At 44.1% G+C, this 70,249-nt stretch overlaps 7 protein-coding genes across 20 annotated transcripts in view; 3 read left to right on the top strand and 4 right to left on the bottom strand.

The window, feature by feature from the left end:
* LOC136356604 (uncharacterized) overlaps window positions 1-6,965 on the top strand; it is a 10,185-nt gene extending 3,220 nt beyond the window's left edge. Inside the window, exon 2 of the mRNA XM_066310850.1 lies at window positions 6,890-6,965. Within this exon, the coding sequence (XP_066166947.1) occupies window positions 6,890-6,965 (76 nt within the window). The remainder of the gene's footprint in view (window positions 1-6,889) is intronic.
* Window positions 6,966-14,817: 7,852 nt separating this feature from the next.
* LOC107281068 (uncharacterized) lies at window positions 14,818-16,761 on the top strand. The gene is made up of 3 exons (XM_066310849.1): window positions 14,818-15,870; window positions 16,094-16,212; window positions 16,330-16,761. Exons 1-3 carry the CDS (start codon window positions 14,838-14,840, stop codon window positions 16,759-16,761), a joined length of 1,584 nt encoding a protein of 527 aa, XP_066166946.1. The 5' UTR covers window positions 14,818-14,837.
* Window positions 16,762-22,982: 6,221 nt separating this feature from the next.
* LOC4338169 (uncharacterized) lies at window positions 22,983-23,710 on the bottom strand. The gene has a single exon (XM_015782767.3). The coding sequence runs from the start codon at window positions 23,625-23,627 to the stop codon at window positions 23,214-23,216; it is 414 nt and encodes a 137-aa protein (XP_015638253.1). The 5' UTR covers window positions 23,628-23,710; the 3' UTR covers window positions 22,983-23,213.
* A 7,438-nt stretch (window positions 23,711-31,148) lies between these two features.
* On the bottom strand, window positions 31,149-36,436 carry LOC4338168 (putative ubiquitin-conjugating enzyme E2 38). The gene is made up of 7 exons (XM_015781841.3): window positions 36,339-36,436; window positions 36,099-36,216; window positions 33,212-33,613; window positions 33,066-33,129; window positions 32,504-32,643; window positions 32,105-32,416; window positions 31,149-31,788 (listed from the first exon to the last, which is right to left on the bottom strand). The coding sequence occupies exons 1-7, from the start codon at window positions 36,350-36,352 to the stop codon at window positions 31,435-31,437; spliced, it is 1,404 nt and encodes a 467-aa protein (XP_015637327.1). The 5' UTR covers window positions 36,353-36,436; the 3' UTR covers window positions 31,149-31,434.
* A 16,679-nt stretch (window positions 36,437-53,115) lies between these two features.
* On the bottom strand, window positions 53,116-56,333 carry LOC4338167 (uncharacterized). 14 transcript variants are annotated; one of them, XM_066310698.1, is made up of 10 exons: window positions 56,118-56,333; window positions 55,990-56,031; window positions 55,857-55,911; window positions 55,655-55,728; window positions 55,428-55,558; window positions 55,237-55,300; window positions 54,663-54,889; window positions 53,779-54,306; window positions 53,393-53,489; window positions 53,116-53,311 (listed from the first exon to the last, which is right to left on the bottom strand). In XM_066310698.1, exons 1-10 carry the CDS (start codon window positions 56,140-56,142, stop codon window positions 53,256-53,258), a joined length of 1,299 nt encoding a protein of 432 aa, XP_066166795.1. In that variant the 5' UTR covers window positions 56,143-56,333; the 3' UTR covers window positions 53,116-53,255. The 14 variants fall into 14 exon arrangements, with proteins under 14 accessions (XP_066166795.1, XP_066166796.1, XP_066166789.1 ...); XM_066310699.1 differs by having other exon boundaries at window positions 53,116-53,315; window positions 53,397-53,489; XM_066310692.1 differs by having other exon boundaries at window positions 53,393-53,492; window positions 53,779-54,324; window positions 56,118-56,276.
* Window positions 56,334-63,107: 6,774 nt separating this feature from the next.
* Window positions 63,108-64,950, top strand: LOC4338164 (peroxidase 29). Its single transcript, XM_015783059.3, has 2 exons — window positions 63,108-63,452; window positions 63,959-64,950. The coding sequence occupies exons 1-2, from the start codon at window positions 63,207-63,209 to the stop codon at window positions 64,718-64,720; spliced, it is 1,008 nt and encodes a 335-aa protein (XP_015638545.1). The 5' UTR covers window positions 63,108-63,206; the 3' UTR covers window positions 64,721-64,950.
* Window positions 64,951-67,544: 2,594 nt separating this feature from the next.
* LOC4338163 (probable aquaporin TIP4-1) lies at window positions 67,545-69,821 on the bottom strand. Its single transcript, NM_001420283.1, has 3 exons — window positions 69,502-69,821; window positions 69,148-69,401; window positions 67,545-68,226 (listed from the first exon to the last, which is right to left on the bottom strand). The coding sequence occupies exons 1-3, from the start codon at window positions 69,629-69,631 to the stop codon at window positions 67,855-67,857; spliced, it is 756 nt and encodes a 251-aa protein (NP_001407212.1). The 5' UTR covers window positions 69,632-69,821; the 3' UTR covers window positions 67,545-67,854.
* Window positions 69,822-70,249: the final 428 nt, after the last annotated feature.

Here is a 70,249-nt window from a genome sequence, read left to right as displayed (position 1 = left end):
AGGCGGACCAGATATCTAAGGACGTCTCCGGTCGGGGAGGTCAAAGTGACCCCCGCACCGGCACCCTGGAGGGACAGAGAACCATCGAACTGCATCACCCAGTGGGTGGTGTGAGGCAGCTGCGAGGGGTTCGTGCTGGCCTCGGGGATTGAGACGGTCTCTGGAGCCGGGGTCCACTCTGCCACAAAATCGGCGAGGGTCTGGCTCTTGATAGCGTGGCGTGGTTCAAAGTGCAGATCGAACTCAGAAAGCTCGATTGCCCATTTTACCACCCGTCCTGTACCCTCTCGATTATGCAAGATTTGTCCGAGGGGATAAGACGTAACCACAGTGACCCTATGTGCCTGAAAATAATGGCGCAGTTTCCTCGAGGCCATCAGAATAGCGTAAAGCATCTTCTGGGCCTGAGGGTATCGGGTCTTAGCGTCCCGGAGGGCCTCACTAACAAAGTAGACAGGCCGCTGCACCCTTCGGTGGGGCCGATCCTCTTTGCTAGGGGCCGTATCCCCGGGGCGTTCTTCATTCAAGTGGCCTTTCGGGGCGCACTTGTCTTCTGTGCCGATGACCTCGGGGTCGGAGGATGAAAGGGGCGGCCTTCCCTCAGTGGCCTCGGGGCCGTCCTGGGGGTCGGGGGCTCCTGGCATCGTCGGACAAGCAGGCAAAGGGCCAACTCCGGTCGTCAGGGGCCTCTGGCCTCCATTCGGCTCGGGGGCCTCTTCTCCCTGCTCTTTCCCGGGTCGAGTCAGCACAGGGTTAGCCTCGGGGTCAAAGGGCGTTAAGTGCGGCCTTCCCGCAGTGGCCTTGGGGCCCTCCTGAGGGTTGGGGGCACCTAGCACCGTCTGACAAGCGGGCAGAGGGCCGACTCCGGTCGTCAGGGGCCGTAGGCCACCGTCCGACTCGGGGGCCTCTCCTCCCCGCTCGCTCCCGGGCCAAGTTAGCACAGAATGGGGGTGCACGAAATGAGGATTGTTTTCATCGCGCTCCACAACCAACGCTGCACTAACTACTTGGGGGGTCGCCGCTAAGTAAAGTAGCAGGGGCACATTTGGCTCCGGGGCGACTAGAACCGGGGGAGAGCTGAGATATGCCTTTAACTGAGTGAGGGCATGTTCAGCTTCCTCCGTCCAAGTAAACGGCCCCGAGCGCTTGAGGAGCTTAAACAAGGGTAGCGCCTTCTCTCCCAGCCTTGATATGAAACGACTTAGGGCGGCCATGCAACCGGTGACGCATTGCACATCCCTAAGTTTGCTGGGGGGGCGCATCCGCTCGATAGCTCGAATCTTCTCGGGGTTGGCCTCAATGCCTCGGGCAGAGACCAAGAACCCGAGAAGCTTGCCCGCAGGTACACCAAACACACACTTATCGGGGTTCAGCTTTATGCGGGCGGAGCGGAGGTTCTCGAAAGTTTCCGCTAGATCTGAAAGTAAAGTTTCTTGGTTGCGCGTTTTTACAACCAAGTCATCGACATAAGCCTCAACATTATGTCCTATTTGGCTACCCAAGGAAATTCGAGTAGTACGTTGAAAAGTAGGACCTGCATTCTTTAACCCGAAGGGCATTGATGTATAACAATAGGTTCCTACGGGGGTAATGAACGCAGTTTTTTCCTCATCCTCCCTAGCCATGCGAATCTGATGGTAACCAGAGTATGCATCTAGAAAACACAAAAGGTCGCACCCCGCAGTGGAGTCGACGATCTGATCTATACGAGGCAGGGGGTAAGGATCCTTAGGACATGCCTTGTTAAGGTCGGTGTAGTCGATGCACATCCGAAGCTTGCCGTTCGCCTTGGGAACGACCACCGGGTTCGCCAGCCACTCCGGATGGATGACTTCACGGATGAATCCGGCCTCCAGAAGTCTCGCCACCTCCTCGCGGATGAAGGCTTGACGTTCCGGGGCCTGCCGCCGCACTTTCTGCCGGACCGGCCTTGCGCCCGGCCGCACGGCGAGACGGTGCTCAATCACCTCCCTGGGGACCCCGGGCATGTCCGCTGGTCTCCATGCGAAGACGTCAGCGTTTGCCCGCAGGAAGGAGACGAGCGCGTCTTCCTATTTGCCATCCAGAAGACCACCGATCCGTGTGGTCTTGGATGGGCCGTCGCCCAAGGCAACCTCCTTGACCGGGACCTCGTCGCATGTGGCAATCCGCTGCCTTGGGGCGGTGGGGGCGGAGGTGCCAAGCCTCTCGTCACCACCCTCGGGCTTGGTCGCAGCAGCGAGGTGGTCCGCGCGCTGCTCCATGCAAGCGAGCGCGACTTTAAGGTCGCCACGGACAGAGATGGGGCCACCGGGGCCCGGCATCTTCATCTGGAGGTAGGCGTAGTGGACCGCCGCCATAAACTTCACCAACGCGGGCCTCCCCAGGACCGCGTTGTAGGGCAGACTGAGGTCCGCCACATCGAAGTTCACCCGCTCCGTGCGGAAGTTGGCTGATCCACCAAAGGTGACCGGTAGGTCGATGTGACCTAACGGCCATGTGTGCCCCGGCGTCACACCGATGATCGGTTGAGACGGCTGGAGCACCATCCCCGGGGCCTTGATAGCATCAAAGGCCGCGGGGGAAAGGATGTTGAGAGCCGCTCCTCCATCTATGAGGACACGCCCCAACTTCACATTGCAGATGGTGGGGGAAACCACCATCGCAATCTGCCCTCCCCGGGCAACGCACGGTGGGTGGTCGGTCTGGTCAAAGGTGAGGGCCACCTCCGACCACCGCGCCCGACGTGTCGCCTCATGAGTAGGGGCCGCAGCGAGAAGCTCTCGCCTCATGGCCTTGAAACTCCGGCGAGAAACGTGAGCACACGCTCCCCCGTCGACAGTGGCAATGGTGGCCCCAGGTTCTTGGAAACCTAGGTCATCATCACCGTCATCGATGTCAACGGCGGGGGCCTTCTGTTTGGCCTCACTTCGCCGTTTACCGGAGGGAACTGCCGCGGACTTGCCCTCACGGCGTTCCTGCCTCCTGTCCTCCTCCCACTTCCTCGTTCGCTCAGCCAAGTTTTTGACTGCGCGACAATCCGCGAGATCGTGGAGGGAGGTGTTGTGGACGGAGCACCACTTGCTGGCTGGGCGCTCCTTGCTGGGAGCACCAGCCTCTTTCTTTTTGTCGCTCGCAGGCCTCCCCTTTCGGGTGGCCCGCGGAACGCCCTCGACGGCGAGGACGTGACCCTCGTCGCCGGAATGGACCGACCTTTTCTTCCTCCTCCTGTCACGCCGCCCTGTCTGAGCGGCGGATCCGGGGGCGGCCGAAGCTGCCACACCGGAACCGGAGGGGTTCCAGGTCCAGGCCTCCTCCTTACGAGCCACTCGGTCCGCGAGCTGAAAAAGCTCTGCGGTAGTCTGGGGCTCTTTGGAGGCAATCTTTTCGAGCATGCGGTTGTGCCGCACACCCCCCCTGAACGCGTAGATCACCGCGTGTGCAGGGATGCAAGGTATAGTATTGCGGACTTGGCAGAAACGCTGAATGTACGAGCGAAGGGATTCATCATCCCCTCGCTGTACTGCGTGCAAGTCCGCTTCTTCACCTGGGCGTGGATAAGTGCCTTGAAAGTTCATGGTGAACTGCTGGCACAGATCCTCCCAGGAGTGGACCGACGCGGGTGGCAGGTTCATTAGCCAACCCCGTGCCTGTCCCTTCAGGGCCATGGGAAAGAAATTCGCCATGACTCTGTCGTCACCCCCAGCGGCCTCAATCCCGGTCGTATAGACCTGGAGAAACTCGGTGGGGTTGACACTCCCGTCATACTTCTCGGTGATGGTGGGCCGGAACCTTGGGGGCCAACGGACATTCCGAAGACTCGCCACAAAGGCTCTACAGCCGACACCACCAGCCGGGGGCATGGAGGGCTGGTCCTCACGTCCCTGTCGAGGTGACACTCTGGACGAAGAGGCGCCCTCCGTTGCGCGGGGAGTACGCCGGCTATTACGCCGACGCTCGATGTCGAGGCGGGCATCCAGCTCTCCATGCTGATCCTCCCGAGTCGGAGGTGCCGACGAGGGAGTGGCAGCCGAATGGCGTGCAACAGCCGCCGCTCGCCGCGCCCTCCGTCTTGACGACGCGGAACCGGTAGTGGCGGCGCCGGAGGTCTTGGTGGTGGCGGACCGTCCACCAGCACCCAGGCGCTGCTGTGCCGTCATGACCAAGTTGGCCACGTCGTCCAGCCATCGCTGGGCTGGAGACTCCGGGTCAGGGACGACAGGCGGGTGACGTAGGAGCGCGCCAACAGCCTGAAGCGCGCCCTGAGGCGTGCTGCCGTCACCGTAGACGAGGAGGCGACGCTCCCCATCTCGCCGTTCTCCTGCACCACCCGCGACTGGCGATGCTGCGGATTTTTCGACTCTCTCGAGTGCCTCCCCCTGCTTAGGATTTTGGTGTGGAGGAGGTGGGGGAGTACGAGCTCGACGGCGTGGGTTTGGCTCCCCGTCGTCGCCGCTCACACTCGGAGAGAGGTCGTGCACCTTTGCTTGCTCGGCCATTAGGCTGAACAAGAAAAACTTGGCGCACACGGAAGAGTATGAGAGCTCAGAAAACACACGCTGAGCCCCCTACCTGGCGCGCCAGATGACGGAGCTCGTGGCTCCTCACCGGGAGACCGCGCAGGCCCCCCTTTGCCAGTTCGGCCGGGGGCTTAGGGTGAGATCTCAAGCTCTCTCTGTGTGTGGACAGATTGCGTGCCAGGAAGAAACGCGAGACACCGGCGATGTATACAGGTTCGGGCCGCTGGGAAGCGTAATACCCTACTCCTGTGTTTTGGTGGATTTGTCTGTGGAGGAGCTACAAAGTGTGAGCCGACTTATCCCTTGTTCTAGGCTCTCAATCTGGAAAAAAAATCCCCCCTCTTTGTGGGCATGGTCCTCCTTTTATATCTTAAGGGGATACCACATGTCCCCTCTCCCTTCCAAACTGCACTTTTCTTCTCTTTATGGACGGAGGTTGGTATGGTTGCCGTCCGAATGACACTTCGATGGGACAGCCCACACCTACCTCCACTCCCGGCGGAGACAGGCGCAACGTGGGATCGTGGCTGTCTGTTGCTGACGCGACCAGTGTCAGACCGGTCACAGATCGGTCATTCTTGTCCTCTATGCGTCAGTTCGGCGATCTGCATGATCACCCTTCTTTTTGTAGCATCTTGCCTGTAATGGTTGGGATGAAGCCTGGTATTCATCTAACCAGGGCTAACGTGCCATCTCTAAGAGGTAACACGCTAGCTCCGGCTGGAGACGTGTGCCTAGAGGCTCTCGTCTTGACGGGACGGGGCGAGGCGTGCGTCAGACCGCCAGTCGCCACCTAACCGTTGATCTGACCGGTCTGTGACTGGTCACAGACCGGATAAAGGAGCGCGCTGCATTGCGCTGCATGCAGCGTGACACGCTTGACCAGACCGCAATAAATGCGGTTAGGTGAGCCCTACCGTGTTCACTCAACCTATGTACATAGTGCAAACCCCACAAGGGGTCGGGGCACCTCGGCCCTCGGGGCCGGGGCAGGAGCAACCCGACCCCCCCTCGGGGAAATCAGGAGGAGGGCGGACACCTCACCCTCGGGCCCGACGTCCCCGAAGGTGCCAGGCCACGTGGGCGATTCCATCTGCCTCAAGCCTCCGGGCGCAATACTCCCGGTCCCATATCACCGACACTCGCGCATCCGTGAAGAGAGCGGACCGTGCGGGTGAAAAAAAGCGGCGCATCGGTAGAGGTGGCGCACTGGTGGCGGCGGCAGTGCAGGTTCCTTCCCCTCTCCTTTCCTCTCCTTTCTCTTCTCCCCTCATGTCTGTTCTCTCTCTTGTCCATGGGTTCTTGACCTCCAGCAGATCTTGCTGCAGAAGAGGACGCCGGCACACAGCGGCAACGCACGGCGGCGATTCAGAGTGGTGCACGGCGCGAGGAAGCTACTTCCCATCCCCCTCATGTCAAGATCAGAGAAAGATTTTACTAGAAATGGAACCCAATTTCAGAGAATAAAACGTATTTGGTTTGCGCCGCAAGGACCTAAACTAGGATTCCTAAATCTAGATTACTTCCTAAGATAAGATAATTGCGAGTTTTGATATCTCTTTCATTCTCATATGCAATTCGTTTTTATACAAAGTGAGGTAGTCTTAGCTCTCAAGCATCAGACAGCTCAAAAGTAGGAAAAAGGCAAAAGAATGACCAGAACAGTGGTCCCCGACATCGATTAATGGCTAGGATTTCGTGATATCGCTTTGCTTGGTTTGTCTGTCGTTGGATCTTCATAATCCTCCCGAAAGTCTACATCTCCTCCTCAAATCTTCAGATAACTCAAACATTCAGAAAGTTCGGAGTATTCAGAGTTTCAGTTCGCTGCATCTCATTTCTAGGCTGAGTCCTGACATTGCTTCCCCCTTAGCAGCATTCTTGTCCTCAAGGATGGAAAGTTGGAAACATACTTTGGTTCACTGTTGCATCCTCCCAAGTTGCATCAGCAGGACTCAAATTCTGCCACAAAATCAGCCACTAAGTTACTGCTACTCCCCTCTAGGCACCATTCTCCTTTGCAGCACAGCAACAGGTTCAGTTTTGACCTGTCCATCTGGACCAACAGCTGGTAAATTTGCCATGGGTACTGCATGTGTTCCCAAATGCCTCTTTAATTGGCTCACATGGAAAACAGGATGGATTTGAGCTTCATCTGGCAGCTGCAATTTGTATGCTACTTTTCCCACTTTTTGAGTTATCTTAAATGGACCATAATATTTTGATCTCAGTTTCAGTGAGCCTCTGATCCCAAAAGCTGTTTGCCTATATGGCTGTAGCTTAAGATACACCATATCACCAATCTCAAAGGTTCTCTTTGTTCTGTTTTTGTCAGCAAAGTGCTTCATTCTCTTCTGTGCCAATTCTAGATTCTCTTTTAAATTCTGCAGAATAACTTCCTTCTCCTCCAAAGTCACCCTTGCTTCAGCTGATACATTGCAGGGTACAGAGAATTCATTTACCTGAGGTGGTGTGTATCCATACAAAGCCTTAAATGGAGTCATTTGGATGGATGTGTGGTAAGTGGTATTATACCACCATTCAGCCAAAGCCAACCAGGAATACCAATTCTTGGGCTCTTGAAAAGTCATGTTTCTCAAATAAGATTACAAACATTGATTCACCCTCTCCGTTTGTCCATCAATTTGGGGATGATAAGAAGTACTAAACCTCAATTGCACCTTTTTTGCTTTAAAGATTTCTTGAAAAAACTCACTAGTGAATATTCTGTCCCTATCAGTAATAATGGCAGTAGGCATGCCATGTAATTTGTGTATGTTATCCATGAAGATCTCCACCACCATTTGCACTGTATAAGGATGTGATAAAGCTAAGAAGTGAGCATACTTGGTCAACCTGTCTACCACCACCAGAGTTACATCTTTCCCTCTGGACAATGGAAGATCCACAATAAAATCCATGGTAATATGAGACCAAGCCATATCAGGAATCTCCAATGGCTCTAGCAGACCAGGAATATGCACATTCTCTCCTTTTGTCACTTGACAAGTTGGGCATTCTCTCACAAATTTGTCCACCTCCCTTTTGAGACCTGGCCAATAGAACAATAGTTTAATTCTATGATATGTTGCTCTTATCCCAAAATGTCATCCAAAAGAAGAGGCATGATAGCCTCTCAACAGATCTTTTCTAATCTCTGTATTTTGACCCACAAATATTCTGCCTTTATATTTCAGTAATCCTGATTCCAGCTTATATTCCCCATTTGGATCAGCCTCTGAACCGACCAGACTGAGTATTTTATGGGCCTGTAGGTCTTCATCATAACTCCTCCTGATATCTTCAACCCAGTCAGGAACTACCACAGTAATAGCTTGGCTGGATTCTTCTACCCCTTCTTGTTGTCTAGGCATCCTTGACAGAGCATCTACTACAGAATTCTCCCAACCAGGTTTATATTCAATAGAGTAATCATACTCCATTAACTTCAACATCAATTTGTGTTGAATTCCCTCTACTAGCCTCTGATTCATCATGAATTTTAAGTTTTTCTGATCAGTCCTGATTATCAATTTCCCTCCAAGTATATAGTGCCTCCACTTCTTAATTGCCTCCATAATTGCAATGGCTTCTTTCTCATAAACTGATTGGCCAGCAGCTTTAGGCCCCAAAGCTTTGCTGAAAAATGATATGGGTCTGCCAGATTGCATCAACACAGCTCCTATGCCTGTGCCACAAGCATCAGCTTCGATAACAAACTCCTTATTAAAGTCAGGCATAGCCAGAACTGGACTGGACACCATCTTGTTCTTCAGCTCATTAAAAGCAGCAGTTTGCTCAGGTCCCCACTGAAGTCCCTGTTTCTTGAGCATATCATGCATTGGCCTACAAATCAACCCATAGCCTTTAATAAACCTCCTATAGTACCCTGTCATCCCCAAAAACTTTCTGAGTTCAGTGACATCAGTAGGAATAGACCACCCTGTAATTTTATCCACCTTCCTGGGATCTGTAGCCACCCCTTTCTTTGAAATAATATGTACTAGATAAGCTACTTCAGACAGTCCAAAAGCACACTTCTTCAACCTGATTACTAGGTTATTTTCTTCCAACACTTGCATCACCAATTTCAAGTGTTCAAGGTGTTCTTCCTGGTTCTGACTGTAAATTAGAATGTCATCGAAGAACACGAGCACAAATTTCCTCAAAAATGGCCGGAGTACTTGGTTCATAAGAGATTGAAAGGTTGCAGGGGCATTAGTTAACCCAAAAGGCATAACTTGATATTCATAGTGTCCCATATGCGTCCTGAAAGCAGTTTTGTGCACATCTTTCTCATTCATCCTAATTTGATGATACCCCGACCTTAAGTCAAAGTTTTGAAAATATTTTAGCACCATGAAGTTCATCCAACAGATCTTCAATGATTGGCATTGGAAATTTGTTCTTGACTGTTTGGGAGTTTAATTCTCTATAATCAACACCCAATCTCCAAGAGCCATCCTTCTTCCTAACCATTACAGCAGGTGAGGCATATGGACTATCACTCTCATGTATCTCTTTAGATTCCACCAGCTCTGTGATGATATTTTCCATAGCTTATTTTTGGTAATGAGGGACTCTGTATGGTCTCAAATTTGGTGGTATGGCACCAGCCTTCAAAGTGATGACATGACCACAAGGCCTGTTAGGTGGTAGTCCCTTTGGTTCTTGCAGTACTTAAGGGAACTGGTAAATGACCTTTTGAATCTCCAAAGGTATTGGCCCTGCTTCTTCCTCTATGACTTCACAGAGTTGGAATACACATCCCACTGCCCCTTTTCTCACTGTTTTCTCCATCTTTTTGCTGTTAATTAGGAGATGTTTTCCAGGTTTAGTAAAGTCCTGTAAAATGACCTTATTGGTTCCAATGGTAATTTCAAGCATCCTTTGCTTCAGATCAAGTATTATGGGACTGTGTTGATAAATCCAATCTGCTCCTAATATGATATCATACCCCTTGAGTGAAATTAAGTTGAAAGAGTTGCAGAATTGCCTTCCCTATATCTCATACAATATGTCTAGAACCTGAACTTAAGATTTCAACTCACCCCCTCCTGCTACTACCACTCTTTTGACTTCTGAAGTTATCAATGGACAGTGGTTCTTAATAGCAAATCTAGATCCATGAAAGTACTGGTGCTCCCACTATCAATTAAACCAACTATTTTACTCCCATTAATCTGAATCATCACTGAAAAAGTGTCAGGTCTAGTTGTACCATGGATAGCATTCAGTGATACACACATCACCTCTTTAGTTTTTCCTTTATCATCAGTTTGGTTTTTCCCTTCATCTTCCTCATTGGATTCATGTTCAGTAGTTTCTTCAGTGGTGCCTTCCTCTTCATTCCCCTCAACTAACAAAGCATGTAGTGCTTGTTTTACTTTGCATTGATGTTTTGGCAACCAAGGTTCTTTACAGAACCAATAGTTTTTCTCCTCCTTTCTTTCCCCTTCATTTCTGGGCTGATTCCTGTTAGTCTGATTTCTGCCCTGCCCTCCAGCATTAAATCCTTTACTCATATTTCTGTTAACCCCATAAGTAGCTTTCTTAGCAAGAGCAGCTTTCTCATATGTTTTCGCATACCTGTAAGACTCAAGCAAAACCTGTGGCTTCTGCCCACACACATCATGCTTAATGTCATTTCTAAGACCCCCAATAAAACAGCTTGTGATATACTGTTCTTGCAGGTAAGGGTGATCTCTCCTCACCAAGTCCACATACTCCTCAAATTTGTCTATATACTGCTCCACGGTCATTCCATATTGCTTGACATTTTGGAATAACTCCACCGCTTCATGAACATTAGCTGCAGAAAACCGCGTACAAATCATGGCACACCATTGTGGCCAAGATATGACTTGCCAAGGTAATCCAACTCCCCTAAACCACATTGCAGCTCTTCCCTGAAAATGTGCTAGAGACATATTGACCCATTGGTCTATTGGAGTTCCAGTCAACTCAAAGAACTTCTCACACTGCTTCAACCAGTCAATAGGGTCATCACCATTGAAAAAAGGTATTTCCAACCTGGGTCCTTTTAGTATAGCTTCAGCATAATGATTTGCTTCTCCATGTTGCCCTACATACTGATTCCTCTGCTCATCAAACATCCTTACTCTATGGTTCCCCTACATCTGTTCATGATACATTTCTGCTCTAGGCTGAAACTGTGGGATCCTAGTATGGAAAAACTGATTGTTTACCTGTTGGGACTCATGGTTTGCAGTACTAAACTGTGGAAACATGTGTGGGGGCACTGTGGGACGTGTGGTAGAAAAATGCTGCCCCAACTGTGGATCAGGCATAGAACAGGGTATAGATTGGCTCCACTGTGGCACAGAAGAAGTGGGAGGTACTATCTCAAACACGGCAGAAGTGGTGAAGGTGGACCTGGGTATACCTCTATCTCACAGTTCACTGGTTCCTGCAGCATCACCTGCACTTGCTTCAGGATTTCCACCAACAGTGCCTCCTTCTGTCTCTGAATTCCCTGCATCAGTTCCCTTCTGCTTGCAAAGTTCCTGCAACAATTTCTTGACCTCCCTTACCTCTGACTTGAGATTCTTCAGATCAGCAATGTCCTTCATCCCAGCCAGCTCCAACCTCACTTCGTTCATCTCCTCCATACCTACCAGCGACCCGTGCGATCGAGTCTTGTTTACCATACATAAAGTTTCCTTCGATCTGTGAGGACAGCTCAGGATTTCTCCCTCCCTGTATTGCCTCATAGAACTGGTCTACCGCCGCCCGTCTCGAGGATTTGGATCCGGGGATTTTACAGCCTCCTGCCAACCCTTCTCCAAAGATCGAGACCCTTCTTCGCCTCCAGATCGAATTCTTCCGGCGTCGGGATTTTACGGCAGCAAATCCACAGATCGCCACCAACCTGCGCCTTCCAAATTTGAGAGCCAGGGAAAGAGCTGAGCTCTGATACCTTTGTCAAGATCGGAGACAGATTTTACTAGAAATGGAACCCAATTTTAGAGAATAAAACGTATTTGGTGTGCGCCGCAAGGACCTAAACTAGGGTTCCTAAATCTAGATTACTTCCTAAGATAAGATAATTGCGAGTTTTGATATCTCTTTCATTCTCAGATGCAATTCGTTTTTATACAAAGTGAGGTAGTCTTAGCTCTCAAGCATCAGACAGCTCAAAAGTAGGAAAAAGACAAAAGAATGACCAGAACAGTGGTCCCCGACATCGATTAATGGCTAGGATTTCGTGATATCGCTTCGCTTGGTTTGTTTGTTGTTGGATCTTCATAATCCTCCCGAAAGTCTACATCTCCTCCTCAAATCTTCAGATAACTCAAACATTCAAAAAGTTCAGAGTATTCAGAGTTTCAGTTTGTTGCATCTCATTTCCAGGCTGAGTCCTGACACCTCAGCCCCACACGGTATCCCCTCCTCAAACCCTAGAAATCCTTTCCAAACCTTTCCTTCAAATGTGCATGTTTTCTGTGAGATGGATTTATGCATGTTTTCTGTGAGACAGTTTTATGCATAATTTTTGTGAGATGGATTTATCTTTTGGGTTGATGATTGCTTCGTAACCGCTCAATCTTGTGTTACATGGACTTGTAGACTCTGATCTACTGGATAAATATGTTCATATGTTCTATATTTCTCTTGCAGTGTGAGAGGATAATGTAGGTACCTATATTGGTTTGTATGCTTGATTTATTACAAGCTGTTCCTTGGTTCTATGACTTTCAGATTGATGCATATAATTGTACTAAGGGAAAAAAGGTGTCCACTTCAGGGTTCATTCATATATAATTTGGCCAAAAGTTCTTGGTGTATAAATGTAGTATAACCTGGCTTGAACATATTATGTGAAACTATACTAGTAATTCTGAACATTGACCTAAATTTTTGAAACTATGGTGTGAATGGATGGCAGGCATGGCTCAAAATGTGCTATCGAAGAGTGTTAAAATGCCAATTGACTCTGTTGATTGGAATGACTACAACACTAGAGTTGTGTGTGAGATTTTTGCTGATCAAGTAGTTGTGGGTAATCGTCCAAATACCCATTTATCCAATTCTAGGTATGACGAAGTTATTGAGCAATTTGCTGCAAAGGGCACCTACTGTACACATGCACACAATGGAGGCACTTGCAATTTTTCTGTACATTCTAGGTGACGGTTCATCAAACCAAAGGGCACAAAATCGTTTTAAGCATTCTGGTGAGACAATATCAAGAAAATTTGAAGAAGTATTGTTTGCTGTTGTGGAGTTGGGACATGATATTGTGCATCCAAAGGATCCAAACTTTCCTACTGTCCATGATAGAATTAGGAAGGATCGTCGTATGTGGCCACATTTCAAAGATTGCATTGGGACAGTTGATGGTACTCATATCCTTGCAGTTGTTCCAGATGAAGAGAAGATCAGATATATTGGTAGATCTAAATCAACCACTCAAAATGTGATGGCTATTTGTGATCATGATATGAGATTTATCTATGCATCTATTGGACAACCTGGATCAATGCATGACACAACCGTGTTATTTAATGCATTGCGAACCGATATAAATATCTTTCCCCATCCTCCCCAAGGTAATTATCACTTTCAGGGGTACCTCCAGCTCCAATAGGGGCTAGCTCCAACTGGAGTTGGAGTTCAGAGCTAGGAGTTTGTAGTTGGAGCCCTACCAAACAGGCCCCTAGAATGCTACACACTACGGTACAGAAACCACTAAGTCCTAAACTCATTAAAAATTTTGAAAGAGTCTCTCTTATAAATACGAACATCCACGACATGCAATTATAGATTAAACTAATAATAACATCATTCCCATAGCGCTATCCATCCATATAATCAAAGTTTTAAATCTCCGGCTATAGCTGCCGCTATAGCCGGAGATAGCTGCTGGGAACGGACGGAGCTAAGAGATGCAGTTTTTAGCGCTAAGAATAGCGGGACGCTAATAGCGCAATTTAGCCGGCAATAGCCGCTAAACTGGCCGTAATTTAGCGTAGCTAAATTGTAAAACGCGGCCGGTCTGGCCCAAGAGGAAACCGGCCCAACTAGACCAGAGTCGAGAGGTGGGTAAAGTGCTGCAAACCCTAGCTCGTAAGCTCCCAGCAGCACACTATCCATTCCAACTTCGAAGCGCTCACTCTCCAGCTGCAAGACAAGTGGAGGCGGCCGGCGGCAGTGGCGCAGAGGCGTCCGGCGGCGGCGGTGGCTTCAAGCGGATCGACCAACGCAAGCGGCTCGTGGAGGCGACCGGCGCCGGCTGCTGCTTCAAGCGGGCGTCCAACCAGCGGCGGCGGCTTTGAAGGCAGCTGAGCAGCGGCGCAAGTCCGACGAGGAGGTCCGTCAGTGCAACGTCTCCGAAGCACTGAAGCAGCAGCACCAAAGGTGACGGCATGGCACAACAATCCGGTCAGTTCTCACATCCTCCTCTCTTTTTTGCTTGTATGTTGCAGATCTTACAATATGTGAACAAGTTGTCCATATTTGTTACCTCTAATTTCAGATACTTGCCTTATGATGTAGATCTTACTATATGTGAATTATTTTCTTACTCCCTGAGATCTCTCGTTTGCTTGTTTCGCCTGTTTAGGTGGTAATGATAATACGTGCTATATCAGTTTGCATTATTTTGATGCTTAGGCAGCTTTGACGCTAGCATTAATGTGGGCTAAGTTTGCTTTTTGTATAGGTAATCCGTCCAGTGCTGCCTCTGTCTCAGTAGAAGCTGGACCAAAACAAGCTGGTATCAACTCAGATGATCCTGCATGGGCTCACTGTTTCTGCCCAGACATAACCAAGAAACATCACCTACGGTGCAAGTATTGTGACAAGGTCTGCACTGCTGGAATTACAAGAATTAAGTACCATCTTGCTGGAATTAAAGGTTTCAATACTACTAAGTGTCAGAAAGTTCCAAGTCCAGTGCAGCAAGAGATGTTTGATTTGCTTACCAAGAAGACTAGTGAAAAGGAACAGAAAAACAAAGAAAAGGAAGTGGCCAGAGCTGAAGTTGACATAGAAAATTCAGATTGTGAAAGTGGCAGTGAAGGTTCAGATCATGGCAATAATGTTCTTGTGGTGAAGCCAAAGGAGACAACAGGATCTAGTAGCTCTAGATCTGTAGCAGGTGGTCATACTATTGACAAGTACTACAAGCCTCCTTCTATAGAAGAATCTGCCAGTATGACACAAAGAGTAATTAAGCTAAGCAATAAGGTTCAAACAGCATTGACAACTCAGAAAAGAGAAGAGAGGAGGAATAGAACTTGTGAGTACATATGTCAATGGTTCTATGAAGCTAGTATTCCACACAACACAGTAACCCTTCCTAGCTTTGCTCATATGTTAGAGGCCATTGGACAATTTGGTAGAAGTCTGAAAGGGCCTAGTCCCTATGAGATGAGTGGATCGTTCTTACAGAAAAGGAAGGAAAAGGTGATGGATGGATTCAAGGAGCACAAGGAATCATGGGAGCTCACAGGTTGTTCTATCATGACAGATGCATGGACAGATAGGAAGGGTAGGGGAGTGATGAATTTAGTTGTGCATAGTGCTCATGGGGTACTCTTCTTAGATTCAGTGGAATGCTCAGGTGACAGGAAAGATGGCAAATATATCTTTGAACTTGTGGACAGGTACATAGAAGAGATAGGGGAACAACATGTTGTCCAAGTGGTGACTGATAATGCTAGCGTCAACACAACTGCAGCAAGTCTATTGACAGCAAAAAGACCATCAATATTTTGGAATGGATATGCTGCTCATTGCTTGGATCTCATGCTCGAGGATATTGGGAAGCTTGGACCAGTTGAGGAAACCATTGCTAATGCAAGACAAGTGACTGTTTTCTTGTATGCTCATACTAGGGTGTTGGATTTGATGAGAAAGTTTCTTAACAGAGACTTGGTTCGCTCTGGGGTTACACGATTTGCCACAGCTTATTTGAATCTAAAAAGCTTGTTAGACAACAAAAAAGAGTTAGTAAGACTATTTAAATCAGATGAGATGGAGCAATTGGGTTACTTGAAGCAGGCCAAGGGGAAGAAAGCCAGCAAAGTGATCAGATCTGAAACCTTTTGGAAAAATGTTGACATTGCAGTTAATTACTTTGAGCCATTGGCTAACGTGTTGAGAAGAATGGACAGCGATGTACCATCAATGGGATTCTTCCATGGTTTAATGCTTGAGGCGAAGAAAGAAATTTCTCAGAGATTCGATAATGATAAGAGCCGCTTCATAGAAGTTTGGGATATCATTGATAAAAGATGGGACAACAAGATCAAGGCTCCACTACACCTGGCTGGGTACTATTTGAACCCCTACTACTACTTCCCAAATAAGCAAGAGATCGAGAGTGATGGATCATTTAGAGCAGGTGTGATTTCCTGTATTGACAAGTTGATTGATGATGAAGATATCCAAGACAAAATAATTGAAGAACTCAACTTGTATCAAGATCAGCATGGGAGTTTTGGACACGAAATTGCCGTAAGGCAGCGAAAGAACAAAAATTTCAATCCAGGTTCAGATCTCAACATGTGAACTTAATTTTATTGCTGAATATCATTTTTGTTGTAATTTGTGTAATGTTTATGCAGCAAAATGGTGGCTGAACCATGGCACAAGCACACCAAATCTTAGGAAGTTGGCTGCAAGGATTTTGAGTTTGACCTGCAGCTCCTCAGCTTGTGAGAGGAACTGGTCAGTTTTTGAACAGGTAAAAAGAAATTTGTGACCTGTAGCTTTATGTGCATGCTGTCTATTTTGAATTATAATGCTTATTTATGGAATTTAGATCTGACCTGCAGCGTTGTGTTCACTACTTGGCTTATAGGTTCATACAAAGAAGCGCAACAGGCTACTTCATGAAAGGATGCGAGATCTGGTGTTTGTTAAATTTAACTCCAAGTTAAGAAATAAGAGAGAGAACAAGGGTAGAGATCCTATAGAGAAGGAAGTGGATGATGTTGTGGCAGATGGTGACAATGAATTCATTACTGGTGTTGTGCCTTCATCAAGTGAAATGGATCAACAATGTGCAAAAGAGTCACAGCAGCACACAACACCACAAGCACCAGCACCAGCTAAAAGGAAAAGGCCTGTGCACGCTAAGAAGAGGAAAGTCAGAAGCCTACAGTCTTTGATGCGCAATGCCCCAGTGCATCCTGAAGCTCCATCATCCGACTCAGAAGATTGTGATGATGGTATTCCAATGCAGACTTCTGATTCTGATAAGTCACCCTCTCCCTCTCCCTTTGTCTCTTAGACCGATGATTGATGACTAGAAGAAATGAAGATTGCAATATTGCCTCATATTAGTAATTTAGTATCCACTATCCAGAATTCTTGATGACCTTTGTGTTGTACTGTTGTCTTTATTCCAGAATGCTGTACTTTTGTGAAACTGATGTTTCAGTATTCTGTTAACCACTTAGCCTGTGATGTAATGTACTCCTATGAACTTGTAATGTACTCATTTGAACTGGTTATGTATCAATTGGTAATGGTTATGAAGTTATGCCAAGATCATGTCTTTTATTTATTTATTTATTTGCAAAAACAGCTAAATGGCTTAGCTGCAGCTATCTCCAGCTATAGCTGTGCTTAGCTGTTGAGAAGGTCAGCAGCTAAGAGGCTTAGCCGGAGATTTAAAACTTTGCATATAATCCATGGAAAGAAACTAAAAGATATCTAAAAGATTATTATAAGACTGGACCATGATATAGTTTAAGTGTCATTATGGACCTAGGCAATATAGGTTGATAGTGTGCAGATAAATGTATATATAAGGGAGCTACTTCCCGCCCATGCATGTCGGTCTCAATGCGTACCTAAAACCAAATAAAACACAAGAGTGAGTATAAAAATACTCAGCAAGTACAATATGAAACTAGAAAACACATATACACATCATTGGCAATAAAGCATGAACAGAATGCTTTCTTTCTTTGATAGGAAACACATTTTCAAACACCAAGTCAAAGAAGATAGTAGTTCCCATCCCGGGTAGGCATGAATTGAAATAGTAGTTTCCATCCCGGACAATAGTGAATACATCCTAGCATTTGCCGACAAAGCCAAGTAAGCGTGATCAGCGCTTACCCACATGAACATGAATACAAAACTAGATAGCACATGGCTCGCATGAAACATGAATAATTGAAACCGGAAACAAAGAACCAAATTGAAACCATATTACACATCCATGGCAAACATGGAACTTGAATTATTTAATCAGAACCAGAATCCGGACTATCAAACAAGAATAACATCGTAAACATAAGATGAACTCGAAATCTAAATAGCATGAACAATCTGAACATATGTAATCACATATCACACATAAATATAATGAAAATAAATAGATAGAGCAATCACTCCAAGAATCACACAATTAGTTCGTCATGCACTTACCTCCAATGAAGGGTTGGTATCATACACGATCTGAAGGATCACAACCTAATCACAAACAAAACCTAAGCAAACACATTCAAACATGCATATAAAACAATAAAAAGGTGAACCTACTGCCCCATCCCGTTAAAACGCAATACAAGGAACGCCGCTTGGACTGTACACAAGATTGCTGCTTTAAACCTTTATATCTTGAAATATGAAAAGACTATGACTGAAAATATATACATTTTGAAAATCTACGGAACAATACCTACAACTTTTATGTAGAAAGCATATTTTTATTCTGCCATTTAAATGGTCTAATTTGCGCTTGAAAGCAAGCTTCAGAATCTGTCCAAAATTTCAGAGGGTACATACAAAACAAACTATATCTGGAGTTCTAATCATCCGATAAAAGTGTATTTTACCAATATGGAAAGCTTGGGGAAAACTCTACAGCTTTGTCTATAGGCAGCCTGACTGATTTTGCTGTTTAACCCCTCCATAAACAGTTCAATCTACTACTATCCAGATTATGACATAAAAACAATAGTCATACTAAAAATATTATATCTCCTAAACCACTTGAGATAAAATCGCGCCCTTTGGTTAGAAGATAAATCCAAATATTATCTACAACTTTCTAGTTATACACTTTTGCAGGAAATAACATTTAGAGCCCCGAAACATCAAAAAACTGAAGCACTGCAAATCTGCCCACATGCAGAACTGTAACAAACCAAACTGCAACAACCCAAACTCCTTCTCTAGCCTTCTCTAACCACAAATTAAAACACTAAAGCCATGCTAGAACAACTATACAACAAGGAGAAAAGCCTCACCTAGGGTTTCGTTAGAGAACTTGTGAGGAGACAATAGGGGAGACTCTGATCTAACCCCTCCTACTCCTCTCCTTCTCCTCGTTCCGTTTTTACACTTCACTTCTTGATCCAGGTTCTTGGGCTGGAGATCTATTCTCCTCGTTCCGTTTTTACACTTCGCTTCTTGATCCAGGTTCTTAGGTTGGAGATCTATGAGGGCAATTTGCTGTAGAGGGGAGAGATGCAAACATAGGAGGAGGGGAGGAAGGAGGCGTCCTTGGAGGCCGGCCAAGGAGAGGGATGGTGGCACCAAGAGGGGAGGTGGGATTCGGTTCCCCTCTCTCTAGGTTGTAGGAGAGAACTAATGGGTTGGGTTTATGGGCCTTCTCATGTTGGCCCACTTCTAAAGATATTTTTCTTTTATTTATTTATGTTAACATCTCTATTTTAACAAGTCAACCCAAACTAAAAAAATTCAAAATATCTTTTAATATACGGGGTATTACAGAGGGTCTGAGTGACTACAAGAAGAGAAATAGTGCAGTGAATCTACTCCATGCAATGATGCCCTAGACTTTGAATCTTATTACTGATGACAGGTTCACTACTTCTACCAAATAACTTCAAATAGCATGGGATCCTGATGGCATTGGCAATTATTTGCATCGGCTTGTGGACAAGCCAAATTTTAAAAAGAGAGGATTGTTAGAAACTCAATTGAACCACACATGGGCTATGTTAGCCATATTCCAAGCCCGGCCCAAAAATCCTTGAAGGGAGATAAAAAATAGCAGCAACGTTGATTGGAAGGCATCGAACGAATCAAACAAGCATCGGCGGCTTCGGCCACGGCAGCAGTGGGTAGTGGTGACCTGGTTCAGTCTGAACCTCGTCGATCTTCCTCTCTTGCTAGTTCCTCTACTGGAGCTTTCAGAACACTCTAGTCTCTTTTTAGTAGCTTGTATCCACACCTTTATTCTACCTCGTCCTAGCTAAAAGGCCTGTTTGGGAGAACTTAAGATTCTGAGAAGTAGCTACTGAGAAGTTAGGTGACTTCTAGTTCATTTTCCAGATTTTACAACTACAGATTCTCAGAATCTGAGTAAAAACTTGAACTGTTTGGGGGAGCTTCTGGCAACTGGAGATTCTAGGAGAAGCTGCAGCTATTAGAAACTCCCCAAACAGGCCTAAACACTTCCAAGTTGTATTGAGAACTATCATTGTTTTGAATTCAGTGAAGGAGGTTGTTAACAAAAATGGACTAGTGTAATTTGACCTTTAATCTAGTTAACACGAAAGGCCCAGATATACTAAATTCCACCCTAGTGAATTTGTATATTTCGTTGAGGAGAAGCTTAATTAGTCTGGAGAATCCATCTGTTAATTAATTTAGGGTCTCTTTGAAACATTGGATTGAAAAAATACAGGAATAGAAAAAACACAAAAATAGAATAGGAATTCACGTGTAAAATAGAGGAATGTAAACAATGCGTTTGAATTGGGTATAGGAAAAACACAGAAATATTTACTTAAGAACTTAGGCCCATTTTCCATTTCTAATAAATACACTGCATCCAACACAAATTTTATCCATTCATTGCTTGTTCTCCTGCTCTGAAGAAAGAGATTAGGAGCTTGATTGCCTCGATCCTACGCAAAGCAAGTGAAAAATGAGCTCAGACTAGATAGGAAGTTTCCTGTGTTTCTCCCATAGAATCAGCAACGAAGGAATATTTCCTTCAGTTTTCCTATGACCAATTCCTACAAATCAAAGGCTGCTACAGTGAATGAATCCATAGGAACTCTAAGCTTTAATCCTCCATTTCTTTATCATTCTCAAACCAAACCCTACATGATTTACCCTACAGACCCAGTCCATATTACCCCTCGTGAAATCTCGACAGTTACCTCTTTCCCAAGGATATTTAACTATCAGTCACTATTAGATTTAATAATTATCTAAATACCCCTATTAGATTTGCTCTTTTTTCTCTCTAAGAAAATGGCTTTTTGACACTTTTACCCACATGTAAAAAACGGAGTGGAACCCACTAGTCAATATTTCTAATCCCCTTATCTCTTCCTCATCCCAGTTGACCAGGCGGCGGCCAGAGTGGAGGAGGCTATGGCGGCCCTCTCCCGGGCGGTTGTCGAGACAGGTGCCCTCGAAGCATTGGTGTGGGGGCAACGGGCTCACGACAATCCCAGACCGGCGTAGGAGGAAGCGGCCAACGTCGAGGGGCGTGAGGCGGAGCTGGCACTACACGAGTGCGCCGAGGTGGGAGAAAGGCACGAACACAACCCCGTCCCCACCACTGGCGAGTGCAATGGGGGTCACTGTGTAGAGGAGGAGGGACTGGAGGGCGAGGAAGCGACACACTAGCTAATCTACCTCCATGATGTCGTCGAAGGTGTGGTCCTACCGCCTCTTCACCATGCCACCGATTTGGGACCGCCGCGTGCCCGTTGCCGTACCGGCACTCCAAGGGGCACTTATCTCCATTGCCGCCGTAGAGAGGTTTGCCGCGGCTATTGACCTCCACTTCAACCACCACCTAGGCCTCTCCGTCTGGTGTCGTCGCCTAGTCAACTAAGGAAGATAAGGAGAGTGGAGAGACTGACTAGTGGGTCTCACAATGTTTTTCACCCTTGGATTGCCACGCTGGCATGCCGCATGGGTAATGTAGCAAATAGTTATGAGGCCATCTTCTTAGAGCGGCAAAAAAATAAGAACAAATCTAATAGGTGTATTTGGATAACTGTCAAACCTAATAGTGACAAATAATTAAATTTCCCTCTTTACCAACGACAAGAAGCCATATCCGTATGCCCACATCCCCTTTCTTTTTTATTCCCCCTTACCATGGACAAAAGTTCAAGCATAACAAATACTTCCAGTTTGGCTCTCAAATTCTCAGCGTAGCCACAGCAGCTGTCAACCAAGCACCTCACTCGATACAACCTTGATGCCTCTGCTTATCTCACCAATGCAACCTCGGTCTCCTACCTCATCTCCCTCCCCAGACTGAACCCAGACATCTTTTCGCCATTGTCACCGGAGGAGATGCTTTGCTGTTCAGATAAAGTGGTGAACACACTAATATATAGTAGCACATATGCGTTCTCCAAGGTTGATCAGACATACATTGCAGAAAATTCAAGTTCCACAAAGCCCTCAACATTTTCAGACTTGAAATCATTAAGAAAGTATCAAATGCAAAATTGGGTTAAGAGATTGTCAATGAGAGAAAATATCATACTAAATGTGCATGCCCACGCAAAGCATAATAGTATTATGTTTTTTTTTTTTTTTGCTAGAGAACAATGCAAGCTGCACTAAGCATTTATGGGAAGTGCAACAACAAAGAAGCGCATGCTGCTTGCTGGAGCAAATATGAATGTCAAAGGTAGTGAGAGTGTGATCAACGGGAGCTGCATGTATTACATTGAAGATTTTCAGGGGCAGAGCTCCTAATTCTTCACATGATATTCAAGACAGCATGTCATATTTGTGCATCCAAATAATTAGTAAAACATTCTCGTATTATATTTGAACTCAACTAATATAACAAAAATCTCTGAATCTGCCATTGATGTATCACAGACTATTTCAGTATAAATTTTCGTGAGTGAAACATGAGAACTAGCTAGGATACTGTGCTTTAGTATATTGTGATATCATTATAGGTGTAACTCGACTAAGGGACTGATGAAACAAATGAATTTCATGGGGATTAGCTGTCAAAGGGACTTTCCCAGGTGACAAATGAAGACCACCAAAGTATTTGGCAATAAGTAGTGACACAGGTCACAAACATGTCCACAAGCATAACAAATGCCAAAAAAAAAAGAATTATGCAGGCTCGATGATCAAGATACTATCCTTTCCATTTGTAATTTGATCAATGGCATATACCTTAAGAACCAAGGGATCAATTCTTGTAGCGAAGGGGGGATTTTTCGCATTCAGAGCAGGGCCTAGTGTGTATCTCTCTAATGAGTAGAGACCAATGTATTCTGCGACAAAACAACTAACTTTGCTGCACTTAAGCCCAAGATCAAAATGACAATGTGTTTCTTTTATGGGGGGTAAAAACATTGTTTACGAACCAAACATACCCTAGTTCTAACCCTTCAAGGTTCCAACTCAGTTGTCCACACAAAAACTAAGCACTGTAAAATTGTGATAAGCATGAGCACACTGCAATACTGCACAGCAAACATGACAAGCAAACATTTGTGCAGTTAAAATGTGGAAACGCCATTCCAATAAACCAACAATGCATGCCCACGATGCTGCAGTAGAATTAGGTTTTGACTAAAATTGTTTAGGACAATGGTAATCAGGTTCGACCCAAATGGGCATCCATGATCAGTGATCAACAGCTAAAGAGTTTATTGAAGCACGCGTAAAGCCTCACAGGCTTTTCCGCAAGCACCTGGCGTGCAACGCAGAAAAAGGAAGAGAATCCCACCTCCAGCGCCGCTACTTCTTCTTCTCCTACTCCGCGGCATCCTCATCATCGGCGTCGAGGTCGTGCTCGTGGTCGTACTCCAATGTGAACCCCTCCCACTCCTTCCCCGCCGCGACGTCATCGACGGACATGGGCTCCAACTGAACCTCCTCCACCTCCTCCTCGTCATCCTCGCTAACGGACCACCCGTCCGCCTCGCTGTCGGAGGTGGAGTAACCCTCGGGCCTGGTGGGAGGACTCCGCCGCGCCATGCGCCGGGGGACCGACACGCCGAAGTCGCTGAGGCGCCGAAGCTGCACCGCCGCCGCCGCCGCGGGGCGGAGGCCGGGGTGGACCGGCGGGTGGCGCTCAAGCGTCGTCGCCGGCCGGGGAGGGAGGCGGCGGAGCAGGGTGGCGCAGGCGGCGCGGCGGCTCAGCGAGGTGGTCGCCCGCCGGAGCATGTCGTCATGCACTCGTGTCGCGCCGCCGCCGCCGCCGCCGCCGTGGACTTGACACTCCGCACCAGGCCGGCCTGCTAAGCCCTAAAGTTTTGGGCTGAAATGGTGTCGAGGATTTTTCTTCGCACACTGACCCGCCCAAGCATTTACTTTGTTTGGCAAATAGGCCGAGTTTAGATCCAAAATTTTTTTTCAAACTTCTAACTTTTCCATTACATCAAAACTTTCCTACACACAAACTTTCAACTTTTTCGTCACATCATTTCAATTTCAATCAAACTTCTAATTTTGACGTTAACTAAACACAAGGATTGGAAAATAATATCCACCCTTTAAAGGGTAATATTGCATCCTAACCATTCATTCTTCACATCTCATTTAATCCTAGCCATTCATCCATTTTCCTTTCCCAATCTCACCTCCCATATTCCATTTGTCAAACACACCCCAAGAGAAAACAAATACCCGGTGATATTTTAGTTCGAATCTGAATCCATAGAAAAATGCAGGTTAGGATACAAGAAAAGTTGTACATGTCCGCATGACTGTATGTCCCATGTTATCAAATATATACATGAAAATCTATTATGAGTGCTAAAAGATTTTACCAGCTCGCAAGTATTATTACATAATTTTTTTTCATGATGTATATCTTTTTAGCACACCAAGTGTCTCCCTAGATTAATATCCATGATCAAGAGATACAAATCTCTACTATTATAAAAATTGAATGTTTTTGCCGGTACTTTGGTACGTCGTCTGTGTATGAGTCGATTTTTAAGTTTGTTTATTTTTGGAAATACATATACGTATTTGAGTTAATTTTTAAGTTCGTTCGCTTTTGAAAATACAAGTTGTCGTATAAGAAATCTCATTAAAACAACTCACATGCTAACTTAAGACGATCAGACTTCTAACTGCAGCTCATGATTTTCTAAAAAAGATATATATTTCCAAGCGAATTTTTACATGATTTTCTAAAAAAAAGATATATATTTCCAAGCGAATTTCTACAGTAAATTTCACCTTAAGTAAACCGTATAACAATAATAAGATTAAAATAATCTTCACCCGTTGCAACTACGATTTGAAGGAAAAATATATGGTATATAGCTAAAAGATGAGTGATATGTTATCTGGTAATATACTGTATCCGGTTTTAATTTTGAAGAAAAATATATGTTAGGATACGTACCGTGATGTGACTGTACCCACCTGATTTTCACCCTAATAGCCATCTCGTTTGGTATCTAACTAGCAAGAGTCACGAGCTACGCCACGTGCGTGGGAATTAATGTTTGAAGCTGGGATATCATAATCAAAATAGCACAAGATATAGTGTAACTTTTAAGCATTATATCCAAACATTATCTAAAAAAAATCATTATATCAGAAGCATACTCACATATGCAAACACATTACAACTATACATCACAAGATTAAAGGCGAATATAATCCATTTGCTCATATAATTATTTTTACAATCATGCACATTTACAGAAAAGCAACAACCATAGAGGACAATGGTGCTTACGTGATGTGGGAGTATAGATTAGAAAAGTAGCAGTGTTCAATCATTAAGTGATCAAAGAATTGCAACATTTTCTCAGACATCTTCATCATGAACTAATTGAATATATTCACATATAGAACTGCGCCGCAAAGAAAATTTAGTGCTTTAGCTCCCAATAAAAACAACACCACATCACATTATGTACTTGCAACAGTTTAGTAGATGAACTGGTACCTCCTTTGCATAGCGCCACTGAGTACTGAGGTATCCCATACATAATTATGTCTAAGGGCATGTTTGGATATCATTCATATATTGCCATGTGATGAGTATATATGACAGGTAGGACAAAACTCTTTTCAAATAAACTGTGTTGAAACATCTATGTCTTCCAAGAAGGGGCAAACAGAACAATAATAAATTAAACAGAAAACAAATTAATAAAATCATATCTTGAAGTTGGTTGATAATGAAAACTCTGTAAGCATATTTACAAAGCAAATAATATAAATTCGGAAGGATGGGTCATTAGAAAATTCAAAAACTATGTCGAGATGGGAAAAACAAAAGCAGGAATAACGCTTGTATAGAAGAAAAATAATATCCCAGTGTGTCCCTATTGGAACATATGGCATGTCTCATCTAAAATTGTTTGAAGTGCATGTAGCTTTGTCACACACCAATGAACTGAAATAAAATTTTATGATCAACGCGGGAACCACACAGTATAGCCAGAGATATGGAGGCCTGGGTCATTTGGGGTGGCACATATATGTACTGTCATCCTATATGGACTACACATATCAACTGAGGATGGTACTATATAGTTTAGAACTTATACCTGTGGCTTTAATCCTTTCGGGTAAGCAATAGTTCGCCCTGCAAACAACACTAACCTATGGAATCAATGTTATATTAAATATTAAATATTAATAGCTTATAAATGGTTATAGCGGAAGAAAAAATGTTAGCCTCTTATACAAAGTGCCTGAACCTATCGTAATTGTGGTTTACTAAATTTCTTGTCAATATTGAAATCTTCAATTGAGCCAATTAGATTTCTTTTTTGCTAGGTGTGCAACATACTTTGTGATCAATTACTGTCTTGACTTATAGACCCAGCGCTAACCAACTTTAGTCGTTATAATATGATTCGTAAAATAATGTAGTCTCCAAATATGAGGCTAAAAGACCTGTGGCGGTCTATACTAAGCCCTAAAGACCGTTGTGTCTCAGAAAATGAACTACATGATCCAAATTTTGGGGTCATATGCCAAGTTGTCAGGTTGACAGATAATTTTTTTATGATGTATGCATCACTATTACGAATATAAAATTGTCCACAAAGGATATTATCAATGCATATGTATTTTCACTCTGTGTACAAATATAGAGCACAACAGATTAACAAATAAAATATGATTTGTTGCATAGGGAAGGAAATTGAGGAAAAACCTACTTGTACAATAAACATTATGCTATCATGACACTAAACCTAAATAATTTTATAAGAGATCTGAAGGCCACATATATCACCCAGATAAGACAGTAAGAAAACATATATACCTCCAAGCATAAGCACATAAAGGTTGCTGCAGGAAGATGCCATTGATAAAAGCACAGAAAAGGTGGCTGCAAAAAGACTGGTATACAATGAAGGAATATTGACATTACTTCAGAATTAACTCATTAACATCTATAGGAAAAGGGAAGCTAAGCCAAGAACATCAAAACTCGTACCCTCCAAACTAACTTAGTATATTTTCAAGTATATATCTTGGCAAATAAAATCACAACTTCCATGTAGTACCATGCCATATACTCATATCTACATTCTTGAATCAGTGTAACTGAGAATAATAAAAATCAGAATTTTTTTCAAAGCATATATTCTTTTAGACCAAATTTATTTAAGATTCCAGAAACAATTGGCCTGTATATGTACCTACGTACATCAGGATTACATTATGAAGGACCATGTATGAATCTTGAACCCAAGGTTGTTAGGATCGGGATACTAGGTAGTATCGTTTTGCTCAAAGTAATATCGTATCGTAGGATCGTATCGTAGTATCGGGATACTATGAGATTTTCTTTTTTAAAGTTTAATTAATATTTATATTAATTATATGTAGCCATTCTATATAAAAAATATAGTAATGATATATGTCATGCAAATAGAGGCATTTATTAAGAGAAACCACGTTGGTTTTGATATATTTAACTGATTTTTATATAAATTTGAGCATATTTATTTACATTATTTTCATACCATGTTATTTTAAATAATATTTCGTAGTATCGTAGGGATCGTAGAATCGGGATACCACCTAAGATTTCATAGGATCGTGTACTAATGAATAGTAGGATTGAGATACTATGAAAATTAGGATACTAGGTGGGATCGGTATCGTTTCGGCTTGGTAGGATCGTAATATCGTAAGATACTACGTATCGGGATACTGACAACCTTGCTTGAACCTGTACATCTCTGATAAATGACATAGATGGTGTATGGCCCATCTTCAATATTTTATCATTATTAGTGAGAAGTTATTTGTGTAGAAGTTAACTGATACAAAATTATAAGACATTATAATTAAGAAAGCTGCAGAAACAAATATATTTTGAGAGTAAACTTAGATCTTCTTCTAGGAATTTTACCAAGCATCTAGAAGGCATCTGTTAAAGAGAAAAATTTATTGGCATCACCCCAATTATTTATCCTCCTCCTTATCCCAGATGCACAGGATCCGATTAGCCAAAGAGAACAAATTGAACAGGAGGAATTTAGGCATCCTACCTGGACACGGTTGGTGTTCTGGACGATGACGATGAAGCAGCGTATTGCTCCTAGCCGCAGGCCCGCAGCGCAGGTCTATCAGGCCGCAACGGCAATGAATCAATCCTGGCAACTTGCGGCGGCAGCGAGATCCAACTCCATGCCGGGGGCAAAGGCTGCGCCGGTCGATGATGTCACTGAATAATTAATATATCTAAGGTCCAAGAGAACTACAAACTCAATATTGAATTAAGCATAACAGGCACAACACGTCAGAGAGACTTACTAATCACCATTAACCTGTATACAAAACAGAAGGTTGTAAATTTGCTTTATTAGTTACGAAATAATTTCAGCACATTTTACACTGGTACACTCCAGCAATGAAATGCACTCACCCAACATCTAAACTACTTTCCCCCACGGATGGAAAGTATATCGGATATGCTCTGTGTTGCATATATTACGACTGAAAACTCCCTCTCTAGAAGACATGCAACGGTAAAAGAAAAGAAGATTAGTCTATGCTTGCCGATGACAATGATTTTGAAGGTTGACAAAATAAACAATGAATTTTACAATCCCATAGGAAAGTATACTACAGTTATCGTACATCCAGTTAAAATTATAACACCTTTTGGGGAATTCTGTTATCTCTTTGTCATATCAAGTTATCAAAGTACGGTGAAAGGAACTTACTAATCACCATTAACCATGCAGTTCCGATGCTAAAATAACTTTTCTTGCTCAAATTTTGAGGTGCTAGTGCTAGTAAAAGTGTTTCCTGCATTAAAGGGAAGAAAATGAATGAGCTTATGGTTGGATTGGAAAACTTTAACTATGGAGTCATTTATTCTACATATTTGAGAAAACTAATTAAGTAGCATTCAGAAAGAGCTGGCAATACACTGAAATGGGCTGAGTAGACCCAATGCATTTAAACTGAATATTCATTTATGCAAATAGGAGGCATTACTTGATTGGACAAAGATTCTTTTTAATAGTTCAAGGTGAATCACCAGGATACATAAGAGCCACATCTATCCTGCCATCACTCCTTAGTGGGCTGTAGGAAATCATCTCTGTTTACAACGACAAATGCTCTGCTACTATTATGAGCTCATAGCTAGTAATTCAGTTTTAAAAGACCGATAACTGAATATAATTATGAAAACTACAACAATTCCATCAAAATAACTATTGCAGAAGGCCTGGATGAGTAAAATAAAAATAAAAAGTAATACCTCACAATAGAGAAGGATGATAGGGAAAGGGAAGGGAAAAAATCCTGTAGACAAATATACACCATATTAGCATACAACCCATAATTGACCATATTAACCATTCAATGATCTACCAGCTAAGAGAATTAAAAATGTAAAGAAGGATCAAATCCATTTGGTCCAATGATATGTATGTAACATTGCTAGGATAGGTATAATAGTCATACAACAAAAATACTGAAAATGGCATGTAGATAGTAGAGTATTGAAGTAAATCGGATCTTCCTGCATATAAATCATCTATTTAACTTAAAATCTAGTTCTATTAGCGCCAAGTCTAATTCATCTAGAAATTACATGAAGAACCAAGTGGGCAGTGAGAGCAAATACACAAAGAAAAAAAATGTTAATCAGTAAGTGACTGAAAGCCTACCTGATGCTTGAAATACTAAGAGCTTCAAAACACATATCGTCTATACATTATCAATAAGAGCTCCTCTGACGGTACATAGCATGCAATTTGAGAGGGGAACGGAGGCAGATATGCACATCGGAGCAGCGTTCTTGGTTGGCCACGATACCTTGATCGCTGGAGATTGAAACGACCTTAGAGGTTTGGGTCAGGAGCCTCAAATCCATGGCAGCGCATCGTAGACGAAACCCCCACCCCCTGCTCCAGCAATGCCATCTTCGATGATGCTTTAGGCCAACCTAGGGTTTGGGAGGTGAGGCTGGGGATTGGAGGCATCGATTGGTCATAGTAGAGAGGGGCCGACGGAATTAGGGAGCGAGAGGGAGGATGGGAGGGCAGAGAAGGAGGCAATGTAGGCGAGAGGGCGGGCGGGCGAGCAGGTGAGGCGACGCGCCTCCGCCGCCGTCTCTGCCTCACGCGAGAGAAAGGCGAGGAGCGCGAGGCCGGTGCCTGGGCAGAGACCGTGAGACAGCGAGGAAGAGGCCGCGTCTGGTGTGCGGAGCGAGGGGAGCGGCACGACAGCAGGCGAGCAACGGCGGCGGCGGCGACAGGCGAGCAGTGGCGGCGGCGGCAGGCGAGATCACGTGTGTGCGAGCCTGGTAGTGCGGCTAGGGTTTATGAGCGGCACGGCGATGATGGTTGGAGGAGGGCGAGGATGCGTCGGCGACGGCTCGCGCAAAGGAGAAAGGCGACGGTGGCAGCGGCGTGGCTGCGTAGAAGGGCGAGGTGGCGGCGTTGCTGCGGCAGGCTGCGGGCGAGACGGGCGCAGGGGCTAGGGTTTGGTCCGGCTGGACAAAATCTACGCCATTCATTCGCGATTTGACTATCCCACGGCTGAGAAAGGGCCGACACAGCGGGACACGTAGACGGCCAGATCGACCCTATGGTGAGATCTGACAGTGGACAGCAGCGGAAACCGGCACATAATTAACCGAAAGCGCAGGGGGGTTTTTGTAAAAAATGCTGACGTAGCGCTCTAAATTTTCACCGCTCCTACGGCGTTTAAGTAAACCAATATATATGAATCTTATCTGGTTATGTGAATAACAAATACTTTTGAGGGGTAAAATTATGAAATGTTGCCATAGATGAATTATTAAAGTTGTACTTGTCAAATTTTTAAATAAAATGTTTTAAATACCTATAGCAATTCAATGGTTAGATTAAATTCTGCTACTCTACTACTGTCACAAGTAAAAGATACTATCAGAACAGATGATAAAAAAAAAGTCTAGCCACGATAAATCGCACAAATTGTTCAAATGTTTCATACAAGATAATGGTTATCTCAAGGTCGAATTACATCCGTCAGTAAAGAATTATTCATATGTTTCCGAGAAGATAAATGTCAACTCAAGGTTGAATTAAATCTATTAGTAAAGCAGTTTGAAACTAACGCAATGTTAGCTGCAAAAAAAGTGAACTCACAAGAAAAAGGGCAAATCTAACCATATGATCAAAGCCACCACGCTAGCCGATGGAGAAACTCTTGCAAGTAACACGGTGTAACCTAAATGCAAGCCAACATAAATCATATGGAACCGCCACCTTGCTTACTTATGCAGGTGTCTATTTCATGATCGCACCACAACGAGGGGTGGGTTGATGATACTTCAGTTAGCATCTAACATGATCATTTAAATTTTTTAAGTCCACACACTCAACCTGTACAACAAAAGGAGAAAAACGAGAATGGACTATCTACACAGCACTTCTATAGTTAGGCAAGCAAAACCCCTTTCTACGGTTTTCGCTTCATTATGAAACCCTCAGAACTAGAGAAGATCTGTGCGTTTTGTAGCTGCAGCTGGGGGGCCTCTTCAGCGAGCAGCAGCAGCAGCCTGCTGGTTCTTCTTCAACTTCTCATCGCAGAACTTCTTGGTGTCAGCACCCTTGACGTTGAATTCCATCAAGAGCTCCTCAAACAGAACGGCCATGTTGGTTTTGAAGGATGCAGCACGGCCCTTGCACAGGTCTGGCTTTTCAGGCTGCGGCTTTGCTCCGCTGCTGCTGCCGGATCCTCCTGCATCAGTGTCGTCCTGCTGCTTCGCATCCTCCTCGTCCTCGTTAGGGACTACGGACCCAACCTTATGACCTTCCATGTAATATTTGCATGCAGCCAGAATGGCATGACCACGGTGGCGGAAGTGGCCAGCTACAAGGGCATCAAAGTGCTGAAACAAATAATAAATGACAAGGGATGTTATTAGATGGTCTTGTGTGTAAGCTATGGAATCGCATCAGTTACAGGCAAAAGAGTGCCATGCTCATAATCAAAGAAACAGATAAGCATGCCACAATAATAATTGTAAAAGAAATGTTATTCAAATGCCTAATGGATGATTATTTCTATGCTACTCCCTCCGTCCCAAAATATAGCAACTTTTAGCTATGAACCTGAACACATAGTTGTCTAGATTCATAGCTAAAAATGCTTACATTTTGGGACGGAGGTAGTACAAAAGAGCTTGATAAGCAGCACAACATTACCTGTGGAGATCTACGGAGTGAGTATAACATCGTCCTGCATGAGTACTGAAATGTGGTATCATTATAGTCCATGGCACTCTTCTGTCCAGTAGCACTGTTGGCATAGGTCTCATATCCTGGCTCATTGAAGTATGGGTTCTCATTCAATACGAGAGCTTGAATGGAGACTAAAACCTGTAGCATAGTTGAGTGAGCTGAGTTCCACTTCTCACAACCACTACCAGACCAGGTGCCTAGCAGGCTAAGACAGACTTTTCCACAAGCATATAAATTTGGATTGAGCCGAAGCCCTCCAGAATGATAATATACCACCTGGGAAAAAAATATCAGCTTAGATATTTCAATCAAAACATAAATAAATTAAATAAAAAATGACAAGAACAATTTTTGAACACGTACTGGAGGAGTAGATGGATAAGTACTAGTAAATTGAGCATCAAAGAAGAAAAGGCCATCATGGTAAGGTGTTCCTTGAGGTCCAATTATTACAGCCCTCAGAAGGTCCATTCGATTTTCAGACACACGGACATATATGGATGCTGCACAGAAGAAAAAGAATCAGAATTACAAGAATTATGTATTTATGGAATAAAACATATCAAGACAGAGCAAGCATATCTCTAACTTCATCTACAACAGTGTACATATGTATTGCAAGTCATGGATGTAGTTTGTAAACCTCTGGAGCTCCTATATCTGTGAGCCACAGGGTATTCTAAAACTGTGTAAATAGAAGTATTTTAAAGTAGTGAAGTTATGAATCGATAGGACTAACAATATGAGCATTTCATCATCAACATTTGCATCTCTACAAAAGATACCTCAAGCTTTTACAGAACAGTTTTTTACGAGTACAAAGCAGAATGCTCAATGTTGATTAAAGAACTAAAAGAAATTTCAATAAATATGCAGATGCAACATTTATAACAACAATGATACAACTGTTCTTTCCGAAGTTGACCTGGTAAATCTTTCTCCAGAAGTTTCCAGTCATACTGAATCCTTTTTGTCCAGTCTTTCCCTGTCTGATATTTTTATTTAAAAAAAGTTAGTTTTGATCTGAAGAAAGGAGTATAAAATGATACAAATATGCATATGATCTCTTACCTTCCCAACAGGCTTATCAGCATAATGATGGTCCGAAAAATTCTCAACAACATCAAACTGCTTAAAGAATTCATATTTCTTAGTAATATCAGCATCTAGTTCTGCCATTGACTTGAAAGTGCTAGGTCCATCAGCAATATCCTTTTTTTGCAGCCATGGAACGGTAGCCTCCACTCCCGGAGGCAAATCCAAACCATCAAACTTATCAGCTAGCTGCTGATTGAAGTCAGTTTCATCAAATTCATAGTCTCCATCATCATCATAGCAGACATCATCCTCATCATACAAATAGTAATCTTCTTCCTCATCTTCCACACAGTCAGAATTCTGCAGCTCAGGTTCAGGTGCTTGGAAGGAATTATTTTCAGTACTGAGTCCAACTTGATCATTGGATGAAGAACCCTACAAAGTATGTCATGGTTATTGTAAGAAATAAAAAGATCTTAGACAGCTTGCACAAAAAAGACAGGATTTCAGTCACCGTTATTACTTTTGTAAATTTAGTTTCGCATATTATGATTTTATTGATATTCATCATTAACATCTAGGATCAGATCTTGCATGACAACCGATGACATTAAGCATATTACTTGATTACATGAGAATATAATGTAGATAACACAAACTACGATGTTGGAGGAGCAATATATTTACATTACAAAAACTGAAGCAATAAGGGATTATTGCCAACCATTCAACCAATCATGAATATGTGAAACCAGCATAAGGGGCGAATTCGACATATAAGGGTTTCAACATCATAGTTTGCAATGATGAATATAATGTGAAACACTTATGCAATGATGAATATGCCCCCCTTATATGTTGAAACCAGCATGAGGTAACATAACCCAGCATAGCGACTTAGGGAGCTAAAATGGACGCAAAAAAGGTTCAGGAAGTCAAGTGGAAAACAAGGCACAGACTTTTTCCTTTTAATTTCCAGTGATCAGATGGTCTCTACACACACCCCAAAGTAAAACTGTTGTTTTCAGATTCACTGCCCTATTTCTGTACAAGTCTAATTACTCAATCATACAGATGATTCATACCCTGCTACGTTGGAAATACAATTTTATTTTGGCTTCCTTGTTGCTTATGCTGTCAAATTGACGATTATACGCCTACATACGTGATATGTAGTAACCAAATACCCATAGCGAAGCACATTACAGTACATGTATGAGTTTAGCAGGAATCCTATTAAAGATGGGAGCATACGTATTGATTTGGATCAATATAGAATTGATCTTTGGTTAGTAATAATAGGAGCGAAGCAAATAATCTATGCAGCTTCAACTTCAAGTCTATGGATCCTACACATACACAATAGACTAGCATGTAAGAACATCTTATGTAGTTTTTGCATATCATAAATGTAATCATCCTTGAATCTACAAGCTGAAAAAAATAAAATTTCCTTATTGAAAGCAACACATGTCGCAATATCTACCAAATCGTGCAAGTCCAACCATATATGATATTACAGCTGATGACTAAGCCTACACTGCATAAAAACCTCACAAATCACGAAGAATCTCTACTAATATAGCTTCCATATGATCTAACAAGGATGATATTTGTTACATAATATGGATTTCCATCACAACACTAGGGCACTTCAATGGTTTGTATAAATTCAGACAAAGGCAAATGTCACTACTGCTCAGAATTAGTACAGAATTAGCACATGAGAATAGTGCCAAACACCCCAAATCACTAACCCAATCTACAAGTAATGCTAGCTAGGAGTTAAAAGAATAAACAAAACCTCCATTCTACCATATAATAAACCTAAACAAAACTGATTTGCCGCTGGTCTCTAGTCTCAATCTCTTTAATCATAAACGTTTGGTGGCACACTCGTGTGAAATAAATCTCTACTATTACAAAAATTGAAGATGTTTTTGCCAATACTTTGGTACGTCATCCGTGTATGAGTCAGTTTTTGAGTTTGTTCGCTTTTGGAAATACAAATCCGTATTTGACTCGGTTTTTAAGTTCGTTCGCTTTTGAAAATACAGAAGGAATCATATAAGAAATCTCTTTAAAAAAACTTACATGCTAACTTGAGACGATTGGACTCTTAATTGCAGCTCATGATTTTCTAACAAAATATGTATCCAAGCGAATTTAACACATTTAATTTCACCTTAACTAAACCATATATAACAATAATAAGATTAAAATAGTCTTCACCCGTTGCCTCGCACGGACATTTTTCTATTAAAGAATAAAGCGAAAAAAAAATAAGTTGAAGATAGAAGAGCCCAGATTCCAAATGAAGAAATAGAAACTCGAAAAGGATCCTTCTAATTCTCAAAGAATGAGGGGCAAGGGGATTGATACCGAGAAAGATTTCTTCTTGTTGTAAGAAGTGATTTGATCCGCATATGTTTGGTAAAAAAGAAACAATCTTCTCCTTTAATCATAAATGTGCATTTGGTGCATGTACGTCTTCCGTGTGATCGAAAATATAAAAAATAAACAGATCCCAACCCAAGATCAAATCACCCCCAAAACCCAAAACCCTACCACCAACACGATGATTCCACCTCAATGAAAACCACGACACCACAATCCCACCGGTTTGATCCAACAGAAACTAAATCCCAGGAGAAAAGAAAAACCTAGATTTAACAATCTCGCCAAGAACGAATCTCTCAAACATAGCAACACAGAAAAACCAAAACCCCTCGTACCATGATCGATCGGATCGACGGCCTAGTAGATCAAACAAAACACAACGATCGCATCCCGGATTGCACAAAAACCCGCTCAGATTACACCCAACCAACGGCGCAAAAAGAAAAAAACTTATAACTTCCTGCGATTTCAGGCCCAGAACTTTCGGGGGGCGGGGGCGCAAGAACGCGACGGGGGGTACCTGGCAGCGCTGCCGCTTCTGCTGCTGCACCGCGTCCCACACGGCTGCGTCGGCGGCGCGGCAGGAAGCCGAGGACGACGACGAGGAGGACGCCCCTCCTCCTTGCATCTTCGGGTAACTGCGAGGAAAACCAAAAAAAGAGAGATAAAAAAATAATCAAAAAATCATCCCAAAACCCCCCCACCCAGAATCGGCCCACGCGGTTCCTCCACGACGTAGAAGGGGCGAGAGGAACCCTACCCTGCGGCGTCCATGGCTCGCCGCGGCGGCGAGAAGCGCGGCGGCGGAGGAGGCGGAGGAAGTGGGGGGAGAAGAGAAGACGAGGCGAACGAGAGGAGGATTTCGTCGCGTGTGCGCGTAGCGATTTTTATATGCGGCGGGGCCCACACACACACTCTCCCAAGTCCCACCGCGGGGAGCCGCGCGGCCGCTGCCATGTGGGGCCCACCGACGACGCGGGTCCCGTGGGACCCACATGACAGTGGGTGGAGAGGGGTGTGACGGAGATAGTACGGGTTTCCGATTTTGGGACAAAGTACTGCGTCCAGATGGGAAATAGGCCCAACAACCCCCGGTAGTTCAAGCCGTGTTGGTTGGCATCGAGACTATCAAAACGTTTGTTGCTAAATTCTCTCTACAAAATATAACGGATGTAAATATAGTAGTTTAATTATAGGGTGATTACATTATGTCCCTTATAAATTATATGAAAGTTTCATAAATCTCATGGTAACACGCTATTTACGCAGAGCGGATGTTTTTTTTATGAAATCCCCTCACTCGTACGCACGTTGTGATTTTTTCCATCCTCGCTCGCACGAATCCTTGAAACAAATTTAACGATTCAAAATTATGTAAAAGTTACAATTTGTAATTACACGTAAGTTATGATGTAATTACACTGTAATTTTTGAAAGAAAATTTATCAACAAATGTATAACAAAATCGTTTAGGATCAGCTTAATTCTCAACCTTCCATCTAATTTAAATCCAATCGTCTTAGTGTATAAGTTCCCTTCTTTTTCAACTCCCCAACCTCTAACGAAACAATGGTCTATCAACATTGTTTCCTTTTTTTTTGACTTTTTAATATAATAATGATTTATGTCACGCGTCTTACCTGTTATTTTTTTGTCATTTGAGAATCCAGCGGTCCACGGGCACTCTATTCCACCGACCTACAACATACCTCCAACACAACGACAAAATATGCAAATGGCAAGAAACATCTTGATCTATCTCTATCTACGATCTTGTCCATTATATATATCCTAATATTTTCTTGATGGTTTAGTGTGGTGGCCGACGAAAAGACCCATATCTTTCTACATCATCACCGATGAGACTGCTCTAGGGTGCTAGTGTTCTTTTTTATAAAAAAAACAGTAGAAATTAAGTCTACTGTGCTATATTAATATATCCAATAAGTTCCTTGTGTTGATTTTCATTTATGTTAAAAAGGAAACTTATGAATATCATGCATCTGTGTAACCGTAGGTTAAATGTTCATCATATTTTTTTCATGCAAGGAGTCAATGTTAGAGGAGGTATTATGCACAGATTGTAAGGACTATCTATGAGAAATTATGGGGTAAAGCCGTAGAAGCATGGCATCTCCTACATGTACAGGTGTAACAGGTCTAGGAGTACAAGTGTTCACAAACGTTAAAGTGTATGGTTTTACTGCATAATGCACGTTTTCTCTACCTTTCTCCATTAAGGTTTTGTTGTACAATTTTTTTTCGTTGTTATTTCAGAAGTTTTCTTTAAGGGGATGTCAAAATTTTAGCCAACTGAATCATTTTTATAACTTTTCTCATCCTCTATGACAACCTCCTATTACATATTTATAAACAAAATTCTATTATTTTCTTAGATAAAAGATTGGACAATTAATTAATACAAGCTAAATAGGGAATAAAGTTACAATTCATAATTTTTACCTACTTAAAAGATTCGTAGTATTTCTACAGTCCCACCCCTCTATATCTATTACCCTTTCGTCCCAAAAAAAACTCAACTTCTACAGTTTAAATTTTATCCAAAAAAAACTAACTTCTACCATCCTACCTACTCTCAGCACATAAAACGAGAAGTTTTATCTCTTAAATATCATTGCCTACCTATCACCATTATTACTTTTTCCAATAATGAGGGCTATTTTGGGCATTTTTACTCCCCACTAATTTTACATTGGGATGCTAGGATTGGCCTTTTTTTTTTGGGATTGAGGGAGTATTATAAAAAATTAGAGGTGTTTCTACCGTTCCACCTCTCTATTTCTACTATTATAAAAATAAAAAATGTTTTTGTTGGGTGCTTGGTACGTTGTCCGTCTTTCATACGTATTCGCCATCCATCTTTCACGCTAGCCCTATCATATATATCACATATATGGGTCGGCAGATAGGATTGGATTAGGGGAGACCTAATGGAGTAGCTCTCGGGAGGCCCATCAACCGTGCAATACTAATATGTGTCTGAAAGTTCAAGTGCCATTAATTAGGTTTTGGTGATTAATGACAAATCCAATTATGTGATACTGATGTTTTTATAAGCATTTCTTTGCCTAGTCTCATGTGGATATGAAAGTAGAGTGTGTGAGAGGTGATTCCCGAACTTCTTATGAGTTGAGATAGAAATATTCATTGATGGTGGACCTAAATCACAATGATGAAATGCATGGAGATCAAGCTATATGTATCACTCTTTCTCTTCATGTACATATTGATACGTTCATATATAATATTTCCATGTGAATAACAATATACATGTGAGACTAATGTTTTGTTTGAGTCTTTTCTCTTGTTTAGTCTCTTTACATTCAGAACATGAAGATGATGAAGGTATACATTTATTTTAGTGCTTATATTTGATAAATGCATTCTATTCTTGTATAGGGTAAGCTCCTAATGTTTCATTCTTTTATGCATACTCTTGCTTCATACAAACATTTTGTATGCATACATTTAGGAGGAGCAAATCATATATTTTAGTTATGCATGTAATCGATCCAAGTTATTCACTTTCATTTAATTGGGATCTTTACATTTGAGCATATATTTGAGTATATGACACTTGTGGTATTGATTAATACTCATCATTTATTCATATTTTTTTATACATGTGATGGGTTGGTCAACATGTGGAGGTTGCCAACCGGATCATTGGGACTAATAATTTTATTTAGTTGAATGAAAGAAATAGGTCCCAAGGATTGCAAATATGTTGATGCTCAAGTGATATAATTACACCTAACAATACCAAGAATGACAAAGTGAAGATATTGAAGATGTGGGATACGAAGTGGCTACCATGGCAAGACGGTGAAGGCCATGTGAAGCTCAGTCACGATGGACCATGCGGCGGTGAAGGGCAAGCAAGGGGCTTGGCGCCGAAGAACTGTCACGCCCAGAAATTCACGAACCAGAATTTCTAAGCTGAATGTGCATTAAACCCCCTGTCCAGGACCAGCTAGGGTACACAAATGACAATTGTTGACATACAGATCCACGTCTTACAAAAATATAAAAGATTACAAATGCAGCGGAAAAGATAAAAGCGAGCTAAGTCTGAAGACTTGACTCCTGCAGCGGGCAATTCCATTCCATAGGCATCCTTGACAGCAGCGACGAAACCAACTTCTTCGAGACATCTCCAACTGAGAAGAACTTCAACTCTGGTGTGGGGGAAAAGAGAGTAAGACTGAGTACTACCCACTGTACCCAGCAAGTCATACCGGAAGAGAAGGTATGATGCAGGATATATCCAAGGGAGGCTAAAGGTTCATTTGCACAAAGCAGGCATTTAAAAGCAGTAGTTGAAAGCAGTAAAACAGTTGTAGTAATTAATCCATATTAACCAATCACTGCTCAACGCTACACCACGTTGCAACAGGCCCAACCAACCACCTGAACTACACCAATTCAATAGCTAACTAGGGTGAGACTAATCACGGTGAATCTGGTCGACCGCCCATAACCGCGGGCATGGCTATTCGAATAGTTTTACTCTGATCAGAGGTGTACAACTGTACCCACAAGACACAGCCCCACGACATGTTTCCGTGCGCCGACATGCCACCACGACATACCAGAAAGAGACCATGACAGGACCCTTCGCATAGCCCCCTCTAACCGATCGCACCACACCTCAGGGTTCGCCCCTGTCCCCAGCAGGCAACGGGCAGCCCCCCTCTCGTGCCGCGGTGAATCCGGAAGCCGATCAACCAGACACCTCGGCCGACCCAACTCCATCACGCCCACTCTCGCCCGGGTACGTCGGCTAGAGGAAAGCTACACTACAAGCCCAGCCGTTGCCCACGCTGGCTTGTGGTAAGTACGATAAGTTCTTCCAGGGCATCCCGCGAACCGGTCCTTAATCGCCATGGGCACGACTAGAAAAACCATGCACCCACAGCCCACCACGTAGTGTATTTTAATTAACTAACACCATTACGGTGGCACTAATCCAAAGCTATACCAATAATGTCTATGCATTAATGTAATTCCCCCTTTGTGTACTACTTGAACTAAGCATGGCTAAGCAATCCCTAATCCAACATCTAATCATTTTGATACCCAAGTTATCAATGGTATAAGGTAAACAATATATATGGCTGAGTAGTAGGACCCATCCCACATGATATTATGAAATAATGCAACCTTTAATAGAAATGCGGGACATTTGTAAATTGGGTACAATATGATCAATTATAATGCATGACTTGCCTTGCTCTCGCACTGATGAGACCACAGCAACGTCTTCAAGAAACCGCGGATCGACGAAACGGCCGAAATCTATGCGACAAACAAAGCACACAAGCAAAACATGCTATAAGACTACTGAAACAGGAAACAAAACCATTTTTAAGCGGAGAGGGGGCGGCTGGCAGGCAGGCCCTACTAGAAGCGGCTCCAAGGGAGGGGACGTGGTGCCTGGCTCGGCACGGCTCCAAGTCGGCCGGCCGGCCATGGGGCAACGGTGCGCGCGGAAGTGGCGGCGGCAGCCGGCATGACCGGCGACAAGCGGCGGCACGCGGCGACGCGGCGGCACGACGGTGAAGCGCCGGACGACGACGACGGCGCGGCTCGGCGCTAGGAGGGAGAGGAAGGGGGAAAAAGGGGAGGGGGTGCCTCACCGGGGTTCGGCCGGCGCGGGAGGAGGCGACGACTAACGGCGACGGCGAGCGACCGGAGGGCGACGACGAACGGCGGCCGAGCTACGGGACACCCTAAGAGAGGAAAAGAGAGAGGTTAGAGGGAAAGAGAGGGAGTCCACAGCGACCGAAACCCATGGCCGAAGGCGGCGGCAATGGTGGTACTCACCGGCGTGCGGGGTGAAGCAGGCCCTGACGGTGGATTTGGCTGGGCGGATGGCGGACGCGGTGAGGCTTCACGCGGCGGCTAGTGACGGCTAGCGACGGCCGGAGCACGGCCGGAGGGCGGCGGCGATGAGTGAAGCGGCTCGGGAGCAAAGGAGGGCACGGGGAAGCTCGGCGAAAGCGAAAAAAGAGAGAGGGGGACACGGGGAGCGTTTTATAGGCGGAGGGGGAGGCGGACGTGGCCGGGGAGGCAGACGTGGCCGGGGAGGCTCCCGATTTCGCCGGCGACGTGGGAGGTGGAGAGAGAGCGGGGGGATTCGAATTGAATCCCGCCTTTGCGGGCGCGTGCGCGTGGGCGGGAGAAGGCGGGGCGTGGGGGCGGCGACGTGGGGGGGCGTGTGGGCGCGGAGTGGGGGCGTGGATGCGGAGGAAGCGGCGGCGTGGGCGGCAGTTGCTGCCGGTTGGAAGAGGAAGACGGGGCCGACAGGTGGGCCCCACCTGTCGGTGACTTGGAGAGAGGAGGGAGGGAGTGGGCCGGCCCAGCGAGCAATCGGGCGCGCAAGGGAGTGGGTTTACGGCCCAAGAAAAAGGAAAAAGGGAGGAAAAAGAAGAGAAAATGAAAAGGGGGATTTTCTTGGGATTAAATAATGCACATGCTCATTTTTAATTGGTTAAAATTATTTCCATGGCTCTGAAAATTCCACTAAAAATCCTGTTAGCATATTTTGACATTTAGAACTCAAGAAAAATTCCACATGTTGATTCTGATTATTATTTGCATTTTTTTGATTTAGGGTTTCTCTCTTGCCTTTAAACAAATAATTTCTTGCAACAATTTATTAATTGAATTTTGGCTAGGGAGAAGAACTTCAAGGCGTGACAAGAACCAAATCCAGTGATGAAGGGCAAGTGACGGCTTTGTCATGATGGACCGTGCGAGGCCATTTGAAGCTACAAGTAACCGCATCAATCATTTGAAAAAGATATGGTGAAACGGTTTTAGCATTGGCGTCCCTTAAGACGATGAAAGAAGGGACAATTTCGTTTTTGCCCCCACTTTCATCTCCAATATTGATTTTGCCCCTACTTTTTAGGGTTTTCATTTTTGCCCCCAGTTTTTTTTGAACCGGAAGAGGCTTTTGCCCCTGTTTTGGATGGAGGAGTTAACGGTGTTAAGTAGGACATTTATACCCTCTTCCATCTCTATTCATTGATGTTGTTTTTGCTTCCATTATACATGGCTTTGGAAAATTATTATCTGTTAGACTATTGCCAGGGGCAAGAAAATGGCGAGGCTGCTGGGGCCGCCAAACGGCGACATGTACCTTACCTCGAACACATCGTGGCATCACCTACCGGTGACCCTGCACGGCTGAGGTCCACTAGAACGTCCGGACGCCGATGACCCTGTGCGGCTGCCTCCACTAGAACGTCCTGACGGGGGAGGTGTTCCGCACTGTGCTGGTGTTCGATACGGCGGCAGAGGAGTTCCGCACGATGCGCAGGCCGTGCGACTACTCCCAAGATGCCGACTGGACCAGCCAGCTCAACGGAGTACAGGGCACCATGGCCGCTTCGTCGTACGACGCAGACGGCGACGGAGTGTTGGCGCTGTGGCTGCTCCGGGACTACGACGAGGAGGCATGGGAATGCGTGTACCGCGTCGCCGCCGGGTTCCTCGGCGACGTGGCCAGGATGATGGGGTTCTTCGTCGCCCACATGAGCGACGACAGCGGTGGTGGGGACGCACTGCTCCGGTCAAGTCAGGGGCATCGGTATGGGGTTTACAACCTCAAAAGACTCAAGAGGGGCGAGGTGGTGGCCGCCGACAGGGAGTTCGGCGGTGACGACGACGATGGTGACGATGTCTCCTCGCGACGCAACATGTCTACCAGGAGAGCTTCGTTTCTCCCGTGCACCCACCGCCGCCACCTACCCTCTCCCCGCCGCTCGTAGCCGCTTGGCCGCTGCTCGCTGCCGCTGACGGGAGGAGCTGCGCCCTAGCCGCCGCCGCTGCCAGGTCGCCGCCGCTGCCTGTACAATCGAGAGAAGCAGCGAGGTTGGGGGAAAGAATCGATTCTCCATTAGACTAGTGCCAGGGGTAAAAAAGTAAAACACAAATTCGAAAAAAATTTATTTCATTTATTTCTCTATTTTTTTACTGCCATATACCCGGTCCCACTAACTTCCATCCAAAGCAGGGGTAAACGCCTCTTCCAGTTCAAAAAGGTGGGGGCAAAAACGAAAACCCTAAAAAGTAGGGGCAAAATCAATATTGAAGATGAAAGTGGGGGCAAAAACGAAATTGTCCCATGAAAGAAAGATGGGAAGAAGGCATTCCTATTGGTATAATTCTCTTCCTATTTACATTTGAGTTTAGGAATGCCGTACTATTAAGAGGGATGCAATGTTGAGGTGTTTGTGTATGTCTCGGTGCTCAAAGTGACCTATCATAATGCTACCTTAAGAGAAACCCAAGATTTAACATATCCTTTAAGTGGTTTTAGACTTTGTTTTTGGTTGAGTTGGTTAGTCCTCTGAGTGAGCTTTCCATAGAATCCAAGATCATAAAAAACGGACTCCCGAGCAAAAAAGTTATGGACGTTTTACTCTGTGCTTTCCGGAAATTCCGAAAAATTATCGAAAATTCCAAAAATGGCTACGAAACTGAGATTTGCTTATATAAATTTTCAGTTTTTTCTGAAAATGCTTTTCGGAAATTCCGAAAATTACAGTCTTGGCCTCCAACGGCTAATTTTTGGGAGGCTCGGGTATATAAACTCCTCCACCCCTCCTTTGAGTGGCTGCTGTTCTTGGACAACATTAGATACATCCAAAGCCAAATAGCTATCCTCATTTCCCTACCTTTGTAGTGCCTCTTTGTGAGAGGGATTTGAGAAGGGGAGAGAGTTGGATTGAGAGATTGAGAAGTTGAGAGCTAGTGAGCTTCACTCCATCCTTTGTGGTGCCTCTTTGTGAGAGGGATTTGAGAAGGGGAGAGAGTTGGATTGAGAGATTGAGAAGTTGAGAGCTAGTGAGCTTCACTCCATACTTTGAGCACTCAAGTTCATAGCAAGCAAATCTTCGATTGTATTTGTTACTCTTGAGACTAAGGTCTCCTAGACGGCTAGGCGTCGCCGGTGAGCACCCAAGGTTGTGGTGTGCCACATAAAGTTTGTAAAGGCTTCGATTTCACCTCCGCAAGGGAAAAAATCAAGAGTGAAACCGAGGAGTGCATTTGTGCAACCTCGTGAGGAAAGGGTTAAAATAGACCCGGCCTTGTGGCCCCTCAACGGAGACATAGGATCCGTGGATCCGAACTTCGGGAAACAAATCAATGTGTCTCCTCTCTTAGGTTTGCTCGTTCTTACCATCTCTCATATTGTGCTTGAGCTTGTTTTTACCCGATCTATTTGCATGCTTAATTAATATAGTTGGTGATTTTATATCTTGTTTAGATACCTTGTTTGTCACCTTTTGATTAATATACATTTTGTTTGTTCGAGCTACAAGTTTATAGTTAGTGTTTATTCCGTTATCCGCCGAACTTTTCGGTTGAGACCAAAACTTCCGGTATGGTCAATGAACCTGTGATGTAATTGAACATGTTTTGGATAGTGATTTGTGGATGTAATTAACTGACTTGTCATGTAACTGACTTGAGGATAACCTGCGATCTTTGTTTTTTTTTCTGAATTTGTGATAGCCTGTTTTGTGAATTTGTATTAATGTGAGCTGAATGTTGTTAATTGGGCTATAAGATGTCAGATATGTGAATGTTAATTGGGTTTTGTATTGGATTTTAACTGAGCTCGTTCTGTTTGATATATGGGCTTCTTGAGTATGCATGGCCCAAATTCAATTTCATTGCAATGCTTGGGTCTATTGGGCCTTTTGAATATGTATAGCTCACTTAATATAGATGGATATTGTATAATTGGGCTGAATTTATTAAAAATCTAATTGGATTTACAATAGACCTAGCCCATAAACAGGTTGCTCACTACATGGGCCTTAACAGGCCACATAGAATCTTATGACGATTTTTAGGCTTGATAGTGACGAAAATGGGCGTCATAACTCTACGACGACAGAAGGATCGTCACTAGATTAATGACAAAAAAAAAAGGTTTCGTCATAGAATACTGTCGGTGATATGGGCCTGGGGGTCTCTAGACTAGGCGGGGCGGACGCCACTCCCTCATGTGACTAGGGGTCGGGCTCCCCCGACCCCTTCAGCGGGTTGCCACGTGCGGTGGGTTAGGTGGCCACCTTCGAGCGCTCACCTACCCGCATTAATGACGACCTGAGCAGGCGCGCCACGCCGCATTTAATGGGGCGTGCAGCACGCGCTAAATTGGTTTGTGACCGGTTGAATGACTAATGGGACACGGGGTGTCAGGCGTACTATTGCATGGGTCAGGGGGCGAGCTCCCTGTCTTGTCCCATCAGTCATGATGACGAGAGGTCTTAACCTCTCATCCCGGCCAGAGTCGGTCCATCCGCCCTGGTCAATTGGGGTTCCCGTTTCCCGGTGCAAATAGGGACCCGGAAGTCTTCTCCTATTAATAGCAGCTGACATGGGCGCCCTTCGTGTCAGGCAGCAAGATTTGATAGGCCCCATCATAAAGATGACGTGCGCTTGCTTCCCAAGTCAAGAGACAAGACAGGCATTTAATACAAAGCACTTCTCCACCGGAGCTAGGTTTTTGGGCCCATGTGGTAACCCCTTGAGGTATAAAAGGAAGTCCAGGCCTAGTAAAAGGGGGAGGGACGGATACGAGACGATCCATTGGACGCTCCAGAGCAGTCTCTAGCCCTGATGATCAACACCACATTTTACTCCAACAAGGAGAGCTTGTAATCCTTCACTCAAGGAGCATAGCACAGGAGTAGGGTATTACGCTTGTTAGCGGCCCGAACCTATATAAACCCTTTTGGTCTCATCGTCTTTGTGGGCTCGACCCCCTCAATATCACACGGCTTCGCTCACCGAATCCTCGAATCTCACCCGCTGCCCCCGGCCGAACTCACAAAGGGGGCCTCACAGCCTCCCGCTAGAGAGGGTCACCCCTCTGACAAACGCCATTAGAGACGCATGATAGGTAATGAATGAAAATTCGTCACGCGAGCGTCAAAGATTACACAACATGACGTAAATTTAATGTTTATGACGTAAATGAAACGCCACCTATCATAAGATCTCTTTTAGTGTTACCATACCGGAAGTTCCGATTTGAATTGAAAGTTCTCATCACTCTAATATGCTATTAAGTTGTGAAAAAATTTGAGAACGCCTATTCACCCCCCTCTAGGTGACATCAAGATCCTTTCAGTGTCGTAGTCCGTCCAAGCCTCTCTTCGACTCGGTCATGCTCGGACACCCTTCCGCTGACATAATACCTTCCATGAACGCCGCCGCCGGACGGACAATCGCGCTCGCACCTCGTGTGCCCTCACTACTTACGTATATCGACGAAGCACGTTACGCTACCCTACCAGCGTCGAGACCTCTCGATGATCTACACTGATGGACACCATCGACCAACCAGGCGCAAACCACAGTGTATAAGCCCTTGATTGCTTAAGCTTCTTCCTCTCAGAATTTGCAAGCTTAATAACAGCGCAGTTGCGTAACATAGATTTTTTTATTGATTTGTCTCTTATCTACTTATATACTCCGTACTTATTAATTTACTTATATATTATATTAGTACCAGTAGAGATGCCATTGGGTTGGGTGCCATCCACGATTCATATATGCTTTGTTGGCTGATGCATATGTGACAACATGCTCAATGCATGCTTCGTGATATTCCTGGACATGTTTATATCGTAGCCTTTTTCTTCGAACTTTTATGTTAACTTTTATCTTTCTCTACTATTATATATCCCTATCTCTACTTTTATATCTTTCTCTACTATTATATAACACTATCTTTACTATTATAAAAGTTTTTATAAAAGTTTAAGATGTTTTTATCAGAGTTTTTTCGTACATCGTGAAAATTTGTGTTTGATTTCTATTCGGCTTGGGCTTGACTTGTCCGTGGCACGCAGAATCCAGACGCGCGATGGAGATGGAAGGCAGATTTTGCGTCATGTCTTGACTCCCGATATCTCACGTCTCAGCGTCACCATCTTTTTTTTTTCGTCCGCTCTGTGTTCTGTCTCCGGCTCGTGTGTCGCATGGCCCACCGGACCGTGCCTTTCACGATCATTACCGATCATGTTTGCAGTTTGCATCGTCTTGCATGCAATGGAGAAAAGCATGGCGTCACTGATGATCATGCGGCATTGCTGCTGACTGCCAAGAATTGATTTGTCAGATGAGAGTTTCATGTATGCGTGCATGCAGCGTGCACTAAAGTTATAGCCATTAGTATGGAACTATAGTTTATGCAAATGAGTTACACATCCCAAATTAAATTAAAGAAGAAATATTTCGGTTATTACTCCCAAATCTATATTTTCCACTTCCTCGGAGCTAAATTTCATGTATCAAATTTGCATTCAGTATCCATCTATCTATACTTAATTAAAAAAAAATTCATAAGACTTCTGATGGAATTTTCGTCTGCTACTCGACTCTCATCATCTCGTGTCATCCCACATTGTGCCATTAATTGTTACACTACACCCGATTGAAATCTCTACTATTATAAAAATTGAAGATGTTTTTGCTGGTATTTTGATACGTCATTTGTATTTGAGTTGGTTTTTAAGTTCCTCCGCTTTTGAAAATACAGATCAGTGTACGAGTCAGATTTTAAGTTCGTTTGCTTTTGAAAATACAAAAGAAGTCAGATAAGAAATTTTTTAAAAAAACATGCATGCTAACTTGATATGGAAGTCAGATTCCTAATTGCAGCTCATGATTTTATAAAAAAAAATCTAAGCGAATTCCCACCGTAAATTTTATCCTAGCTAAAACCGTATAACAATAATAAGATTAAAATAACATTCACCCATTGCAACGCACGGGCATTTTTCTATATTATAGAAATTGAAGATGTTTCTACCACTACTTTGGTACATTGTCCGTGTTTGAATTGGTTTTTGCGTTGGTATACATTGGTATATAATTGGATTTTCCAAATTTTGACTAGCAACAGCACGATTGAAGTTGTTTCCGTTTAGTCCGATTGGTATGTCGCGAGTCCATCCGTGGCTCCGCTTTATCCACGTATGTGTCTCCGTCGAGCATCGTTGTCCATGCAATAATTATATACATTGGCAATACTATCGAAGAGTTCGATTAAATTACGTTTCACTACTAGAAAATGTGTTTTTCCATGGGGCCAAAAAGCATTTTCCCTGGCGGGGGAAGGTCCACATGTACGCATAAGTCTGCGAAAATATTCGCAGGCAGCCCAATGGCCCGCCTGGGCGGCATCACAATCTTCGCAGGCGCCATAACCACCCCGCCTGCGAAAATGTGTTGGGCGAACAAAAAAAATCGCCACCCCCACCCCCACCCTACCCACCTCCGGCCACGCCGCCGTTGCAGCCCTCCCAACTCCGGCTGGATCTAGGGTTAGGGAGAGGGGGAGGAGGTGAGGGGAGGCTGTTGCAGGGGCGCCGCCGCCGCTCCCCCTCTGGCCAGATCTGGGAGCGGAGGGAGGGAGGTTAACTGCCACCAACACTACCGGGAGGGAGGGAGGGGAGGGGAAGCCGCCGCCGCCACCGCTAGGAGCAGCAGTCGCCACCTCCCTCCGCCAGATCTAGGAGGAGGGGAGGGGAGCTGCACGGGTAGTCGCTTGGAGCCGCCGTCGCCACCGCCCTCCCCCTCCCTCCGGCCGGATCTGCTGCCGCCGCTGCCCTCCCGCCTCCCCGCTTCGGCCAGATCTGGGAGGGAGGGGACGAGAGTCGCGTCCGGGTGGAGCCGCCACCGCCACTTGTGGTAGCCGCTACCGCCGATAGAGAGAGAGAGGTGGGGGGAGAGAGGGACGTGGGAGGTACGGGACGCAGGGGAGAGAGGGAGGAGTTGAGGGAGAGGTGGGAGGTGAGGGAGAGGACTTAGTTTTTTTTTTTTTTGACTGTTGCGACGATTTTTATGATGCCTAAGCTATTTTGCAGGTGGATCTCTTAAGAGGTATTTTTGCATGCGGACAACGATATCGCCCACGGTTGTTATTTTTGCAGGTGGCCATTTAGCTCCGAGAGGCCTACCTACTTAGAAAAAAATGTCATCATCTGGGAAAATGGTTTTTCTGGTGGGAAAATGGTTTTTCTGGTAGTGTTTCTGCTAATCATCTAATTTTTGGTTTCATCTAGGACTGACCACCATCACCATGAGTACCAGCACAATATACATACATACGAGTTGTTACTTTAGAAGATGAGTTTCCAATCAAAAATAATATACGTACGACGCTATTGTCTGGCTCCAGTGTACTACCGAAGCAACGATGAAAGCCTCACACACGATAGATGATTCAGGCTATATGATGAATTTTAGTGTGCGCCTGTTAGCTGTTAGCTGTGCCCACGCTGTAACACGGTCGGACATCCTTAAGATGATACCATTGTACCTATCAAATATACTTGATCACGAGGTGAAACCGTTACTATATTTTTTTTCTCAAATCCCGTTGCAACGCATGGGCCCTCTGCTAGTATCTATGAAATAAATGAAAAAGTATTCAAACTACATACAACGAGTAATGATCTAAAGTTGTACATTACATATCACTGCGATTTTAATTTAAGCTATGTGCAATTTTATGTAGATGAAAACTTAGAAATTTTGAGACGCGTGAAATCTAGTAAATTCCGTTCTTTAATTGTTGCGCTATTCGTATGCTTTTGTTGCAAAGCGGGATATTTGTCGTAGTTGCCATGTGTTCAGGTTCAGATGTGTTCAGGTTCAGTTGTTTAAGACCCTGTTTAGATAGGATTAAAACTTTTAAGTCCCTATCACATCGGATGTTTGGACACTAATTATAAATATTAAACGTAGACTATTAATAAAACCCATCCGTAATCTTGGACTAATTCGCGAGACGAATCTATTGAGCCTAATTAATCCATAATTAGTCTATGTGGTGCTACAGTAAACATTCTCTAATTATAAATTAGTTAGGCTTAAAAAATTTGTCTCGCAAATTAGCTTTCATTTATGTAATTAGTTTTGTAAATAGTCTATATTTAATACTCTAAATTAGTGTCTAAATACAGAGATTAAAGTTAAGTCCATGGATCCAAACATCACCTAAACAATCAGACATGTACATATATATTTGTGCGATTGACCTCTCTATATAACAAAAAGAGTGTACTAGTAGTAGTAGTATGACAGACATGAGAAACTACAAAACATCAACGATGCAGGCAATCTAAGTCCCTGTCCTTTATTCCTGACAAAAAAAACACCAAACCTATACTGAGCAGATCATTCCTATAAGAGGCCTGCGTCAAGGGGATCCCATCTCGCCATATTTATTCCTGCTATGTGCAGAGGTGTTCTCGTCCCTGCTGAATGCGGCAGAAGAAAGGGGTGATCTATCCGGGGTGAAGGTTTGTCAACAAGCATTTACTGTTTGCGGATGACTCGTTGTTACTCCTAAAGGCAGATGAACGGAGTGCTGAGTGTCTGCAGAATGTTCTTTCCTTGTATGAACGATGCTCGGGGCAAACCATTAATAAAGAGAAATCTTCAGTAATGTTCAGCATGAACACCAAGGAAAATGACAGGGAGAAGTTCAGAGGGGCACTGGATATTGGAGTTGAAGCATGGAATGAAAAGTATCTAGGTTTGCCGGTGTATATGGGGAGATCAAAATCAAAAACCTTCAGTTATCTGAAGGAGAGGGTGTGGAGGAAAATTCAAGGTTGGAAGGAAAAACTTTTGTCACGGGCTGGGAAGGACATTTTAATCAAGGCGGTTGCACAGGCGATTCCCTCCTTCGCGATGTCTTGTTTCGATCTGACAAAAACTTTGTGTGATGAAATTAGCAGTCTCATTTGCCGCTTCTTTTGGGCGCAACACGATCGGGAAAATAAGATGCACTGGATAGCCTGGGATAGGTTGTGCAGTCGGAAGGAGAAGGGGGGGCTGGGTTACAGAGACCTGCATCCGTTTAATCTCGCCAGGCTTGGCGGCTTCTGTCCAACCCAGACTCTCTATGTGCAAGAGTTTTAAAAGCTAAGTATTTTCCAGATTTGGAGGTGAAGGAAGGCCCAGGTATTTCCTATTCATGGAGGAGTATCGTGCGTGGTGTACAGGCGCTGAAGTCTGGTCTGATATGGCGGGTTGGCGATGGTTCTGAAATTGATATATGGAAGGATCCTTGGATTCCATCAGGTATAACCCGACGGCCAATTACTCCAAGAGGAGGCACAATACTGAACCGGGTAGCAGACTTGGAGAATGGGACAAAGAATTGATCCAGGATATTTTCTGGGAGGAGGATGTGAGGAATATCCTAGCTATACCGCTGAATATGGGGTCAGAAGATTTTGCAGCATGGCAGGTATCTTCACGGTTAAATCGGCATATCATACTCTAGAGGATCAGCGAGAGCATCTAGCGTCTCGACAAACGGGAGAATCCTCGTCGGGTGTTGCTCGCACGGCGAGCCTGGATTGGGGGAAGCTATGGCGTCTACATTATTTCCCGAAGGTGAAGCACTTCCTCTGGCGTTTTGCCCACAATACCCTGCCACTGCGCATGAACATTGACAGAAGAGGCATGGAGATTGACACACGATGCCCTGTCTGCCATCGTCTGAATGAGGATGGTGGCCACTGCTTCTTCAAATGCAAATATGTTAAAGCTGGCTGGAGAGTGATGAATTTGAAGCATATCAGGTTAGAGCTGATGCAGTACAGTTCTGCTTTGGATGTGTGCAAACATATTCTGAATATGAAGGAGGATAAAATGCTGACCACTGTGCTGTTTCTTTGGAACTGGTGGGATGCAAGGAATAAAGTAAACGCTGGGGAAGATCGCAGATCAGCTGAGCAAGTGTATGACAGAGTCATGAGGATGGTTTCTGAAACTTCCCTGTTGAGCCCGGCCAAATCTCGACCAAACGTTCAAGCGCAGAGGAAATGGCATCCCCCTATCCTGGGCGAACTGAAGCTGAATTTTGATGGGGCTTTCTTTGATGAAGGCAAGACCGGTGGATGGGGATTTGTAGTACGGGACCACTAGCTGGAGCTGGGAGAATTGAGCTGGTGCATGATGCTTTGTGTGCAGAGGCTACGGCATGTCTTTATGCTCTGCGCGCCGCAGCAAACAACGGAATTTCTCATGTCTCAGTAGAAACTGATTGCTCTGTCCTAGTGCAAGCTCTCAAATCAGCTGATTATGATCAAGCTACGGCTGGTGTCATCTTCAAGCAAATCAGATTGATGTCTTTGGTGTACTTTGTAAAGGTTGATGTGTCTTTCGCCTATCGATCTTGTAATAGTTGTGCTCATGAACTGGCTCGTCGAGGGGCTAATTGGGACCCGGGTCAGATGTCCATTTGGACTGACCCCCTCCCGTGTTTTGTAAGGTCTTTGGTGGTTCGTGATTACACTGAACCAACATATCAATAAAGAGCACGGTTTGAGATAAAAAAAAAAAACACCAAACCTGATAAAACGCAACTGCTGCAATGCATACGGCACACCACCGCAAGCACAAGAATTACTCATCTGTCCTTAAAAAAAAAAAGGCAACTTCTAAGATAAACTCGGACACACGTTTGTTCACTTTGTTGTTTAGATTCATTCTCGGAAGTTAATTTTTTTAGGGATGGAGGTGTATAGCAGTTGCATTACTTACTGAAACTTGAAAAAGAAAAACACACACACACAATCTAAATGTACATGTCCTGCTACCCTTATCTGTTGTTCAGAAATATTGCTCCGCAAGCTATGATCACAATGACAACACGCACTCCCTGCACAACATAAATTCAGATAGTCAGAGAGGGGAAAGAAAAAGAGGAGAAAATGTCAGCACACATCGACAACTGACTTGCCTGATTAATCAACCGCCCATCCAATATTGGAAAACCATGATCATCACCTCGAGCAGAAACCATCTCATTTTTCGTTTTACTGTCGCTTGTGCCCTGCTTCACATTTCACAAGTTTGGCATGGGAGTGCATAAGTTCAGGGATCAGCAGGCTAAGCTGAAACTATCAGTTTAAGGATAATTTTATCATTTTGGAGAAGACATCGAGAGGTACTATATTTTCTAATGTAAAACTTGATATCTCCAGATACTAGTGTCTCGAGGCATCAAATTTTTTAGTTAAAATTTTAGTACCGACAGATACTTTCTGTAGACTCATAACATTAAAATTTTAGTACCAACAGATACTTTCTCTAGATTCATAAAATTTCTCTCATAATCATACCTGATCTTGCATGCTAGCTCCTCCCCTCACATTTGGTCTCTTGATATCAACTTGTCCTACAAACACAAACGAATCCAAGGGTGGCTCAAGCTCAACAAGCTCTCTCAGCTGCCTGCTTGCAGTGGTGATGCAGACATGGGGATGCATGTGTTCAAGAGAGTAAGGGCCAATGGCGGCGCGACGACGCTTCGGCATCGACCGCTTCTTGCTCCGGTTTTGGACTGTGATCACCATCTCTGAATTATCGAGGTCCTTCTCTCTGAATAGCCTACGGATTCTGCCTTCAGATGTGGTTGACAGAACGGCCTGTTGCTCGGTTGCATTTGATCTTTTGTTACTGAAGCTTTTGTCACCAGGAGGAAGCTGCATTTTGCCTGATGTCCCAGCCACAAGACCTGCCTCTGTGTGGCCTGAAACATCCTGGGTTGCTAGTGAACTAGATGACTTGTCTGAAGAAGACTGGGTGAAATTCTCTGAAGAAGCAGACAGCCCTTTTAGTGAGCTTTCTGATTTGATCCGCGTCAGATCCTGCAAGACCATGGAAGACTATGTAGATAAATTGTACTAGTACTTCCTCTATTCATAATTATTTGATGTTCAGGATAAGATTTGGTCAAACTTTTGAAACTTTGTCAATCCATTTTGTATTAAAATAAGTTCATAAAATCTAATGAATTTGTGATACTATGATAGTACTCAAGTCAAAAATGTGCATATCATTTTTTTTAAAAAAATAAAATAAACCAAGCATTTGAGAAACTATTGTTGATCAAAGCTTCAAAAATTTAACAAAATATCCTAAACGTCAAATATTTATGAACGGACGGAGTATATTAGGAGTGGTTTTGCCCTGCATTATTGATCTATTGATACAAGTATTATACCTGTGGAGAGCTGCTTTGAAAGGCACTTATCATTTTCTGCACTGCACTATTTGATCCACTTTGCTCCGGTGATTCTTTTGTGTCTTTCATCTGGGGATCTACAATAATTGCAGAGAAAACAGCCTTCTCCTGCAAATCATCCAGTGACATGCTCTTCCTAACTGAAGATTCATCTCCTTCTCTCGAAATGTTGGAGATATTTTCGACTTGTTTAGACAACAAGCTGTCTGAAAATTTTCAAAATCACCTATAAGAAAAGAAAGTTATCCATACAAATTGTACATTTTATCAGTGATTAAATTTCAGACATTAGCATTCCAGTTACACAGCCTAAATACGAGTTTGATGAATTGTACACTACACACAGCAAAGGTCAGATATTTGGGAACTTATACAACATCTCACATATATTTAAATACTAATATATGTGGATTAAATATTATGTTCTTATTAGCTAAGACATTAACTGCTTAACATTGGCACATCTGAAGCATATAGTCTGTTCAGTAGATCCCTAAAATCGTGTTTGCAACAAAAAAATGAGACATAATTTGAACACAGTTTGACAGGTTACCTTGAGAAAGTACATAACCATCAGAAAGCAGCTCTTGCTGCTTTCTTTTCACTGCAGAGTTCCTCTGAATAAAGGGAAAACAGTATAAACACAAGCTAGATAATTCAAATTAAGATGGAATTATAATAATGAATTAAAAAGGACTTGTGGTTTGAACTAACATGAAAATACCCTAAAAAGAACCACATTACCATTTCTTGGACCCGTCTGCGATCTTCATCACTGAGTAGGAACTGCAGCCTTAGAATAATGCTTCCTCCATTGTCAAGACTAAAATCAACATCCATAGTTCCTGACTCAACAACTGCTTTCATCTTCAGTTCTGTGGTGATTTGTGGGTTATTAGTTAAAACAGGCAGCAGTTCATATTTGTGCTGGCTAAGTAGAAAAAATGAACAATGAACTAACTGAAAAACACCTGCTTGTGATATTAATGATCTATCTGCATTGTACAGCAGCATCACCATGCTCTCACGAAGTGACGTAACTGGGCTACGCACATATTACATATACAGATATACTCCGTTAATTAGTGTGAGACATGCTGAAAATTTTCTTTGCATAAAACAAGGGGGATTTGAATGCAACTTGATGAAAATAAGCAGAAATGCAGAACTCACAATGAGAATTCGCCTTGTCCTATGCTTCCGTTGTACTCTCTCTTGCCCAATACAACTGCATCCATCGTGTTGTTTATATACAAAATCGTAGTAATGTAAGTGAGAAAAAAATGGTGATTTGAGGAGACCTAACCTTGCAAGAACAGTGGAGCTGTGGCAGCTGATGATTGAGCAGCTGAGAAGTAAGATACTGAACAAAGTCATTCTGTGCTTTCTTCAGATACTCATGTGAATGGAAAAATCATCAGAGAAAAAAAAAACCTGAGACATGGATGCTGCCAGGCATAGTTCCTGCTTGGTGCTGCTTAGAAGCCTCCCAGTTCTAATCTTTCAGAGCATAGAGAAGAGCAGCAGCTGGTGGATATTATTTCTGGCTATCTGTAACCACAGGTTCTGATGGGAGGCTGGGGCCATTGGAAGAGTCTATGTTTGTCACCTAGTCCTCATAGCATTCCCCATCACCACTGAGACTGTATTGTGGCCAGTATTTCTCATGAATTTTGTTATAACATGCCTTATTCATAGCATTTTTGTTATGGCATGCCCAGATCATAGCAAATCTATAGATCTTTTTTTGTGAGAAGAAAATTATAGGTTTGTTATAACATGCACAAGTCATATACTCTGTAGCTTTTTTTTAAAAAAAAAGGTCTATTTTACATTTCTGAGCTTTCACAAAGGTCTAAATTTCATCCATAAACTTTAAAATTGGATATTGCTCAGCCCTGAACTTTCCATACCATTTACTTTTTATCCTTTCACCAGATTCAAATTAGTTTTTGATGACATATCATTGTGTTTTAAGGATGAAAATTCTGTTGATCTTTTTTTTAAAAAAAATCCTAAATGAATAAAAAATGCTTCAAATTTACCACTTATTCTATATAGTATATACAATCTAGATTACTTTTGTGGGATATAAGCAGAATAAGGCTGTGTTCGGCAGTATAGTTTCCCAACTCACTTCCCTCTTTTTCCACACGCACGTTTTTCAAACTACTAAACGGTATGTTTTCTTACAAAAATTTTCTATATGAAAGTTACTTTAAAAAATCATATTAATCTAATTTTCAAAAAAAAACTAATGCTTAATTAATCATATGCTAATAAGTTCGAACGCAGCTTAAATGGTCCACAGAAAAAAAAACAGTTTTATAATATGTATAAAATAAAATTTTGTGCCAGACTAGCCTTGACTTTTTTAACAGGCCCAATCTATTTAGGTTTAACATACACGAATGTGCAACTGAAAGTTTCTCTATATTTTTTTTATGTTAAATGACATTTTGAAAAATGAAATGCAATTTCATGCATGGGTTATGTACTTGAATTTTAAAAAAATGATAACGGAATTAAAAATCTTAAATAAGTACTAGTGACAAATTGTACAAACAGAACTTGCATACTAAATTGTGAAACAAAGTTTAATTTTCTCTTAAAATATGATCTTATTTAGATTTATGTATTATCTTTTGGCAGGAAATTATATTTATGTTGCTTTAGAAAAAATATCTCGGTTTTAGTTGCACCATTTTTTGTTGAGTGATTTTAAATGCTCTATGGATGAACTGATATACTTTTTTCGACGATTTTTCTACATCATGTTCAATTTTTTTGCGCCATCGGCCGGGCCGACCTCTTTGCCGCCGCCCGCACCAACCTCCCGGCGCCACCCATGCCGGCTTCCCATGGCCGCCGGCTAGGGAATGCACCACCTTTTCCATGGCCGCACTCCACCACCTCGGCTCGCCTTGGCAGCCATGTCCCTCCTCCACCCCGTTCCATGCATCGTCTTCTCCATGGCCGCACGCCGCCACCTCATCATTGTCGCCATCACTGCCAGTCGCTAGGACGACAGATGTAGCCATCCCCCTCACCAGATCCATGTTTGCCACCGCCGTCCCTGCATGTCCTAGCTCCGCCTCAACTCCAAGTTGTTGTTGCCGTTGCGCCGTTGATCTAGCTCGATCCGCCGTGGGAGCACTAGATTCGGCCATGGGGGGATCGTGTCCGGACTCCACGACACCGGATCTGGACACTGGCATCTTGCCCTCAGGCTCCAGAGTCCAGTCTCGTCAGCGACTCAGCCTCATTGACCACGACTCTACGAGCGAGGGGAGAGAGCCTTGCCACCACCGTCCTTGCATCCACCTAGCTGGGCCGGTGTCTGCTTGGGTGGCGCCCATGTTGTTAGGAAAATAGATGCACAATGGAGACATGAATTTTACGTGGAAAACCCTTGCCGGAAAAAACCATGGGTGCCGACCGACAATGATCACTATAGAGGAGTTGAATACAAACACAGGTGATACATCGGGCTGTCGCACCCTCCCTATACAGCTTCCAAGGGATATATATAGGGACGGAATCAGAGCTGCTTAATCTAATCGGATGGCTTGATTTGATCGCTACAAGCACCAATGCAGTATTAGCTCTACAATAGAGGATCCGTTTCCTATATATAGGAGAAATCTAGAAGTCCTAATGGGAAAAAACTCAAGAGTCATACTAGGAAACTAATCTGAATATATTGCAAGCCTAAAATATTAGGAAACTTATCCGAATATATTGCAGGCCTAAAATTCAGATCACATATTTAACACATGTCGCCCCTTGAGTGGAGAGACGCGGGGAGCACACACTAGTACAGAAATGATTTTCCTGTACAAGACTCACTTTAGATCACAGACGGACCATAAGTGGTCGCGTCCGTAAAAATCGTGCTCCATTTTCACGTGCGGCTCTTTAAAATGACCACACGGAAAAAATCAATTTTTGCAAGCGGGCCTCTTAATAGATCCGCACGCGAAAATAGCCCACCCACCCTTTTAGCTCCCGGCGCCACTCGATCTCCTCCCATCCTCCCGCTCGGCCACTCCCGTTTCCTCTCCCTCTCCCTCTCCCCCCTCCCCCTCCCCCTCTACCCACTCCCGGCGACGGTGGCAGTGGCATTGGTGAGAGTGACGGCGGCATCGATGGCAGCAGCGGCATCGGTGGCATCAGCTAGGGTGGTGGCGACAGAGCGGATCCGTCGTCAGCCACCGTGGCGACGACGACGGCAGTGGCGGCAGTGGTATCCCAGCCTCAGGCGTCTGGATTCGTCACCGACAACCGCTGAGACGACGGCGGCGGGCCTCAGGCAGGCCGGCGGCGGCTAGATTGGGGTTCCAGGGCTGCTAAAGCGCCCGCATATAAAAATTGCGATTTTCGCGTGCGGGTGCGTCACCCGAAAAAAAAAATCGGATTTTCACAGACACTTAGTTCAAGACGGGTGGAAGATCCATATGCGAAAACTGCTTTCGACCACACGAAAAAATCGTTATTGTACTAGTGACACACTTCAGGTTATCCAGTCGGGTGTAAGAAGAAGATATTATAGTTCAGCTGAATAGTTGCTCGCAGGCTAGTAGTCACATATCGACACTCACAAGTATCACAATTTTGCATGTGGTATCCATAATCCATCTGCCTATCGCCTACTTAATTTAATTATCAGCAGCCAGGATTGGATTGGGACGGCCGGATCGATCTTTTTCTAGCTAAGTGAAAGCCATGCAACACTAGTTGGTAGTCTGTTTGAACTGGAAACTTCAAGTCTAGAACGACTGAACGAGCTAGCTAACATGCAGCGTCGTCTAAAGAATTTGTTTTGGTCATTCCATGTACATGATCGATATGGCAACCACCGCAAAAATTGGTGCCGTAGATATGGTTGGAGGAACTACTTGACAGTAGTATATATATGTGCAATATGTATATAGGATGTGTTTGACAGAACTTCGGCTCCAACTCCATCTCTTCTGAGGTTGAAACCCGAAGTTGAAACTGAGCCAAACCTTTCAGCTCCACCCAAAAAATAAAGTGGAATATACTAAAGTGCTCTCATAAAATAAAAGAGTTAGAAGCTTCAAAACTCCACTCAAGTTCTAAACTCCTGGAGTTAAACTTTGAAGTTAGAGCTTTGTATAACATGCCCATAGAACATGCTGCATTCATAACTGGAATGAGAAATTAATAACCTATACAAAACCAATCCATTCTGCATGTATGATGTGAGGCAAACTGACTTTACTGAAGAGCTGAAAAGGCAAACTGACAATAGTGTTAGGTTCAGTTATATAAACTCTAGCATACGCAATACGCTACACAAATTGGTTTCATCAAGTGTTGGTATAAATCATCATATGACTGGTTGCAGTTTGCAACAACATTCTGGCTGTGTTCGCATGCACCTTTTCCCATCCCCTCTCCTTCGTTTTCCGCGCGCACGCTTTTCAAACTACTAAACGGTGTGTTTTTTGCAAAAAGTTTCTATACGAAAGTTGCTTAAAAAAATCAAATTAATCCATTTTTGAAAAAAAAATTAGCTAATACTTAATTAATCACGTGTTAATGGACCACTCCGTTTTCCGTGCACAGGAGTTAGGCTCCCATCTCCCCCATCCGAACTCAGCTAATTATCAGAGGATAACAACATATAGCAATTGGGCCCCAGCACACATTGCAGAACTACTTTGCGTGTATATATCTTGAATGCTATTTGTAGAGATGCTGTTGGAATTACAACAGAGCGGGTTGTTCGTTTTCTTTCTAGCGAATTTAACCATATTTTAATACTGAACATTCAGATATCACTTCTTTTCTCCGCAAAAAAGGATTTTCCTTCTTTAAAATTGTTTCGGTGAATTTGGACCAAGGGTCCAAGGGTAGCCTTTTGTCTGTTTAAATACATGGGGGTAGTACCAATGTTGTATGCAAATTTGCAAAAATAACAACAATGCAGTGCAAACATTATTAAAAGCAATAAAAACAGTAAAAATGCTCCTATTAAATAGCAGTGGCTTAAATTCTAAAAATATACTCCCTTCCATTTTTAATGTTTGACGTCGTTGACTTTGAGATATACGTTTGACTAATCGTCTTATTAAAAATATGCAAATATAAAAAAACATGATTAAAATACCTTTAATTATAAAAAAATCACAACAAAATAAACAACAATTACATATATTTTATATAAGATGAATGGTAAAACATATATTCAATCAAAAGTCAATAATGTCAAACATTAAAACCAGCCAGTACTTAAGTGCATTTGTTGTTTATGCAACACAAATAACTTATCTCTTATATGTCATCTGAATGGTCATAAAAAATTTCATAGCATAGATTACATTGTTATGTATGCAACACTAAATTCAATTTTCACACCTCAACATAAAAAAAACATAACTCAAATTATTTATTTTGATGAAGTTTGCGTAGTTCAATTGGTTATTTTTCACATGGTGGTGGAACTTACCTATCCAGGTTCAAGTCCTAGCAAGACTTGGCACATGTAATTGTATTTACGTTTAATTATTTTTTTCAGCGATTTTTTAGGGAAAAACAGCAGGAGAGGCTCCTAGCCTCCTACGGTGATTTTATTGAGAAAAACATTTACAGAAGAATTTACATAAAGAAAAAGAAGGGTACATAGGAGAAAAGGAATTTTTTCAGCGATAGATGTCGATACTATGGTGACTCATGAATCTGAGATACCGGATTAGTCTTCAGAAGTGCTCATAGATGCTATGATAAATTCGTGAATCTCAACATATACCGGCTCGGTATTGTGAGGTACTTAAAGGGATAATCTGTGCATATATATATATATGTTAATTTATATGAATGCCTCTGTCTGTAATGTATTTTGAAAAAATATATATTTATTTTGCTTCTCCTTGTGTAGATCGACTTTTTAACTTCAAATTTTGCATCATGGTAGACACCTGCTATATGTAACATCCCGGCCTAGGGCTTAATAGGATTAATAGAATACTCATATCAACAAGTTGCAACTTCTTTTCCGGAAGCCAATCTCCAAAGAACTCCAGGGTTAAGCGTGCTTGGCCTGGAGCAATTTGGGATGGGTGACCGACCGGGAACCCGGGTGCACATGAGTGAGGTCAAAGTGTGCAGAAAAGATATGAGGGCAGTCTATGACCTATGAAAGCTATCAGATGTATGTGGGCCCGGCCTGGGGGAGGCGGGACGTTACAAAATGGTATCAGAGCCGACTCTCGCGGTTTCACGGGCGCGTGTGTCGCAGTTGCGCAGGCATGGTGCGCATGGCTGGTGTAGACCGGGAGTGGTTACACAGCATGGCACATGCGCTGGCACTGGACACATGGACGTGGCCAAGAGAGGACGTTCCTAGCCTAGGGTAGATCGACGGGCGTCGATCTCTCTTAAGGGGGTGAGGGTGGAGGGCAGTCTATGACCTATGAAAGCTATCAGATGTATGTGGGCCCGGCCTGGGGGAGGCGGGACGTTACAAAATGGTATCAGAGCCGACTCTCGCGGTTTCACGGGCGCGTGTGTCGCAGTTGCGCAGGCATGGTGCGCATGGCTGGTGTAGACCGGGAGTGGTTACACAGCATGGCACATGCGCTGGCACTGGACACATGGACGTGGCCAAGAGAGGACGTTCCTAGCCTAGGGTAGATCGACGGGCGTCGATCTCTCTTAAGGGGGTGAGGGTGTAACATCCCGGCCTAGGGCTTAATAGGATTAATAGAATACTCATATCAATAAGTTGCAACTTCTTTTCCGGAAGCCAATCTCCAAAGAACTCCAGGGTTAAGCGTGCTTGGCCTGGAGCAATTTGGGATGGGTGACCGACCGGGAACCCGGGTGCACATGAGTGAGGACAAAGTGTGCAGAAAAGATATATGTTGGTCCGGCCTAGGGGAGGCGGGACGTTACACTATATAATGTTGTACGTTAATTCTTCTCAGGATTTTTTTAATAGCTTTTGTTGTTGATAACTGAGTAGTGACGAAGTAAACGAGTATAGGGCAGTGGAGTTGTAAAAATCCAATTCCTCGCACCACCGGGTTTTGAATTTTCTGGGTCTAAATCCCCCATTTCTGGAGCAATTAAAGTGGGTAGCTTCTTGCTCGGCGTTTCAATTAATACTAGCTAACAAATTAAACCAAAATGTTTAACGATCTTGATTTAGCACTATCCGCAAAACACAGTCACATTTCTTGTGCAAAACAGGCAGCAACCTCTTGATAATAGAAAAATCTCCCATTGCGACACAAGTCCCCTAGCATCACTTCGATCAAAATTCATCCACTGATCTGACTCAATTAAATCATATGCAAGACATGACCTGAATTATTTTTCCATGCCCATCACCATCCTATTTGACCTATAAATTACTCCTATCACTCCAGAGACAAATATATAAATAAGAAAAGTAGATCACACGAACGAAACTACACAACTCCTCTACTTGATATCGAAGTTAATTAATTAGTGAAGGCTTAAGAAGCTAAGACATTGGGTACTAGTATTAGTGCAATGGTTAGCGTTGCAACTGGCTCGGTTCTTGCGCTTGCAACGCTACTTGTACTGATAGCACCAGGACCAGGTGGCGCAGGCATGGCGGCCGGCGCCGGCGCCGGCGGCCTCTCCGGCGACTACTACCGGCGGTCGTGCCCCCAGCTGGAGCTCGTCGTCGACATGGCCCTCGCGCCGGTGTTTGCTGTCGACCAGACCTCGCCGGCGGCGCTCCTCCGCCTCTTCTTCCACGACTGCCAAGTTCAGGTACGTACTGACAATATATTTGTCTCCAATACACACTGTTGATTTTTTTTTAAGATAATGGAATATAATCCTGGCCTTTACTCAAAGAGGCTACAGCCAATAATTACACTAACTCAACAAAAACTCACACCTGAATAAACAAAAGCACATATGAACTAATAAAAACTCACACAGCATAAAAAGATCATAAAAATTATTGAATTCTATTAGTGATCATCAAAATCTACCTACGTAAAATCATAATTATAAAGTCGATCATATGTTCGAGGCATGGTTTACTATCTCAAAATGCATAAACATTTTGAGGAAATTTCAGGAAAATAAATTGATTTTGAACGAAAACTTTTGTTGAATTTCTTCGCTAAATTCAGTAAAATTTGAATTTTTTTACCAGTAGAACATACTACCAGAACCTGTCGGTAAACCTGAAACTTATGAAAATTTAGATCCGAAATTTTCATGAGCTTTCAGAGATTTAAGGTTGGACTAGTGAGTTTTTTTTTCAGGGATGTGACGGGTCCATTCTGCTCAACTCCGACGAGCGGCGGAACATCACGTCGGAGCTTGGCTCCGACAAGAACTTCGGCATCCGTGACGTCAGCACCATCGGCCTCGTCAAGGCGGCCGTCGAGCGCGCGTGCCCCGGCCAGGTGTCGTGCGCCGACATCGTCGTCCTCGCGGCGAGGTCGGCCGTGGCGCACGCCGGCGGGCCGCGCATCCGCGGCGTGCCCCTCGGCCGGAGGGACGCCACGGCGGCGAGCGCGGAGCGCGCCGACGCCATGCTCCCGGACAGCTTCCTCGGCATCGACGGCGCGCTCGCCATGTTCCAGAGCAAGGGCATGACCGTCGAGGAGACCGTCGCCATCCTCGGCGGCCACACGCTCGGCGGCGGCCACTGCGCAACCGTCGACACGGCGCGGCGCGGGCGCGGGCGCTCCGACGCCGCGTTCGAGGCGGCGCTCCGGCTGGCGTGCCCCGCCGCCGCGCCGCGGGCGGTGGCGGCGGCCGTGCCCGTCCTCAGCGACGCGACGCCGAGCTGGTTCGACAACCTCTACTACTGGAATGCGGCGTCCGGGCGCGGCATCTTCGCCGTCGACGCCGAGGAGGCCGCCGACGCGCGCACGGCGGGGCACGTGCGGCGGTTCGCGGCGGACGGGCGCCGCTTCTTCCGGGCCTTCTCGTCGGCGTTCGTGAAGCTCGCCATGAGCGGGGTGCTCACCGGAGACGAAGGGGAGATCAGGAGGCGCTGCGACGTCGTCAACCATTGATCGGATTGCTCCGAGCTGACTTGAAATTGAAATTGAAGATTGTGATCTTAAAAATGTGAGAAATTTTACTGTAATTGAGGTGATACCTCGATGTATCGTACTAGTACCAAATTTTACGTTACAAAATGTAATACTACCTACCGGTAAAATCGCTCTAAAAGCAAATTACGACCATAAGTTTGTTGACTAGAGTCTGCAGAAATAAAATGAAACGGAATAGTAATGTACTACGTATTTCTTTGTTGAGATAATCCCTTATATGACACTGAAAATTGGTCTGATCCTTTATATGACACTGAAAATTGGCTCTTCCCTTATATGCCATTGGTCCAAATTTGTACACCCTTTCATGCCACTATCGTCAGTTGACCGTGTGTTGACCGTTAACTCTCAAGTAAAAAAGACATATTTGCTCTCCCTGAGTTGTTGGGCATGCCCTATACTTATAAGGGTAAATACATCTTTTTTCCTTGAGAATTAAAGGTCAACACACGGTCAACTAATGGGAGTGGCATGAGAGGGTGTGCAAATTTGGATCAATGGCATATAAGGGAAGAGCCAATTTTCAATGGCATATAAGGGATCAGACTAATTTTCAGTGGCATATAAGGGATTCTCTCTTCTTTTTTAATAATGGAATTTATTTGTCGTCAGATCAAGATAAAAATATGATAAATAAATTTGTCAACACAAACCCACTTCTTCATGAAAATGCTTTGTTCTGAATGTCCGATCCTGCAACTCGTGTCGAACGGCTTTGAGCAGGTACAATAGCTGACTATAAACCAACTATAAACATATTTTAAAGAGATAAAAGAGCAGATAGAAGAGCAGCGGTATATAGATCTGTAACCAGTTGCAGCACGGACTCTAAGACGTAATGTGTGGATGAAACATGGGACCAAATATTAATAGTATTATAAGCAACTGTTGTATGAATTGGCTATTAAATTGTGTCGACGTTTGATGTCACGATTCCGGTATTTGCATGGTATGGGGATCGTCGGTATTAGGATATACGCGAGACTGAGGTAAAAGAGACAGAGATAGGGATTTTTATACAGGTTCGGGCCCCTGAATTGTCAGGTAATAACCCTACATCCTGTTGGGCGAAGCCGGTATTGCTTTTATTCACCATAATCACACCAATACAATATTTGGGGTAGCCTATCTAACTGTTGTCGACTTGGCGGTCTGTAGGTCTGACTCGTAGTCGACAACAGGGTAGTCTTCCTCCTCGAATCCGTGCCCGGCGAGATCAGAGACAGCGCAATGTCTCTCCTATCAGTATCCGGAGACACCGTAGGGGACTAGCCGTGCCTATCTCTGAAGTCGATATTCGGCGTCTTATCTTGGCGTATGTTGGCTTGTATATTGATCTATTGTTAGTTGATAGTGGTGGGTGTTGATTGTCCCCTCTCCTCATAGGGGGTCTTGTATTTATACCCATAGGTGTCCCCTTGTCTAAGTAGAACTAGGGAAACCAATATGGATACAATCCGAGTAGTACTTGTCATTTCCATATAGAACTCTGGTTGTCTTCTCTTATCCGGAACTCCTCCTATATCCGCAGGTTGTTTCCGTATAGGACATGGTAAGTGGTGGGTCCTGCCAAGATTTAGTCAACTACTATTAGGTATGTGGTATCCATAACCCTAATAAATTGGCTATAGATAACTTGTAGCTAGTAGTTGCCTATACTATTAAACTTGCTCTTAGGGATGCCAACATGCCCCGTCTATTAGGCGGACACTGTGACGTGCGTCGATACTTCTTACGCTTTCCAAGACGCGTATGTGGTGATCTCTTTATCCATTTTATACCTACGTTGGAAGAACTCTCCATCACGTGTCACGGATGAACTTAGGTGGAAGGAAGACGTTGTCGCTAGGGGAGCAAATGACGCCGTCGTCGAAGCAACCGCTAGTCGTCAGAGAAGACTTCGAGCTTCCCGCCGGTGGCGGCGACACCCGCGAGAACATGTGGCCAACGCCATTTGGGGTCCTGAGCTCGGCGGCGGCAGTGGGACCACAAGCCAGTGGCATGTGGGGGGTGGAGCTTGAGGCACCGTTGACAGAGATAGCCCTGAGCTTGCCAATGAAGGTGAGGATGGTGGGAGCGTTGAGCTAGCGAGGATTTGCTGCACACCATATTTTTTTTTAGGTAAAAGGTAGAGAGGCTCTACCTTATAACCATTGTATTAATGGTGATCGGTGGTTTACAAGGCCAAGTGGCCATTTAAAAAAGGGAAGGAGGAGATAAAATAATACAGAGGTAAAAAGTAAAGAAAGAAGAAGAAAGAAAGAGTAGAGCGTATGAATAGAAATGTCTGAATATTCTGGGTGAGCAGCGCTGTGATCATCTAGTTCAGTTTTGTTATCCAGCCTTGAATTTGCGCTCGATCTGCTGTTTTGACACGGTTCTTCCATAAGTCAGCCGACATTGTTCTACGTTCGGCACGTAGTCGTTCCACTTCTTCAGCTCCATTACAAACTTGTTTGGAAAAATAGCATTTTATACCTTACGAATTTTTGGCGATACCCGATACCAAAATTAAAATTGAAGTAAGATAGCAGTTGAAACTGGCGCATAGACAGTCAACTCCATGAATGTGGTGAGTTCATTATGATCATAACAGTTTTGGGCCAAATTGATGGGCCAAGCAAGCAGGTATGCATATTGCACTGGCAGCACAGATAATAGCTGCAATGAGCCATTGATTTTTTCAGTTCTTGGATCTCCTTGTGTTTCTATGCTGCTAGGTGTACATAGCCATAACAGTTAGCATTTTGTTTAGATGATATATGAAGAGCTTGAGGTCAAGTTGATACCCATTTGAAATGAATTTTACTGAATTCATTTGAAAATGTTTACATAGATTCTAATTTCAAAACCACATGGCATTCGCCGATTTACAACAGACCAACTACCGGACTACATTTTATACTAACAAAAAAATCATATCCCAAACAATCTTTTTACATGGCTGATTATCAACGTTGATAAAATCCTCGAGGGCAAAAAGAAAATAATAATTATACAGCCCTTACAGGCCTACAAGCTGCACAAGCATCTTATTACTACCTGGCAATATATGCATTCTGCAAATGAAACCATCTAAAGAGACCAGACTACTAAAAGGAATTATCTAGCAGAGGCTCATGGGTCCTCTTGACCAAGAACAATGACTCATAGACCAGCCCAGCGAGAGGCCCGCCAATCAGCGGCCCGAGCCAGTAGATCCAGTGGTGGGTCCACACTCCAGTGGCCAGCGCCGGCCCAAATGACCGGGCCGGGTTCATTGACGCGCCGGAGAAGTTGCCACCAGCGATGGTGTTGGCACCGACGATGAGGCCCGTGAGCAGCGGGCCGAAGCCCGGGACCGAGCTCCGCGGGTCAAGGATGGTCGCGTAGACGACGAAGAGGAGGGAGAAGGTTAGGATGATCTCCATGACCAGGCCCTGCATGGGCCCTATCCCTGAGCCCAGAGTGTGCACCGGGGTCGCCTGCATTGCACATTACGACAGTTTGGTTAGATTGTGAGGAAGATACCTATCGTGTTCAGCTTACACATGAATACAAGATGCTTGAAAAGAACAGAAAACCAGATGGTGATGTGGCCTTTAATTTATACTTATTTAGCACAGGTGTGAACTTGTTATACTTAGGAGTGATGAATTTGCTTATGTATCTATGTGGACTAACCGGAAAGTACGATCAAGTGACTTGGTCTCGCCTATGTTAGTCTTCAACTTGTATTTTTAAACCAGCTATTCCAATTCCCAAGGGTCAGTGTTGCTAACAGCGTGTTTAACTTGGCTAACTTGTACTAACTTTGTGATACATATGCTTTACAAACCAAGACTCTAGAGGGTTTTTGAGACTTCAGGCACTAAAGCAGAATACAAACCTGGAAGTTCATCAGAGTCACTAACAGCATAATGATTCATATCTTATACGACTTTGGTTGACTTTGGTTGAAGCAATCGGCAGTTGTTATCCAAATAAGAAAACAAAACTATAGATTGAACTAGAATTCTCACAGTTCTGAATCACAAAACTGATTTAAAAAGGCTTGTAACTAATGGTTTTCAGCAAAGTCTTTTTTTTTTTGGTAAACTGAACCAACTGAATCACAGGATTAAAAACCTGACAATCTTTGAAGTTCCTCAACAATTACTACTATAAAACCTTAAACCCACAGAAGTTTATCAGGTGAATTATTAGTAAATTAACCCAGCATCTCATCTGGTCCCAAAAAAAGCTAACAAAAACAAATTTAGAAGTTGATGGCCACGGACAAATCGAGAGAACGACATGATTCCACCCCCAAATAAAAAAAATTTCCTCCTCTTTTCACGGATCCTAATTTTGACAGGCAAAGAAAGAAAGAAAGAATTAACGGCGGTGACGGGTTGGGTGCTTACCATGCCGCCGGTGAGGTAGCGGAGGAGGATGCAGGCGAGGGAGGAAGCCAGCAGCTGGGCGGCGACGTAGAGCGCCGACCTGAACGCCGTGATGTGCCCCCGCGCCAGCAGCGCCACCGTCACCGCCGGGTTCAGGTGCCCGCCGGACACGTGGAACCCCGCCGTCACCAGCACCCCCGCCGCCAGCGCCGTCGCGATCGCCACCCCCGCCAGCGCCGCCATCGGCATCGCCGCCCCCGCCACCTCCGGCACCCCTAACCCCAACCCAAAATTAAACTCCATTTTTTAACCAAAAAAAAAACGAAAATATTTAATCGACCGGAGAAGGGAGCGGCGGCGAGCGGCGGGGCTTACCTGCGGCCATGGTGGCGGCGACGCCGGTGAAGACGAAGACGAAGGTGAGGACGAGCTCGGCCAGCACGGCGCGGACGCACCCGGCGTCGACGACCTCGCCGTGGTCGCACGGATCCACCTCCTTCGCCATGGCCCGGAATCGATCCCAAAGCTCTCGCCTTTCCTCAATGGAGAAGATCCGCAAGATCAAAAAAAAAAAAGAAAAGAATTGCAGAGAGATTTGCTTCGTGAATATCCGAGGGGATGAAAAGGGCAGCAAAAAGTGCGATGATATTATTTTTCTTTTCTTTTTGCCAAGGTGGGGTTCTCTCCTCTGCTCTGCCTGTCTCCTCTGCTTTCCTCTGCTTTTTATAGCGGATTAGGAACCAAGATTGAGGAAGGTGATTAGTTTCTTAATCTAAGTATGTGGCTGAGGAATCAGGGGTGTCTCATTCTAGCAAACAAAGCTGTGGCTGCGACATGGCTATCAAGAAAGCGAAACTGTTTGTGCCCATTTGGTTGTTTTCCTTGTCAGAATGATTATTGAAATGGGATCCAAGAAATGTTTCTAGTACGTACTGTACATTGTTTTTATCGTTACAAATGTGTCTTGATAACCGGTTTATGTATTGATACAGATGGCATATGAATTCAGTCCAATTTTGTACGACTTCTTTCCAATCACAAAGTTTACTCACATTTTTCAATAAGAGAGAATTCTACTTTTGTCACGCTTTAGTTTGTGTTTAGATTAGCTAAAAAGGATAAA

The sequence above is a fragment of the Oryza sativa genome, chromosome 5, assembly GCF_034140825.1.
Source record: "Oryza sativa Japonica Group chromosome 5, ASM3414082v1".
In the NCBI taxonomy this organism is placed as follows: Eukaryota; Viridiplantae; Streptophyta; class Magnoliopsida; order Poales; family Poaceae; genus Oryza; species Oryza sativa.
The sequence above is the reverse complement of the archived record's forward strand: the minus strand, read 5'-3'. Positions and strand labels throughout refer to the sequence as shown.

What these genes read in the sequence shown, in the direction of transcription:
- LOC4338164 (XM_015783059.3), top strand. Translation starts at nt 63,207, where the DNA reads ATGGTTAGCGTTGCAACTGGCTCGGTTCTTGCGCTTGCAACGCTACTT. An exon ending in TCCACGACTGCCAAGTTCAG is followed by an intron (nt 63,453 to 63,958) that starts GTACGTACTGAC and finishes TTTTTTTTTCAG; the next exon opens with GGATGTGACGGGTCCATTCT.
- LOC107281068 (XM_066310849.1), top strand. Translation starts at nt 14,838, where the DNA reads ATGTTAGAGGCCATTGGACAATTTGGTAGAAGTCTGAAAGGGCCTAGT. An exon ending in TGATGGATCATTTAGAGCAG is followed by an intron (nt 15,871 to 16,093) that starts GTGTGATTTCCT and finishes ATGTTTATGCAG; the next exon opens with CAAAATGGTGGCTGAACCAT. An exon ending in ACTGGTCAGTTTTTGAACAG is followed by an intron (nt 16,213 to 16,329) that starts GTAAAAAGAAAT and finishes CTTGGCTTATAG; the next exon opens with GTTCATACAAAGAAGCGCAA.
- LOC4338163 (NM_001420283.1), bottom strand. Translation starts at nt 69,631, where the DNA reads ATGGCGAAGGAGGTGGATCCGTGCGACCACGGCGAGGTCGTCGACGCC. An exon ending in CGCCGCCACCATGGCCGCAG is followed by an intron (nt 69,402 to 69,501) that starts GTAAGCCCCGCC and finishes GGTTGGGGTTAG; the next exon opens with GGGTGCCGGAGGTGGCGGGG. An exon ending in GCTACCTCACCGGCGGCATG is followed by an intron (nt 68,227 to 69,147) that starts GTAAGCACCCAA and finishes TGTGCAATGCAG; the next exon opens with GCGACCCCGGTGCACACTCT.
- LOC4338168 (XM_015781841.3), bottom strand. An exon ending in CTGATAAGCCTGTTGGGAAG is followed by an intron (nt 33,130 to 33,211) that starts GTAAGAGATCAT and finishes TAAAAATATCAG; the next exon opens with ACAGGGAAAGACTGGACAAA. An exon ending in CACTCCGTAGATCTCCACAG is followed by an intron (nt 31,789 to 32,104) that starts GTAATGTTGTGC and finishes TATTTGTTTCAG; the next exon opens with CACTTTGATGCCCTTGTAGC.
- LOC4338167 (XM_066310690.1), bottom strand. Translation starts at nt 56,142, where the DNA reads ATGCCTGGCAGCATCCATGTCTCAG. An exon ending in GGACAAGGCGAATTCTCATT is followed by an intron (nt 55,729 to 55,856) that starts GTGAGTTCTGCA and finishes ATATGTGCGTAG; the next exon opens with CCCAGTTACGTCACTTCGTG. An exon ending in GCAGACGGGTCCAAGAAATG is followed by an intron (nt 55,301 to 55,427) that starts GTAATGTGGTTC and finishes CCCTTTATTCAG; the next exon opens with AGGAACTCTGCAGTGAAAAG.
- LOC4338169 (XM_015782767.3), bottom strand. Translation starts at nt 23,627, where the DNA reads ATGCTCCGGCGGGCGACCACCTCGCTGAGCCGCCGCGCCGCCTGCGCC.